Source organism: Vanessa atalanta, chromosome 30 (genome assembly GCF_905147765.1).
Source record: "Vanessa atalanta chromosome 30, ilVanAtal1.2, whole genome shotgun sequence".
Taxonomy (NCBI): Eukaryota; Metazoa; Arthropoda; class Insecta; order Lepidoptera; family Nymphalidae; genus Vanessa; species Vanessa atalanta.
In genome coordinates this window covers 423785-495873 of record NC_061900.1, presented here as the reverse complement: position 1 = coordinate 495873, position 72089 = coordinate 423785, and the positions used below count along the sequence as shown (strand labels likewise).

At 33.3% G+C, this 72089-nt stretch overlaps 2 protein-coding genes across 3 annotated transcripts; one reads left to right on the top strand and one right to left on the bottom strand.

Annotated features, from left to right (window-relative positions):
- The first annotated feature begins 12512 nt into the window (after positions 1 to 12512).
- Positions 12513 to 45819, top strand: LOC125075320 (M-phase inducer phosphatase-like). 2 transcript variants are annotated; one of them, XM_047687048.1, is made up of 6 exons: positions 12513 to 12665; positions 39470 to 39983; positions 40502 to 41426; positions 41622 to 41773; positions 41949 to 42127; positions 42639 to 45819. In XM_047687048.1, the coding sequence occupies exons 1-6, from the start codon at positions 12616 to 12618 to the stop codon at positions 42883 to 42885; spliced, it is 2067 nt and encodes a 688-aa protein (XP_047543004.1). In that variant the 5' UTR covers positions 12513 to 12615; the 3' UTR covers positions 42886 to 45819. The 2 variants fall into 2 exon arrangements, with proteins under 2 accessions (XP_047543004.1, XP_047543005.1); XM_047687049.1 differs by lacking the exon at positions 12513 to 12665 and adding an exon at positions 38750 to 38882.
- Positions 45820 to 48936: 3117 nt separating this feature from the next.
- Positions 48937 to 54480, bottom strand: LOC125075374. Its single transcript, XM_047687116.1, has 7 exons — positions 54278 to 54480; positions 53631 to 53796; positions 52581 to 52761; positions 52307 to 52376; positions 51444 to 51578; positions 49916 to 50070; positions 48937 to 49514 (listed from the first exon to the last, which is right to left on the bottom strand). Exons 1-7 carry the CDS (start codon positions 54478 to 54480, stop codon positions 49051 to 49053), a joined length of 1374 nt encoding a protein of 457 aa, XP_047543072.1. The 3' UTR covers positions 48937 to 49050.
- Between the last annotated feature and the right edge of the window lie 17609 nt (positions 54481 to 72089).

The following is a 72089-nucleotide window of genomic DNA, read 5'->3' as shown; positions in this document are numbered from 1 at the left end:
AAGAATATCGGCTAACCTTTTTTAATTCCTAAACTTGAAGATGACGGTTTTTGCTATATATAAAGTTTTATAAATTAATAGTAAAGCCGCAGGTTCAGCTAGTGTTATTATATGATAACTATCTGCGCAGCGCTCACCCGCTTTAAATTTACACTGATGACGAAAGGTGTGACATTTTCTTAGCTCATTTCTAATCTTACGAGGCTGATTCCAATATTCTGGACTCAAATATGACCAATGATACGTCATCAGGTTATCTGAGAACCGAAAAAAAAAACAAAAATATTCTCTGAAGTAACGAAGGAGACGCTAAGATGCAAAGACGTAACAGTCCGTACCTAAAATCTGTAGAAATTTAAGTATTTAAGGAGTGTTCGCTCGTTGGTCGAAATTTGACCAAAATTACTTGGTGTCTTTGTGTAGTTTGGTATCTAATCCACTCATCGTGTATTCAACAACTTAGAATTGTTGTGTACCAGTTTGAGATGAGTGAGTGTACTGCACAAGAGACACAATATATTAATGGCCAAGGTTGGCGGAGCATTGGTGATATGAGGAATGATTAATGTTCCTTACAGTACAAATGTCTAAGGGCCGACGTGACCCGCCTACCTGTTCTTAAAAAATGTGTTTCGAACATTTTTTTGGAACGAAGTTCTTTTACGGGGCTTACAGTAGACTGGTAGAAATCGTCACGTAACGTTATAGCTTTGTGTTCCCAGGTGACCTTTCGCTCTCTGTATCTTTGTCTCTTTCTGTTTAACTCTATTTTTATAACATTTTAAAGTGTCAGCCTATTAACGCCCTACTGCTGGGCAAAAGCCACACTTTTGAGCAGATTGAAGCTCCAATGCGCTGCTCCATTGCAAATGGATCCACGGTGCGAAACGTCATCCAACACGTGCAGTCTGCACGATATTTCCTCCTCGGCAAAGTACGAGATTATAACTACCAGTTAAGCAAATGAATTCAGTATTGCTTGCAATGAGCTTGAACTCAGAATCGTCGCTTAAAATTCACGTATCATAGTGGATATCAGACTTTATTAACAACTTGGTGGTAGAGCTTTGTGCAAGCCCGTCAGGGTAGGTTCCACCCTCTTATGAGTTATGCCGCCAAACAGCAATACTTGGTATCGTTGTGTTTCAGTTTGAAGGGTGAGCTACTGTAGCTACAGGCACAAGGGAGATAACATCTTAGTTCCCCAGGTTTGTGGCCCATTGGCGAAGTAAGGGATGGTTAATATTTCTACCAGCGCCAATGTCTATGGGCGGTGGTGACCACTTAACAACAGGTGGTCCATTTGCCGGTCCGCCTGCATATTACATAAAAAAAGAATTATTAATATTAAGTTCTTAATTAAATACAAATAAGAATCATCAACGTGGAATGATGGCAAGAATGCTAGTCATGATATGAATATAGTTTAAATTTATTCATTGGGAAATGTTAAAGTGTCTACGAGCATTACTGTCAGTACCGTAGGGCACATGGGGTACGTGCCCAGGGCAGAACCAACAATTTCCTTCACACGTTTGTGCTCACGTTGACTTCTATGTATATTTTCGAAATTATCAAAAAGGCTATTGACGAAGAAATCTTCATGAAAGAAATGGAAATACACTATAAAATAGCCACAGGGTTGTACAACCAATTAGATTCCTACGAATTTACAAAAAATATCGTTTATTTAAAACTATACTTGAATCCTAGCCATAAGCAAATTATTTGTACATGGTAGTAAATATCTACCAAAAGGGCCCCCGATTCATGGATGCCCAAGGGCCCAGCATAGCTGACGACGGCTCTGTCTACGAGAAATGCCAATCTTGAATTAAATTATTAGGTATTATGTGTATGACTAGACCAGCTCATTCAATCATTTAATTAGAATACTAGAATAATAGCAAGCAAGAAGGTCCTATAGGTATACAACTATTAAATTGAAGAACAAATATTATAATTCGGTTTTTTTTCCGGCTAGGAAACGTTGAAAGTCTCGGCTTTTCTCTGCAATGATATGCATGTGTTACACAAATAAACTTAATCTTGAATCACGGATTAAAGTCCTTTGCGTATAGTTTAAACGATCTAAGCGTAGATGGTGGGAGGCGACTTTGATTTATACTACGGAGAGGAGGCGATCTCCCATACATTACAATAACGCTTCACGCAAAGTCCTTCTTAATTAGAACGATGACAACGAAAATAGATCATAAACAGCGGCTAACAAATAGATTCTGAACTGCGAACTATTGAAAAAAACTATTGAATTATTTATATATATAAACGCTGTGCCCGCGACTTCGTGCGCGTTTAAATTTAACAAAAAAGTTATAGTTCAGTTCGTAATTTTTACTTTAACCTATTAATTCTGTATAAGGCAGCTTTTGTGATATTAAGTTACGTCAGGTGACGACGGTGCGAGGGCTGCGCACGGTACTGCACAGTATTTGGACACTGAGGCGTGACTTTATTATTATTCAATATATATTTTTAAAATAAAAGTAGCTTCAATTACCCCTTACTACATCAGCTATCTGCCAGTGAAAGTCCCGGCAAAATAGGTCCAGCCGTTCCAGAGATTAGCCAGAACAAACAGACAGACTGACAGACAGTCAAAAATTGTAAAAAAATGTTATTCTGGTACCATATTTACATACATATGCTTTTAGTAAAATGCGGTTATTTTGATATTACAAACAAAATACTCCAATTTTAATATATGTGTAGAATATACATAGACGAAAGAGTGACGTATTACAAAAGAACTAAAACAAACGAGGTTTATCATCTCGGTGTGCTTGACAGCTACGCTTGAAACTCGCCGAACGTCATAATACTTTACTAGTGTACGTGGACACAGTGGCCAAACGTTGGACAATATTTCGAGGCGTTCTCAGCTTTGACAGTCTTTTTTTTAGGGGTAGAATATCCAGAAACGCTTAAATATGTATGTACTAATTTGTAATTAGTATCCCAAAAATTAAGTTTCTTGTTTATTATTTAGATACATACACACCTCGAACTAAATGTGCCTCGAACTTATACTGACGGCCCACGTGACGCTCTCTTAGACCGTCACGTGTTTCTCGCCGGTCTTTACTGTCTCTTATGTTAAATATATACTTCGTTGCTATATGTAAAAATATTTTTTAATTATTTAAACCTCTAGATAGACTGTCAAAGCTGTCAAAAAATAATGTTGCCAACTTAAGCCACACGCACACTAGTAAAGTTGTCCTGTTTGTTTTAGTTTCTTGTCTACCTAGACTCATTAATAATCTATGCATTTTTTTTAATAATAGTAATTATATATTTTTTTTAACTATATTCAATCAGTCGAAAATTTTGTACAATCACTTTGGGAGCAATTACTTAACTACTTATACATATATACATGTTTTTTCTTCTTTTTAATAGAAACGAATTCTAATTAAAAATTAATATAAAAAAAAAGTTTTTTTTTTTTAAATTAAATATGTAGGTAAGCAAACACGCAAATTTTCATATTAGTAATCGGTCACATTATTTAGTAATTGTTAACAGTTTCTATTGTCATTTATCTGAGATTCGGAATTTAAATATATTGTACCACAAATTATTTTTTTATTATTTTTTATAAGCCGTAGTAATTATGATCTAATGGCGTCAAGTCATTACTTACTGCGAATTCAACCGCAAAACAGTAATTCTTATTAAAAATCAAGATGGCTTTTACGAGCACATTTGAATCGTTTTTATGTAGAACTATAATATTAAGTAAAGATACCACCGGTTCAGAATGTAGAGAACGAGAAGAACCGGCAAGAAACTCAGTAGTTACTCTTGACCAACATTTGAGATACATTATGTCAGTTAAATACAATTATTTGTCATCTATATAATCTTGCGTTGTATAAAATGCTTTATTTATTGATGTTTGTTTTTTAACAAATTATTTGTATTTATGAATTCATATATTAAATAACTTAAACATAAAGGCTAAAATTTAACTTACATCATTAAATTTATCGAGGAAAAACATTTCGCGTGAAATATAAAATAAATAAATTCTTATTAGGTTCAAACGCCTTCGATTTTATCTTTTACGTAACACAATGACTTTTTATAGATAATAAATAATAAAACAATAAATATAAAGACTAAAAAAATATATTATTTCGTTCTTGAAACTATGTATTAACATTCACAAAATCGAAACTTGAATTTAAATAAAGTAAACTTCTTTATGTCGTGCCTTTTTAAATTAACGACTTTATAATATTTTTTATAAAAATTATTTACAAATTTATTTAAATTAATAGTATTTATACACCAATAAATATCAATTTCTGAACGACAATTACATTATGTACTATTGGATATTAAAAAATATATATTGTCCTCTTTATGACTGTGGTATTGCACTTTCCGCCCAAAATAATTCCGTTAAAATAAAAATTAAAAGAAAAAAATTTAGTCATAAAAAAAGAATGTTACTTACTCGTACTACTAAATTCATAAAGATTAATCAAAAATTTGGTCGTTTTATATTCTGCGCACGTGTCAAGTAACCACGGATGGGCTTAAATAAAACGGCATAGTGATAGCTTATATGCTAAATTAATTTATAAGATAGGAAATGAAAAAAACTAAACATCCACGTCTAAAGTCAGGTTGATCAATCGTAAAACTAGTTTTGAAATAATGTTTATTATTTTTTATCGAAAACTTAGTAAAAAAAAAAATTATCAATATAATACGCAAGCAATGATTGTTATAACGATTTTTTCTTATCTGTAATTCCCAAAATATATAAATAGAACAACCTGTATCAGCTCCAAATTCAAATTATCACCAGAAATAAACGTTCTCAATGCTCGATTTTCAAAATGATAATATCCTGTTTATGATGTAATATATCATACGTTTCAGCAATGACCCTTATGAGGTTCTTTATAAGGTTGTCAATTAGAAAATAATTGTTTTGACGTACAATCGTACGAAGCAAGTTGTCAGAGAAACATACTTGATTTATAATTAAAAATTCGATTCGATATACGAAAATCGATCTTAGTACGTTAGTAATAGAAATGTTTAAAAGTTTGCGAGCATCTTTTGTAAATCTGTGGTCGGTGCGTGGCGGGAGTCGGGAATAACATTCCAGATTTAAAAAGTTAACGCCCGCAACGGTACCGTAACTGACGCGCGGTTTCGCGCGCTTTTTTGCATGCGGCGCGGTCACACACAATTAGTATGATAATCAAATAGATGCGTCTGTAGAGCTTAGATGATGTTTAACAGTAAAATTGAAAATTTTATCATTTAAGAAATATTTTCGTAGATCACAGATAAAATTTATTGTTTAGGTATATGAGTGATTTATTTTTTAATTATTATCATTTTCTACTATTGCAATAATTTAAACAATATCAAATATCTAAATATAGATAAGGATAAAACGAAACATTTGTTTGGATTATTTCGTTACGGTCAAGGTCAAACAGCGAAGAAAAAAGAGAACAAAACAATTTTATGATAATGATAAACATTTTAATTTATTTTAAAACTTATTGTTGATGTTTTTTTTAAGAATAATGAGACTCATACGTTATATTTTACGTAAGGTAACATTTTAAACTAACGGCAATTTTGAAAGATTTTTTACGAATATTCTTATGTTTTTTTTTTAATGAAGTAATTTTTGAAAGTCTGTTATACTTTTTTTTTTAAATAAGTTTATAATAAAGGCTAACTATCTTGGTATTATGTAACGTAAGATTTAATTAAATCTCTACATAGTACGAAACAAAATCACTTCCCGCCATCTGTACGCTTAGATCATTTAAACTACGTAACGGATTTGAATGCGGTTTCATAAATAAACAGTGTGATTCAAGAAGGTTTATATGTATAATGTCACATGCATATTATAGCAGAGAAAAATCGAGTATTTCTACTTTATTAGCCAAAAAATAGTAATCGTTTTGTATTGTTTGTTCCTCAACCTTAAAGTTATATCTGCGTAGACCCTTATAGTGTCCGCGTGAAGCCGGCACGGGTTGCTAGTAAGTAAAAATCGCCAGTACCTTTATACTATTTTTTAATTAATGTAATAGCACGTTTTCTATGTAAATCAAATTAAATACATACATATTAAGTATATATATTGTGTTTTTTTGTTAGGCATTATTAAAAAATCGCCTTATCATTCCAATCTGTAAAGGTAGATTGAGTTCCAAACTTCATCCTGAAAAGGAGGGGGGCTTAGTTGTTATTTTAAATTTATCAAATGATAACAGCCATATAAGCCAGTTTTTCTTAAATGTAGGGTTTTTTTTATGGCATTGGTTGGCAGACGAGCATATGGGCCACCTGATGGTAAGTGGTCACCGCCCATAGACAAAGGCGCTGTAAACTGTGTGAAATATTAACCATTCCTTACATCACCTATGCGGCACCAACCTTGGAAACTAAGATGTTATGTCCCTCGTGCCTGTGATTACACTGACTCACTCACCTTTCTAACCGGAACACAACAATACAGAGCACCGTTATTTGGCGATAGAATATATGATGAGTGAGTGGTACCTACCCAGACAGACTTGCACAAAGCACTACCACCAAGTAAAAACCTTTGTGGAGTCCCGTCTTTGTAGGTACGACCCAATGAAATATTCTTCCGCCAAACAGCAATACTTAGAGTTGTTGTTCGAGTTGGAAGCGTAAATAAATCCGTGCAACTACAAGCACAAAAGACATAAGATCTTAGCTTCCAAGGTTGGGGCCAATTAGCACCATATCAATTTACTCCCAATCCCTTCTCCATATAAGAAGATTTCTCCATTTAAGAACTTTGCCTAGCTGTGGGACCCTCGTGTCGTTCTCGAAGGAACGTCATTGTCTCCACGTGTATTGTACGATCGTTATCAGCTATCGCTGGTATGATAAGAGATAACAAAACGGCCGTTGACATACGCGGCCGGAACATACACGAACCCGTTTTATCCAGTTAAGTTTAAACTTGGAATTATACATTTATGAGATTTAAATATCGAATCTTCGTAACGTTTTTGTTGTATGAGTGAGATGCAAAGCTAATAGGAATACCCAGATGGAACTGCATAAAGATAATCTGTACTAACATTATAAATGCAAAAGTATCTCTGTCTGTTTGTTAACCAAACCATTGAATTAAATTTGATGATAATTGCTAAGACTGAAGCTTGTGGTCACACAAGGAAAGACCTTAGCAACCCTTTTATACCTAACATTTACATCCCTCTTAAACCGGGAACGAAACTACTAACTAGATATCTCTATATACGGCTAAAATAGTACAACCAATTACGTAATAGGTTTGAAGTATATTCTTCTGCTACAGTACAGGATGCCGTCTGTTTTCGCTCGATTTGCTGCAAGACTTCACTTCGTGTTTCACTTGTGAAAATCTGCGGTGAGTTTCGTTTCTTCTTACAGAACATCTACTGTTGGCAATGGTTGTAGCAAACTCCGTTTAGAATTCACATAGGTTTAAGTTTCTACAGCCACACTATACCACCAAATAGGTCGTAACTGGTCCATAAGAACTATGTGTAAGCATAACTACGTGCATTAAACGTCAGTATCAAGAACGATCGTTGAAGTATTGCTTGGTATCCGGACCACCAAAGCAGGGGGAAAAATCACAAGACAAATCAAAAAAGTTTTATGGTCCCATAAAATAAGCTCCGTTTTATCAACAATCATATACATAACGTCAAATGAATATCAATTGACAGTTATTTGATTGTTTTATTATATTTCTCGTTAAAAACACATAAACTTGAGCCTGCCTGCTTTGACCTTATGGTTAGTTTATAAAACCGTCATTTGACGTTCTATGTTTAAATCCTGGCCCATAGTTATTATAGAATCTATAGTTCGGGGTATGGAACTGTCAAATTTCACTGACATTTGTTTAATTTCCGTGCACAAAAAGTCATATAAAGCCGTTGGTATTGATCTTGATGTTTTTCCGCTCATATTGGAATTGCCTTCTCGTTTCTTTATGTATAATTTAATATGTACAAATGAAGATGATTTAAATAATTCATCGATAATTAAACTGAAGTTAAAGATCGCGGCATTTGCTCAAAGGGTCTATGACCTTGGTTTTTATCTCATCAGTTACCACAGAAAATATTTCAAATAAAATCAAAGTATACTTTATTCAAGTAGGCTTTTACAAGTTTTATGTATTAATGACATTACGCTTCATTAAAGGAAATTCACTACAAAAGGTCTCATTAGGCCATTATCATCAAAATTGAGGGAGCTCTCGAAACATCCGAGCGTGTACTGGAAAAACCGATAGCGTTGCATCCATAGGTTTGTCCGGGCGGCAGTTATGGACGCAAACTCTTGGCAACTACGAACTATAACAAATAAAAGAACCTACTTTTGTTTAGGATAGACTCCGTCCCCATCTTAAGCACAAGGAGCACCCATGCGCAAGCAGTGTTTTGGTTATCTCCCAAAAAAGATTTCTAAGAGATTTCCTTGGGGGCCACACCGACTTTCCAATACTTGACCATCATCGACGTGGCGCCAAAATGCCGGATTTTTTGCACACCCTGGACTAATACAGGCCTGATAAGTGCTAAGGTATGAGAAACTGTTTGAATACTAGAGTAGAAAAAATATTTCGAAGAATGCAGTATCATATAATTTTGACCACTGTGCGAAACTCTTTCGTTATTATAAACAGCCAACGATTTAATATTTGGTTCAGTTCATTGATATCACAAAACGTTTAAAAGAATGCAACAGGAAAAAAGCATGTGACGTGTAAGACGTATTGATACTGGACACAGAGATCGCTTCTCCTGATATTGACTGTATCATCATTACATAGTATAAAACAAAGTCGCTTACCGCTGTCTGTCTATCCCTGTGTATGCTTAGATCTTTAAAATTACACAACGGATTTTATAGATAGAGGAAGGCTTATATGTATAGTCCATGCAGAATGTAGAAGAGAAACAATGATAATAATTTTAGAGATTTATAATGTCGTAAAGAAACACACTTTTTGCGCTTGCATTGCAAACGTTGGCTGAACCCTACGAGATAGATAAAAATAATGTTAGCACTAGTCATCAAGTCGCTCATATTATGCTCGTCCGCCAAGCTACGACATCAAAAAAATAAAAAAATCGATGAAAACTGTATTAAAATCCGTTGCGTAGTTTAAAAGATGTATGTTTGATACTATATAGACATACATCCTCATAGAAATTTGGGAAATTACAACTTTAAACGAAAACGGCCTGGGTAACTTTTGTATAGATTAAACAAAACGGCAAAATATATTTTAATACCAATTGCTTTATTCATTTAAAATTGGATAATTATGTCTCCCGGCCGGAGGCAAATTTCAAGAGCGACTAGAAAAAGTTCAGGACAAATTGTGCACGAATGTCCAAGCAAATACTGATGCATGCAAATGCGACACGACTGAGGAGCTCAGGAGCAGAGAACGGCTCTACATGCTATCTAAAGAGATCTTCCAGATGTTAGGTAATGATGATATCATAATAAAAAACCATAAAGGCACACGGGGCAGGAGCCAAGTTTCCTCATTCTCACGAGGCCAAAGGCTGATATTTTATCTTAAACTAGATTTTTTTTTATTGTAGATGACATAATCCAAGAAAAGTAATTAAAAAGTTTATGAGGAAACATTTTTCGACGATTTGGCAACACTAAAAATTATAATACTAATAATATTGGCATTGGTAATTATAAATTCCACTTAAGTAGGTACATTACATAGTTTATATTTTGCTATCATTTTAGCTTTTTTGTAATATATTTAAATATTCTAAAAAATAAACTTTGAATTAAAACAAAAACTTTTTAGTTAAGATATAAAATTACCTAATTAGTGCTTGCACAATTTTTCCTTCCAACTGGGCCCCATATGGTCCCCGCTATTGCCCTTGGACCCAGAATGAGTTAAAGCGGCTCTGACTATGCTATTATACATTCGATGTGCAATGACTTTTATCGGCCCAACCCGGCATATGAACCTAGGAAATTGGCAATAACAACTATGTGAGTTAGTCACTATGCCAATGAAGCATTCAAAGATAAATAAAATATATTATAATAGATTTTATATATACTATTTTTGAATGACAATTACAATATTCGAATACCAGGAGATCATATTCAGTGAGGCGATCTCGCCGAACGAGCAACTGTTTTGCTTATAAACTTATTGTCATTTCACATATTAACTTATAGTTTTAAAGCCTCAATAAATACATCTATCTGCAAATTGTGTCTCTAAAATAGCTACTATAAAAAACCCTTACTTTTTGGTTATCAGTTACCTATAAGCCTTTTTATTGTAGATATTAGTAATTATAAGTATATGCCATTTCTAGTTAAAAAAAAAACAAGGGTATACGTGTATTTTTTTGCAAATGACTAATTTCAACCACAGAAATATTATAGCAAGACTACAATTAGTACTGAGATTAACACGATTTGATAATAAATGTGAACAAAATTTTTTTCAACTTAAATCTATCAACTTGTTTGCCATAATACATTCACTTCTTTGGTCTCCTTAAATACCACTTATCTTAATATAAAACAATATGGCGTCTCCCGTTTACAAAAAATCAATTGTCAAAATAATTTGCAACAACATTCGAAAACAATCGAAGACCGTTCCATATTTGAAATTTTAAAAAACAGCTGATAGAAGTCGAGACAAATATTTTGAAAAGTGTCGTCTTTTTTAGAAGTCATCTGATCCATGGAGTAACGTTAGTTTCATATGGGCGAAGGGTTTTTTGGCAAACTAATTTAAACTATATTATAAGGTAATATAGTTGATTTTTCTTTGCAAATATTTTGAATAACCATATGATTTAAGCCTGAATCGGCTTTTTCTATGTGTGGGTAAATACCGGCTTTATTAAAGTCTGTATAGTAATATGTACTCTAGTACATTATAATAGAACTTATTTTTAAATACAACAACGCTCATTGTGTGTTGAAACAGGATTCGCTTCCCATATGATTTTTGTATGACATTCCTTTTGATTACCGCGTAGTACGATTATGACCTTAAGAAATATAGAAATAAAGTCTTATTTATGTTGTGTTTTGCTCATAATCGTTCTAGTTAGGTTGTAAGGTCAGACGGGTTGGACTGCGCATGTGCGCAGTGGTCAGCCTAAAAATTAAAAAAAACTACTAAAATATTAACTCAGATTTTTAAGTTTCATAATTTTCATTTTAAATTCTATATAAATGATAATCTAAATAAGGTTAAACATGCAACGTTGCAACGAATAAAACAGATAGACAGCTATCTAGCAATATAATGTTTTATGTATGTATATTCTCAAATAGCATGATATTTAAACATAAATTAAATTTGACAGTTATATTTTAAAAACAAAATGGCAGACGAATAGATATAACTTTATGCTATGTTCTTTATTAACAGCGCCCTAACAATAACAGCCTTTATCATTTAAAATAAACAAATTATTAAAAAAATGTTTCGGCTTACTGGAAAAATTCGACGTTATTTTATATACATAATATAATTCTAACAGCCTGTACTGATTATCTTTATTACCTTTCTAACTAAAGATTTTGTTGAAAACACATGTTACGAAGCTATAAATCATAATAAACGAAAGATCTTAAGTCCCTTTTGGTTAAAACGCCGAACAACATTTGCACGGACCATTATTTAAAACTCAACGCCTCGTTTTCTGTTTACTTCGGTTTCCTAAGTATTTAGCGGATGATTTCTGTGTTCTTGGACTAAGATTGTTTACATAGGATACATGTACATTTTTATATTTGAAATGAGTAACTACTAAGTTTAAGCCTGTTCTTCTCGACAGAACATTCCGAACCAATGACAGTTTTACATTTATTGTTATCAGTAAAGTTTGAGTAATAATATCAATTACATAACATTAAATTGAAGAAGTTATAGGTTCTTTAAGAATGTTTCTGGCTCATTTTCTAATTGATTACTAGGATTCGAATGGAATGAGATTTTTATAGACAATGCGCTCTACTAGAGACTGTATTTATGGTAAAATAATGTAAGGTTGACTATACTTTGTTCTTATTAAAAATAATTCATTTATATTGTATTTATTAACTAATTAGTTTTATTTTAAACGTAAGGTACAGATGAATAGTCATTTAAAAAAAAAGCACTTGTGGAAAAAACACATTTTAATTTTTTTTTTTTATAATTAAATTAATTTTTTTTTAAAGATAATTGATATATTTGAAATATATAAAAAAATAATGTAATCAATATATTTTTTAATTAACAAATAATAATTTCTACCAAAACTTACAACTTTTCTACCGAAATGGTAGAAAATTTCTCACACAGCGCTCTCGAATCAAGGGCGGCGGGAATACATTACGGAGAACCGGGACCGCTTGGGAACCGGGACGATTTGACACCGCAATTCAGTTGTGATTCGACCGCGGAGCGAGAAACATCGTGGTTGGAACACTCTCCTTATTATTAGACTGATTATCTATAATGAACCTGTGATTTGTGTTTTACGTGTAAGATACTGTGCATTAAATAAAATGTGGGGTGAAAGCAGCAAGAACTGTGAGATTAACTGCCAGTGTTCCGGGTATGTTATTTTTTAAACATTCATTAACAAACTATGCAAAGATATAAATGATATAGTATAAAATAAACAAATAACTTTAAAAAAGATAGACTAAAATAACTAGTTGTTTAAGACGATAATATAGTTTTTCATTATCGTAATTAAAGACAATAATGTATCCTTTATTAATATATCATAAATATAATATATACTTCTTAGTTAAACTAGTTTTATTTTTAATTAACACAACAATAACTATTTTTAAAAAGAGCAATGAAACGTTCTTTAACAGATAACTAATTTTTGTTAAGTGAGTGAGATGATTTTTTTTTTTTTATAAACTTATATTCCTTACCTTAGTTTTAATATAAATATATTTGATTTAAAACCCACGCCTCTAACTCATGATGAAGTCGTTATACACTTCTTAACTACGCTAAAACAAGATTGCTAAGTGAATATAAAAAGTAAAAAAATATACCTATTTATAACATGACATACGGCGAATTCCTTCATACAGATTAGAAATCGTTATTTCTATATGGGTAAGGAATTTAAAGCAGAAAATACTATAAAAAGACATTACGTCATTCAGACCTTGGGACTTAAAAAAGGTTTGATAACCTCCTTGGTCGTATTTGATATCTGCGACTGGTAAAAAAGTTGAAATGCGCGCGAAAGTTTCCATTTCATTACAACGAAAGTGAGAATCTATATTCTAAGTTTAAATATCGAATCGAACGATTAAAGAAACACGTGTAAAATTTTCATAATTTATTGTAAGTCAAATAAAAACAACAAAGTCAAGAAGCCGGACGAAAAGGATTTTTATAATCTTCTAAATTCTAAAAATGAATGAGAAATCATAAAAAAAGTGAACCAAAAAGTTTTATCTCGGACACGAATGTTATCGCATAATGGCTGATTTATGTTTATATTGCCGTCTCTTTCTAATCCGTGAAAGAATGCAGCGTGGGAGTGAGATGTAGAATCAATTGGCGGGAAATGAGTGTTGTCACGTAGGTACTTAAGTTTGGAATTGTGCACGTTTTGCGGGAATATTATATTATATTTTGTATTGTTTAAGAAGAATATAACTTGTCTTGTATTTTTGATAAAATGTTAATAGTTTATAAGAGGTAGTCATTTTATAGTATCAAGAAATTCACACTACTCAAGACTTCAAGACTAGTCTAAATTTAAATCTGGATGGAACTGCAAGTCGCAGACAATGGTACACAATAAAACATTTTCCGAAAAGCGTTGTATCTTCTGTTATAAGTTATAATTATGTTTTAGTAGTTTTTCAGTTACACATTAAAAAAAAAAATTTTCATTTATAAGTTAAGGTTAGAAATTGTTTTAACTTCTATTCCGTCATTTCATTGGTCAACAATTTATCACATGACCCATAGATCTGTCATTTCCGTACACTTAGACGAATTTGCCAACCGATATTTATAGAGCCTTTATTTTACCCGTGTATTTTATTCTATGATGTCATCCGACCTCGACTACTGAACTTTAAGGATATATAAACTACTATGGGAATAACAAAATCGAATTAAAACATAATATCATCATTATTTATGATTATTTAAAGAAAATGGTAGATATTTTGCAGATATATATTTTAAAGAACACATACGTCTTGATGAAAAAAATTAATTCAATCGAGTTAAGTTGAAATCATAGCGCTGTAAGTATATTATTCATGTGTAGTACGCCTAGATTTAAGACAATTAGTTAATTATTGGAGATGTTAATCATGAAATTAATGCTGCGAATGAACACATCACTCACAGGAAACTGGATAGACGCCTATCTATAAATAAATTAAGTTCATATGACAACATCGTTTGTCCGTTAGAAATTCAACTAATGACGGGTGTAACTATTCGGGTCTTAAACTATACGAAGATTGTTATTCTAGGTAGGTACCACCCGCACATTATATAGCTTAAAGCCAAACAGCAATACTTAGTATTTTTATGTACTGGGTTGGTTAATATTTCTTACAATGACAAAGTCACGTGACCTATTTCCTTGTTTTACCCATTTACAATAAAAAAGGTTAGTTCTTAAAAGTCCTTTTGAATTAATTTTGAATTACTTTGTTACCATCGAAACGAAATATGCTTGAAACTCGGTTGTTAATCTTATCCAACACTCAAATTACGATATTATAATTATATCCTGTTTAAAAATAAACAAATCTCTTATAAGCGTTTTAAAAAACACTTCTAATTTATAAGTAAATTTCCCATCCTGTACCTTACTTCAAAGTTTGTTTATCAAAAGTAACTTTCAATAATTCAAAAATGGAATGCATCTTAATACATTAGTGACGTCATAAAAATTGACATTTCACATTACATGAATGAATGTTTACGTCATAAAACGGCTGATGAATTTATAATGGGTAAATGCATTCATGGCTGGCAACACTCGTGACTAAATCATGAATGAACGGCCGTTTTGCATATCGACGTTATGCTTACGGAATTTCGATTTTAATACATTGGGATAGAGTCGAAAATCAAAATTAACAATTCGATGTGTACTTAGGACATTTCAAAACTATTTGCAATTTTTTTACGTTTTTCTCGATGTGAAGCGGTTACTTTGATTAATATTTTATGATAGCATCTTATCTTAGTACTGAAGTCAAGGCTTATAGGATAAGCTATAAAATGTCGTCGGTTCGATTCCATCATTTTAATTCATCTATCGATGTTGGTTTATCGTGAGATTACCTATATTTAGAATGCCTTGATCTTTCTTTTTTATTTAAAAAGGAAGCCCGGAATATAGGAATAAAGACAAAAACAACATTGACAGCAAATTGACGCGATATCATTGGTCGAGATTTTGATTAATCTATGATATTCACTATGGATTTTCGAAAAAATGGCGTTTCGAACGTCGACGAAACTGTTACCGGAACTTTGGAAGTAAAATTAAATTGGAAATAAGTGGTTAAGTGCAATAGTGTTGAATAATAAATATATATGTATTAATCATAAACTCTGCACAACATAGCAATGGAATAAACATAGGAAATACGTAAATCTAAGGTTTGTTTATCTTTTTTCCTACTTCCATTGGAATAGGATATAGGTGCGATATTCTTTACGATTACTATTTATTTAATGGATACTGAAAGGATAGAAAAAATAAATTACAATGCAATGCCGCATTGGGACCTCTACTACCACTGGTGGTCAGTGTTTATATACATTGCCAGTGAAAGAACTGTACAACAAAATCCAGAGACATGACATCTTTAGAGATTATAATTAATTAAATATCTATTTATTAGGTAGGTACGGCCCGACTGATCGATACCCATTGATTACTTGGTGGTAGGGCTTTCTCCGTCTTGATAGGTACCACCCACTCATCAGATATTCTACAACCAAACAGCAGTATTGTTGTGTTTTGATTTGAAGGGTGAGTGAGCCAGTATAACTACAGGCACAAGGGACTTTACTTCTTAGTTCCCGTGGTTGGTGGCGCATTGATGATGTATGAAATGGTTAATATTTCTTACAGCGCCATTGTCTATGGGCGGTGGTGACCACTTACCATCGGATGGCCTATGTGCTTGTCCGCCTATCGAAATCATAAAAAAAGTCACCACATATTCCACCAAAAACCAATCATTAGCATTGTTGTGTTCCGGTTGGAAGAGTTAGTCTCTGTAACTATAATAGACATTGGTAGACGTTTGACGGTGTAAAGAACAGAACTTTCAACCTTAACGTCTGTGTTTGTGACGTCAGGTGGTTTATTTTCTGGTCTATATAATTAAAAAAAAACATAGACAAAAAAATACAAACCATAGAGCTCTGTTTTGTTTTATGGTTGCGGTGTATCACAATGGGCCCCTATCATGTTTGAAGTAACATAAAATTAAAAAACCAATCTAGGACACATTAAATAATACCTCTTATTTCCTTATGTTTAAAGATCTAAATCGCTTGACGCAGTTACGTAATACATTTTCTTATTTGGACCAAGTTAAAGTGATTCTAAAATGTTCTGTGGTTGATATAAAATTTTGAATAAAATATGTTTATATACTAATATTATATATGCGAAAGTAACTCTGTCTGTTAGTCATATGCATGCTTGAACTCCAAGGATCGATTCGCCCTTAAAAGGTAAAATCTTGGGGACAGCCAAATTATGTATTTGTGTTGTATCTCATGCTCGATTTGGGAGTTCTGTCAAATTTCCACGTTGGTGCAAGTCTTAGCCCAGCGGTGGGTTATAAGCAGGCAGTGAGTACCCCATCCAGGACGCGTTGACTATGAATAAACATATGTATGGCTCCGTTAAAGTACGTTGCAAACGTTAACGGCGCGTCACGCTCCACTCGGACTGGTCACCGGACTCACCACGATTGAGTGCGGAGAGGTTTTTATAGATTCTTTTTCAGTTAAGAAACGGATTATATTTACGGTTAAAGATTTTTTTTTTTTTACGTTTTATATAATTAGGTTCTTTATCTGTAACGATAAAAATAATAACTTGATTTGAGGTTGTTTATAATGTAATGATTGTATTTTACTTTTCCATTTAGGTTCTTTTAATGTAACGAAATAGTATTAGATTTTTATAATGTTCTTTTCGCGTAATATTCAGTGAGGACATTTTGAATGATTTCTTAATTTGTTTGTTGCATAAGAATCACTCTTGTGCTGTTTTTTTTTTTAACATAACCACATGTTCATCTTAAATTCGTTCACAGGCTGAATATCGTAACACCAAGGTTACAAAAAAAAATACTTTAAACGTCATATTTCCCGCGCTTCTCGTATAACTTAAACCGCAGATTATAAAAAAATAAAAGGCGATGCCCGCGTCGTTTGACCTTTGAATATTTAATTTATATTAATAAACACTTATAATATATAGTTTTTAACTTAATTATAAAAAAAACATCATTAATATACTCTTTAATATCTGTCTGTTATCAAAGTTGGTAAAGGGCTAGCAAATGGGCCACCGATGGTAAGTCGCTTCCCATAAACAATGGTGCTGTAAAAATATTAACTCGTGTTATCTCTTGACTCTATAGTTACAAAACTGCACGTTTTCAAGTATGTTATTATTGCCAGTAATAAAAATTATAAGCAAGTTCAGAAGTAATATAGAAAAAACCGGTATTTCGAATCGAATAAATTTAACTTGAACTTTTTAAACTCATTAAAATATAAAATACCCATTTACTGAGACGTCATATAAATATAAGAAAATTATCTTACTATATAAATATTGTAATATTCGGCCAAAAGGTCAAACTTAGATTTATTTATTAACTATACCTAAAATCTTAAAGCTTAGTCCTCATAGATATCGTCGTGATACATAAATTTATACTAATATTATAAATGCAAAAATAATTCTGTCTGTTATCTCTTAATTCTGAAACCGCTGAGCTGATTTAGATGAAATTTCGTATGGAGATAGTTTGAGTTCCGGGCGAAGGACAGAGGCTTTTTTAATTCACCCCTCGAGGTAAAATGGGGCAATGACTGCCGCATAAAATTTTATGAATTTCGCTTGGTTATATATATGCTATAAAACCGCTGGTTCGGCTACTTAATATATTTTTTTTTTAAATGATGTATAAACAGTATTTAATAGTTATTTATAAACATATATATATATATATATATATATAAATAACGTATTATAATGTTAATTAAGTCTTTATTTAAGTCGACTTAAATCAAATTTAATAACAATAGATTCTAAGTTCATACGTATTTATGTAAAAAACTGACGGATACAAACATGTCACCATTCATAATCCAAGTCTGAATATTATTTACGAATTAAACTCCAAATAATTGCATCAGTTCCTGTTGTAACATAAATTGATATCAAAATTTCGTTCAGAACCGCGCTTGCGCACGATCGATACTACCCCCGCAGTTCGTTCAACCCACCAGATGCTCACCCTCTGTAATTAATGTACGTAACTAGTGAACCGTCCCGGCTTTACTTGTGTAACTTAGCAATATATATAAACGTACGAACAAACATAATAATTACGATCAAATAGTCTCGTAATCAAAAGATCATGCAGTTCTTAATATACACGTGAAACTGCGAAGTGCAGCTTCTTGTTGACATGAAATTCAAAAGGGCTTTTATAAGATCACTTAAATAAAGAATATTTTGTTTCTTTTTTTTTATTTCGCTGGTTTTTTGTGGTCTGCGATTTTTTTGTATAATTTAAATAACATTTTTTTGAAAGAAAAAACCGTATAAATAAAAAAAACGCGAGGTTTAATTTTCCTATAATTTTATAGACAATCGACATTATCATCGTAATGTGTTGAAAGAAACCCGTTTTAGAAATAGAAACGCATTCAATATACTTAAAATTCATCAAAAAAAAAAAACAACTATAAATTAAGCGATAATTTCGCAACAAACATAACGCTTTTACATAGCAATCCCATAAATAATCATATCTCTAGAACAATAAAACGAAAATTGTCTATGCCCAATACATCCCTATCGAAAAATAGCGCGTTTTATTAGGGTGAAGTGACACCTGCCCAGTTGATTCGGGATCGTTAATATTGCCACACAATTTTGTACCTTAAATACATATTGTTACAGTTCATTTTTGTTTGAATTAATTAACATATATTGTTCTGAATGTAGTATCGATTTTCTGCTTAGAATTTTATACGGTGGTGTGACCAGCTTTTATTAATGTTGTGACTTGCGTCTAATGTTGCCATGAAGTTCTATGATTCTATACAATTATCGTGCAAGGCTATTGGGTAAAAGTACATTCATATCAGTTAGTACATAACACCCAAGTACGTTAACCTCATGATGTTTTCCTTAACACTAATTAAGTACATGAAAATTCGGCGCTTGCCTGGGTTTGAACCCGCACTCGTCTGTTATATGCGCGCGTTATAACCACTGGGCCATCTCGGCTCATATATATCAAAATGATATTGAGTAAATTATAATTTCTAATTGATTGCTGTCACGTTTCAACGAAGGATAATCTTCAATTTCCTCTGGACTTAAGACTGCGAAATGTATCAATTAGATGTTTAATATCTTAGATTTTATCCGACATCTTTAATAATCGTAGAATTATGCACCTAAACCTTTTTCAGGCACTCCGTCCAATACTGAAAACCGTATTAACCTCACTTCGAAAACACATCATTCGGAATGTAGATTCTACCAAGAAGAACCGACAAGAAACTGAGTAGTAACACTTTTTCACATAGATTATTAAATACATTTCAAGTATTGCTTACCCCGGATAGACATAACGAATACTATGAATTCATTTTTATCGTCTACGCAATCCTTTATTGAGTACGCCGTATTAAAAAAAAGTTTACTTAACGTGAAATCGAAATCCATTTTCAAAGCTAAAATTATTTAAATATAAATAAATAAATATTGGACAACATCACATACATTACTCTGATCCCAATGTAAGTAGCCAAAGCACTTGTGTTAAGGAAAAGCAGAAGTAACGACGGTTCCACATACACCCAGACCCAAGACAACATAGAAAACTAATAAACTTTTTCTACATCGACTCGGCCGGAAATCGAACCCGGGACTCGGAGTGACTTACCCGTGAAAACCGGTGTACACACAACTCGACCACGGAGGTCGTCGAAATAAATAATTTACTATTATTATGTAATAATATATATAAAAATTGATATAATTGAGTTAGTATATCTAGTATAGTTAAGGATGTACAAAAAACGCTGATTATCCGAAGTAATTGGAACAGGGGTCGATTCGGATAAACGCACATAGAATGGTAGTAAAGAAAAACGAACTGTCACACTTAGAATGAACTTTATTCAGTTTAACAAACACATTTCTACAGTCATAACAGTTGAAATATATCTGGACTCCAGTTAGTTCCAACTTGTTACAACAAACCAAACAAAAATTACTTAGTTCTTAATTTTTTATATTACGTTTAGGACCGATTCGGATAATTGACGATTCGGATAATCGGCGTTCTACTGTTATATAAAAATGTTATGTACATTATCGTGAGACGCCGGGACGTGTTGTTAATAAAATCTCCACGGAGCACAAAGAAACTGACAACGCGTCAGCATCATTCTGATCTCGTGTAATCATCCCGTCGATGTATTTTTTTTACCTAAATTGCCGGACGACGTGGCATTCTTTCAAACCGCTTCGTCTATTCTTATGTGTTCACGTTACTCGAGTACGTTTAAGGAAAATGTACAATGAGTTTAACACGATTTTAATATCTTTGTTTAGTAAATGGATACTAAGTAATCTGTTCTATGAACTTTAAGCTACGGTCAGAACCAATAAACTTACAGTAACTTTGAGATTGAAGAACCAACATAAAAAAGTGTTTTTCTGGCTGGAAAGAAATCGAAATTCTCCGCTATTCTCTCAAATAATATGCATGTATTATACATACAAACCTTCCTCTCGAATCACTCTGTTAATAATATAAACTGCATCAAAATATGTTTCGTACTTTTAAACTATTATATTAATTTAAAAAAAAAGCAATTGCATAAAAAAAAAATCTTATTTAAAGACCTTTTATATAATTTTTATAAAAGAAAAAATAAATGTAATCCCATTTAATATTGTGTTTCATTTAAAACTGCGTATTTCTGTTCGAGATGGAAAATTAGGTCCGTTATATTAGTACGGAAGTCGCACTCCACGTCTTCCGATAAATGACTTCATTTTTTACCGGAGTACTTACTCTTGCGTGACTTAGCGGTCATTTTTCCATTGAAGCACTTTCCTTTTCATTTACTATAAAATAGTTTTATTGCGTCGAGTCATTCAAACTTAAAATCTGTACAATACTATCTGGAAATCTCATCGAAAATCATACACAAATTTCCTCAGACAAGAGGAACGGCGAAAAAACTCAACGTGTTTTTTAAAGTTTTTTATTTAACTAACACACCTAAATTATTTAATATCTAAAATAACTATCCGTTATTAGTAAGCATAAAGAGAAGCAAAACGAAACGAGCAGTTAAAAAATCGCATGGAATACCTAAATGACAGATTTGTCTAATACACCTGCTATATTAAAAAATGTGAATGTAACTCGTGTCTGTTGATCTTTTACGGTCAAATTACTGAACCGAATTTGGTGAAATTATTATAAAGCAAGGTTGAATTCCAAATAGGTTTGATGCCTAAAACACGAGCGAAGCTGTGGCTAAAACTAGTATGTTATACGTATTACTGGAAACAGAACACCATACTTTAAAGTCGGTTCAAAAGGAATGTAACAGATCTATTAAACCGGTTTGAGGCGGTTCTAACCAAATCACTATTAAGAAAAAAAAGTCTTGTAACGTCACGTCCTTTCATACGAATACGACTTCGTATACATGTAATATATCAAAGCTCTTCGCTTATATAGGTGTATGTGAATTAATATATAATTACATATACATTTATATAATAATCGGTACTGATAAATATAACGAAAGTAACTCTGTCTGTTACTACTTAAAGGTCAACCGATTTTAGTGGTAGGAAAATAGTTTTGAGTCCCGGGAAAGGCTATTTTTTTGTTCATCCCTCGTGGCGTAAGGTGGGGGAGGGATGAGAGCTTGAAGAAACTTAATAGACTGTTTTTTTTAGTAGATGGTTGACCATAAATATTGGCACTTTAGAAGTTTCTTAAATCGTCTTTGGGACTAAGTTTCGTCCCTTGTTTCTGTAGTTATACTGGCTCGATTTCTATTAAATTTGTTTCTAAAAATATACCCAATCAAGTAATTCTCTCGACCCATTTCTGCCAATTAGACTAGAAATCCCTCGGTCTTGCAGCATGAGTCCAACCAGCCGTTACTGAGGATACGAGCAATTGACCTCATCACATTAGCGGGTGAAACTATTACAGGAAGTGACGTCACTAACTGTCACTTCTATGAAGAAGTATTTCACTGTTTACCAAGATTCTATTTAATTTTCATGTGCTTATGTATTTGTGATTCAACTTGCGCTTGAAGAAAACCTTCGTGATGCTCCAAACCTTCTCTAAAGGGAGAGGACGGAGCCCAGCAGTGGGACATTTACTTACTACTTTTATTCAGATTAAAAGCAATTAACTAAGATTAAAAAAACATTCGTTTCATTTATAAATAGAGGTTACTTCAAAGTTATGCTCTGTCAGCGAGTACTCTATGGTCTCGACGGTTGGAAATTTGAATTTCGAACGGGATAGGTTTTCGTAATTCAAACGTGTAAATAGAAAGTTCCGAATGATTTTCAAACATTGCGCAAGTGTCATTTTTTTCAAAATGGCCGTTAGTGATGTTAAGAAACGGTTTTTAACCATGCGATGGGATTAAATATTTACGGCTGAATGTAAGTTATTGTGAAATACGTCTATGTATCTTAACTATCGACGTATATGACTTTTCGTGGCTGAAATGATTTAAACATTAAAAAATGATTGATTAAATGATTTATACAATTATTATATCAAAGAATTATTTAAATAAAAATATCAAGATTAATACTCATGTTTGTTTTTTATGATAACTTTTTTAAACCTTTAATTTAAGACATTCGTTACATCTTAACTGAGATGAAGACATCCTCAAGATCATTAGACAGACAGCTGTACACAATTAGAATCTTAAATTAGTGTTAATTCGGGTTCCGTGAACGGGTTATGTTCTATTACGTAAAAAGTAGCCATTTTGTTTTTTACGAAGACATTCTATGTTATTTCAATTGTACTTTACTGACATACTCTGTAATTAAATCGTGGAAAAGAGTACTTCTAAGTTTCTTACCGATTCTCGGTAGAATCTATTTTCCGAACCGGTGGTAGTTTTACATGAATTCCACACTAACATTACGATTCAACAGTGCTTTTAAGAGCCTAATCGAATAAAGATTATTTTGATTTGATGTCTATATAGACTCAAAGTTGAGAATGGATCGAAAAAAATAGCGACCAACAGTTAGCCACTAAGTACACGCACACTAGTAAAGCAGTATGACGTTCGGCGAGTGTAAAGCGCAGCTGTCACGCACACCGAGATAATAAAGTTGGCTCGTCTATTTTAGTTCTTTTGTAGAGCGACACTATCTGGACATATAATCTAAAGTTTCTACATTAAAAACGTGTCTAACTTTTAAATATAATCCTTTAAATCACGCTTTAAAATAACAAAGAAATAATTATGAGTTTTGTGCTCTAGAAGTCAAGACATATAAATATAACCTAATGCTAGCGCCATATCTGGCAAAACGGACATTTAAAATCGTATCAAGTCTTACTTCCTCATTAAGTAACCATATTTAGTACGGAGAGGAATCTAGAGTCTGCCCTATAAGACGTAGTTGCTTTTTTATAAACACAATCCTTTATAATATATGTGAGATAATTTTTACGTTTGTATTTAAAAAGTATATAGAGATTTATGCCAGCCAGACTGGGTACCACATTCTACCACCTACCAGCAATACTTAGTATTATTGTGTTCCGGTTTGAAGTGAGCGAGTGTTATTACAGGCTCAAGAGACATAACATCTAATTTCCAAAGGTCATAACTCAATAATATATATTACTAGCTGCGCACGCGACCTTGTGCGCTTTTGAATTTAATAAAAGAGCGTGAGTTTGTTATTATTTTACATATAATTCTAAAATAAAAGTAGCCTAAGTTAGTCTTTATTAAATCAGCTATCTGCCGGTGAAAGTCCCGTCAAAATTGGTCCAGCCATTCCAGAGATTAGCCGGAACAAACAGACAGACAGACAAAAATTCTAAAAAATGTTATTTAGGTATATGTACCGTTTATACATACATATGCATTTAGTAAAACGCGGTTATTTTAATATTACAAACAGACACTCCAATTTTATTCTATGTATAGATTATTTTTATTATACTTTACATTCCTTATTCTTACATACATACAATTATACTATATCCAAAGTAAACGATACATGCTTATTGAACCACTAATAACGATAGGTAATGAAGCAAAACAGGAAAATTAAAGTTCCTACAGACATGACTTTAAATGTTTTTGTTGATTGATTGATGAAAGTTGATTTCTAAACATTTGTTTTAAGAGTAATAAAAGGTAACGCTATTTAAACAAATATTTCATTGGGATTGGAGTATTACAAGTAACGTCACGGTCCAGACTAGGTGAATCGATTGCGTGGGAGAGCCGAGTTAGAAAAAGATGGCTGAGCGACCGTTGAAGCCAGTTTATCGTTTCCTTTTTTTAAAACCATAGAGCGAGTTTTTTTTTTCAAAGATCCTATTCTCGCTCGCGTCTCGAATTTTTATCTAAGGTTACGTAATGTATTCAGAGGAAAGTTCATTTGAGGTTGTTCTGACAGTTTTTTTTTTATTTTTATTAATTGAATTTTTTGGTATGATATCTTAATTTTTCAGCCAAGATTTTTTTATTCGTAATGATTAAGTGATATTATATATGTCTTAATAATATATAACATATTAAAGTGTACAGATTAGTTAATTTTATAATAATCAATGTGTAAATTTGATCACCAAATTTAAATTAAATGAATTTAACTATTTTAGACATATTTTTTTTAAATTTTTGTGTCTGTTCATGTGTACCAAATCTAGTACAGCGTTTATAAACAAAACAAATCATCCTGATACTAGGCCGTTTATCAAAGGAAGTTTTAATCTCTCAACATACATGTGCATACGGTACATACATTATGCTTTGAAACTTATTTTTTATCTGTGTCAAACTGTTACTTCCTTATTATGAAGTTTCAAAACGACTACCTTTTTAATGTACTACCTAAGCTCTGTGGATAGTGCATACCGTAAGTGTAGATAACAGGTTCAAAAACAAACGCCATTTTATGACTGTGTACGGCTTTGCTTGCGTTTTACAAGTTGGGCATTAGCCATTTAACTTGCTTCTTTACCAAATTTTATCAAATTCGGCTTAATAGTTTGGCCGTGAAAGAACAACAGATAGACAGACAGACAGAGACAGAGAGTTATTTAAGCATTTATAATATACAGATATCTCTCATCTAGTTTGCTTGTATCTATATCCGGTTGTGAAACGCACCAGCGTTTTAGCTGGAAACCTCTTTGCCCAGTTAAGGGATGATGGGATTAAGTTTTCTCATTAGAATACTACATTCGAAACGGCTTGTTTACATTTAATAAAATACTATAAAATGAAGATACTAAAGACGTTGTAACAGTATACTTTAAAAAATTAACAACATTAAATAAATTTATTGTTGTTAACTAGCTAACTATGCCATCGTCGGCCGCCAGCCAGCTTCCAACAAGCATCGCTTATCACATGAACTATTCAACCCGAGTTATGCTGTAAATATAACGCTTAGTATAGATATGCATACACATTTTTAAGCTGTGCTTAAACAGAACAAACGTTAATGTTTATTTAACGTTATCACGACTTAACTTAAAGGGCTCTATTTGTTTTACTTAATTGTCAAGTTAAAAGTACGATAAGAAATTTTAATTTGGGGGGTAAACTAAACCTAGATTATAATTAATAGTTTGCAAGAAATAAAGACTTTAAAAAAGTACATGTTATTCTTGAAAACATTATCTACCTCTGTGGTAAATTTCATTTTTATTCATTCAGAGATTTGGGCGTTGTAGAGATTATAATTGTACTTGGTGATATCTTCGTTCAAGATTAAGCAGACGATTCCACCGCCAAACTTTAGTATTACAGGGGACATAACTAAGTTCCCAGGGTTGTATCGATGAGATAACAGATGATTTAAGCGCTCACATCTCATTTACCAGTTTACCTATTTTATACGAGAATAATTTCGTTGGGCAGCTGTGGAATATCTAGTCCATCTGAAGTCCAAACAAATTCTCACGATGTAATAAGTAAAATTAGTTTCTTCTTCATACCTTTCGGTAATTCTACACCTGGACTCGAATCAAACGAATACAAAATATTATTTAAATTATCCCCCAATAATCGATATAGAAAAAAAATATCGAACGCAATGGTCCATTTCCAAACTGCCCATCTGCTTGAGAAACCCACAGATAATAATTCGTGACACAATAAATACGGTGAGACGTTTTAAACCCTATATTACTTCCGTAAAAAAAAAAAAATTACAACAATAGGCAAGATGATCTAAATTCGCACGGGAAATGGCGCGCTTTTGTCTGACAGGTCGTGACCCTGAGGGCTCCGTCTTGTATATCGTTCATTGAATAAAGATACTGTTCTCAAGGATTTTTTTCGGTGTTACGAATTTATTTACCGTTGTAATTTTATATTTAATTTCAACATACAAATCTTATTAATTATATCTATGTATCTAAGCAACGATTCAAAATATTATTTGACAAAAAATAAATCTTTCATTTTGGCGTATTAAAAAATTTAAAACTCTTGTAAAAAAAAAAATTATAAATAAGGCATATTACTTAATACTAAGTTAAAAAAGCGTGTACTTGTATATCCATTTAATTGTTCTTTACTGACATAATTAAAATGACGGAAAATAGTAACTACATAGTTTCTTGCCGGTTCTCGGTAGAATCTACTTTTTGAACGTTGGTTTACATTTATTTCACCACTAACATGACCATTCAAAAGAACCTTTTTTAAGCCTACTTGAATAAAAAATATACACAGTAATTAAACGTCATTTTACAAGTTAAATTTGAATGTACTTACTAGAATTCGAATGCAGATTCTATAGAAGAATCGGAGAGAAAGTCTTTATCTGCTGTATGTTGGGTTCAAGTGAACCATTTTATGTTGGGCACAAAACGTAACTTCATTGACATCGACGATCTTTTTAAATGCTTTTTAAACTTAGGCAATATTTTTGGGCTGAGCATTCTTCGCCTTTGCCGGATTTCAGACTTTATAAAAGTAATTATCTAAATCGTTCCATTGCCCCAATTAAATTAATCATTTAATACAAAATAATAATATTACAAAACAGTATTCCATTCGCCAAAACTAACCCGAACCGTGGGAAACGTCCATAGACCAATCGTATAATTTTTTTTTATTAGAATATATTTGAATAAATTTCGCTAATTCCTTCGATGTTTGAATGGAATTGAAAAACCGGATCTTCGAATTTTTTTGTTTAAAAAAAAAGATGACGTCACACAATGAAATGAAGTAATTTTTTTTTTAATTTATAATTTTTTTTTATTTTTTTATTGTAAGATTAATATATTAAAGTATGATTTTAAATAGATGCTCGAATATTAATAATAAGACAGATATAGAATGGTAGAGCATAGGACTTTATACAAACCTGTCTGGGTAGGTACCACCCACTCATCACACAATTTGAATAAAACGAACTTATTGTTAGTGACAATCTAGTCGACTATTATTAAAACATAGTTAAGGAAAAACAAACACTCGCTTTGTAGTTTAATTATAATAATACATATCCTAATAACGGTTTTGTTTTCCGTTAATTATATTGTGTTGCTGATAAGAGTTGCACTTATTGATAAGGCAGAATGTCGTTCGTACATTGCATAAAAAATATAGTTCTCTTTTTAAACTGGGAAAGCTCCGTTGATCGAACGCTAAATAAGTCTTATTTTGTATTTAATATGTTTAACTCTCAGTCTTGTAACTTGAAACCAATTAAAAAAAAAAATTAACACATTACTAAAGCTACGTTTTTTTTTATTTATAATATTTTTCTGTCATTTTCTTTTCCAATATAAAAGTAGCCACATATTGTTAATTATATAAATTAAAATAAAGCTAATCATCAAAGAACCTGTGCCTATAAATAAATTAAAAAAGTAATATGTCATTTTGACATAACGTCACTTTTCGCTCCAATATTGTACCCGTGACGTCACTAACGGTTTCGTCTAAGTGCTCTTAAGTTAAACGACGTTCGATTCGCAACCTAATTCCTTGCAAAATAAAGTTAATATTTTAAAAAACATTGCGCAATTCGACTGTGACCATTTTTGCTTGCTCTAATAAAAATATTTCAAAACAAACGCTTGATTAAAGCAATTGGTAATAAAATGGGTCGATGTTAGATCGGTTTATCAGTATGTATGTGGGTCACTTTAGTGACGATACGTTCAGCGTCTAATAATATAAACACATTGCCATATGAACTATGAACAAAGAACTTACAATGATTAATTAAAGTTTTTTTTTTTTTTTGACATTGACAGTTCTAATATATATCTAGAAATACAAATAAAACTGTAACTTATAATTAGTACAAAATAAGGTACAGTGGTAAGAATTAATTAGTATTTCTTAAATTGCCATTGTCTATGGGCGGTGGTGACCACTAAAACCTGACCTCAACTGTACTTCATATTCTGAGACTATTCTAGTTGATGCCGTTTGAAATTTACAAAAATATTATACTTAAATAGTTTTTATGTTAGTAATTCATCCAACTATTTTATACGTTATTCGTAGCCTTTTGAGTCACAGTAGACTACCAGTCGTAAGCAAAACGAATAGTTTAATTTGTATAAGTATCAACAGTTTGACAGTTTCGCTCGTAAATTGAGACTATTGGAGGGACAAGCACGTTTTTTGTTCTTGTATAAGTTGTTTTATAAAACAACCGGTCAATTGTGTCAAGGACGTTAAATAATTATTAAAGATTAATTTTTATCTTGTAACGGTCGTTTGGACTCTACTATGACGCAAAGTGCATTTATAGATTACAATATTTTTATTATTATTTTTTTAATGGCTTTCGGTTATGCGGCCTTTGCCATTGTCAACGTTGAAAAAATCATTGAAGTATTTTGTTATACAATTCCTATTATGATGGTATTTATTGGTCAATTTAGTAAATGTAGAGTTATGTTAACTACGTAAAATAAGTTCTAAAGGAGAAACGGTTTTTGTCTACCTCAGTAACATTTATCGGCTGTTTACTTTTTTCTTAGGCCAATTATTACTTTTAAAAAAAATCACTTCTCAAAAGTTATATAGGGAAAGAAGATTAAGATAAAAATTACACAAATCCATTCTTAACAAAATATGCAGTAAAATAAAAAACAAATACACTTCAGTATTCTCTAAAACAACAGCTACCATATAATTATTTCAAAACTATTATTAGTTAAGTTTGCCGAAACACAAGGACTTATCGCGAAGATCTTAAACAGCAATTTAAAAAAAAAAATACCGCTCCGTTAACGAAATGGCGGCTCTTTTGACAGATCTAAAAATATAACAGAGAAATGAATGAGTTGATTTATGGCGGTCTAGTGAAAGTGAGAAAAAATAATAACTATAAAAAACGAAACTATTTAAAATTTGTATTTAAATGTACAATTTGTTTTAAAAACTAATTATGTCTTTACTCTTAGAACGAATAGATTAATTGTATTATTTTGCGATTGTACTTGAAATGTCATGAACAACATTTTTGTTAAATTTTTTTTAAATCAAATCAAAATAAACTTTAAAGCTAACACCGGTTTCGAATGAAGTTACTACCGAAACGAACCAGCAAGAAATTCAGTAGTTATTTTTTTCCAAATATTTAAATATATAAGTTAAAATTATGTCACCCAAATACATAGTTAAATTTATATAACTTCAGTTATATTTTAATTTACTTCATTCGTAAATTTAAACTTTATTATAAGAGTAACTGTTTAAAACCTATTTGGTCTGTGACATGGCTGACAATACTTATGCCTTTTCTAAGATTCAGAAACAAAAAAATAACTGAAAAAAATGTAGTCAATTAAAACGTATTAGTCCTTCAAGTGTGGTCCGCTTTTTTCACACATCTGACAGCGTTCGAAATTTAAATCCGTTCCGTTCGAAAAACCGTTCAAACACGTGCACTCAACGATAATCGGAAAAGGTTTTTTATCGTGTACATTTTCTTGCATCACTTTAAATATTAAAATCTTTGAAAATTTTTTTTAATTAGTCACGTGTAAAAATATCTACTCGATTGCAAAGATTTAAAAGTGGGTATTGTATTTAAACTTAATAACAAATTTATACTTAAACAATCTTTTCTCCTGACTGAGTACCAATGTACAAACAAAACTGCGGAGTCTGGAACGCTGACATTTTGGAACTTATGTTTGTTTTATAAGGAGAAATGGGATGGACATTTTAGTCGGAGTGTTATAAATAATATCTTTAAACCCCCTTAAACAGGAGACAAGTTGTATCGTGCTGTAAATATTTAATTAGAACAGTATTTAAATTTGTTATTTCTGCCACCGACCTCCCTTAGTCCCTCCCGCGTAGAACATATGGGCGCCGTGCGCAGCGAGACATGAAATTCGTCCAATGAATATGCTTAAAACAATGTCGGTTAGTAACGTTCAACATATGCTTAGATAATATTACAACGTACTTTGGTTCCTGAGATACCATAGACAAGACTTTTTTTTCTAAGCGCTAACTTGATATCACGCTACAGTTCACTTAATAGCTCAGCTTTACTAAACAATACAAACAGTTCTTGAATAATATATATTTATTTATAATACAACACTTTTCCATTTAACTCCTTATATGAACACAGTTTCGTCGACGTTCAACCATTTTTTCGCGAATCCATAATGAATTTCATAGATTATTCAAGCTTTCGACCAAATATCACGTCAGTTCAATGTCAAAGATTTTTACACGTTATTAGGTGTTTACTGGCTCTGCAAAATCTCCGTAGGTTTAACACTTAGTAATTTTACTAGTTACGTCTTGTTCCGGTGTGTGAGTGAGCTAGTGTAATTATAGGCGCAAAGGAAATAACAACTTCAATAATCTGAGTTGATCGGTAGCGTATTGACGTATGAAATTAAGATGTTTGTCAATAATCCTCGGCCACGGTATTCGTTTCTATAAAAAGATTCCACAGTTTCAAATTCCACATCCATGTTGTAATATTACACACTAAAACCTTCTCCGAGACGCATTGCATCGTCTGCTAGTATAGGCTATTCCTATAGAAGTAGGAAATAAGATAAACCTTAGATTTAGGTACGTATTTCATGCGTTTTGCTAATAACTCGGCTATATTGTGCACAACAAAGAGCTTATGATTAATATATCTTTATTTACAATACAACACTATTAACCTTAACTACTTATTTCCATTTTAATTTTACCTTCAGAATTCCATTGACAGTTTCGTCGATTCAAAACGCAATTTTTTCGCAAATCCATAGAGAATATCATAGATAAATCGAGCTACCAATGATATCGCGTCGATTTGCTGTCAAATGTTTTTTATTTGTTTTTTTTTTTCTTTTTATGGTTGGAATAGATTATATATTAAATAAAATGTTTATCACCAATGTTTATCTACAAGATAAACAAATACGCCACTTAAATATCATTCATTCAACCTTCAATGTTCTCAAACGGAAGCGGCGACAGGATTCAAGCTCGGCTTGTTTAAACCCTCAGTATCGTCTTACGGTCGCCGCAGATTTGTAACTCGCTATACTACAAGTATACGTTCTGTAAACAACAACGAATTTAAAACCACAAAGTTTCTGTTATGTTTATAGGTAAACTGCCAAATGGGTCATCTGATGGTAGGTCTCTGTCCATAACAATGGTGGTTTAAGATATAATAATCTCTAGGTGTGGGTCGCTCGGTCGCTTCGGTCCTTCCGTCACGTTCAATAGTATAGATTCTTTACGCCGTAGCGCCTACAATTAGGAACTAAGATGTTATGTCCCTTGTGCCTATAGTTACACTGGCTCAACTAACCAGACCACCAGTAGTAACGTATAGAATATTCCTATAAATATTCTTGAGATTAAATATGAATTTATTGGACGAAGAAGGAAGACGCGATGATCCATAAAAAAAAAAACGAAAATTCGTTTTCTTTTAATAGAACACATCGCCAAAATACGAAATGGATTTGTTTGTTTTTTTATTGACAAAAAAAAAGCACCGGATACGGAAGCACGTGCGCACCAAATAATAAACGAAGACATCCCATTCATTTTCATTCATTCTATTATCTTTCGAATATAAATCAATACATGATATTTTGCTAAAACCCTTAAAAAAGAATGAAAATAAGAATTCGTTGAATATCCCCAAGGATTTCAAAATTAGAAATTCTAAGAAGCAAACGCTTACTATTACCATAAACATGCTATATTTTTAAACGGACGTTACAACGACGGAACACCATATAGCCGAGACCGTTACCGATCGATACGAGTAATGCTGGCGTATTGTGTTTATTTCGAGGGTGGTTACAGATTTAGATTGCTATGATTAATCCGATTTTTTTTTAATTATATACTTTATATAAACAAAACAATTACTATTTAAAAGGTGAAAGGAATTATTTATTTGTACCTTTGCCTTTTTTTATGTAATGAAAAAGTTGGTGCTAGAACGCTGTTTTTTTTTGTTTTAATAGGCAAAAGTACATTAAGCGAAACGCGACAAAGTTTATTTATAGCTTAATCTTATCAACGGAAAAGCATCTGCCGTTCCCCCTAGTTCCGATAGAGGTCAATGTTCGCGAAAAAAATGGCTGACGCCTTCCAAGACGCAAAGGTGCGATATGTACCAATTACGCGCCAGCTGCTACAGCTGCGTTCGAGATTCAAATTCACTTGTCGTCAATTGTTGTGTACCAAGAACATAATTGTATATTCTATTATATACATTATTGCTATAAGATTAGGGGTGGGATTGCTATGGGTGGTTGAGCAGCTGTGTGGCACGCGCCAAGACGTTAACTTTGACCTGGCTTTGTTAGATAACGGTGATGCTACCGTTGCATTAAATATATTGTTCGTTTGGAAATTTACGTTAGATTGTGTTTTTTTTTTTGAGATTTTAATCTTGGAACAAATTTTGAATTACGGTCTTTCAATATCAACTTATTATTTAAGATATCGTTCCTTTTATGAAAAATCCGAATTTTAAAAATAGGTGTTTGGATTATTTTGCTAAGTTATACAGTAATTGTTTCTTTTTTTTTTAAACACTCTCTCACTCTCATAACACGTCAAGACAATAACATAAAAATATTTTAATAATAAATATTTTATCATTAACAAGGCAAATTTCGATCGATTAATAAATTTTCATTTTAAAACATTTTTCCTCAAATCCAATTTTTAAAAACAGAATTATAGATTATTTTCCGATTTTTTTTTTATATATTTTTTTCTTTATAATGTTTTAAAATAAACATTTTATCAAATAACAAGGCACGTGCCGTATAAAGATTATATTTCTTTCAAATAAATCCGCCCACCTGAAAGGACCCAATTGTTACTTACTCCCCCAACCATAGACACGTGCGTTTTGACACAAGGCAACATTATATTCTTTATGTCAATGTCATTAGAGGTTACTTTTCGAAACAATAAAAGCAGCCGGCTGTTTCGTCGCGTGCGCAACGTAAAGTGTAATTTTGTTTCTATTCATACACGACTTTGATTGTTAAGATATACAATTGACTCTGAACTTAAGAATTTTGACCGAATATTATATAACTGTTAAAATTCTTCCCGATTTTTTATTTTTTAATTTTAATTTTTGAACCGGCAATAATGTCTTGCGATTATGATTTCAAAGACATCAAAATTTTCATATATTTTTTGGAAACAGCCGAACAATCACAGCTTTGCTTGAAATATCTACGATGAAAACATCTCAACGATTCGTGTGTATAACAAATTAGAACTCTTACCACCGGACGTGTTAATAATAGGACTCTACCAACTTAACGGTATACGACGGTGAGGCCTAGTCATTAGACGGAAGTCGTCATTTAGTGGTAAGTACAGTGCAATCGTTAGAAAGAATTATTCTAATTATTTAAAACTAATTGTCGCTTGCGACTTCGTGGTCGTCAGATACTTCCTTCATTGGAGTTGAAATTTCATACTCAATTTCATCAAATTCGATTTAGTTGCTTAGCCGTGAAAGAGCAACAGACAGACAGACAGACGGAGTTACTTTCGCAATTATAATATTAGTATAGATAATTAGGAATAACACATTTCAATCGGAGAAGTAATTAAGTAAACAAACCTTAGATTTACATATTACAACCAAATTTCTACTAGCTATGTTATATTTTGCACAAACAGTTCTCGGTACATAGACGTATGTATACCATCGCGGACTTTTTTGAAGACCTTTTTAAGGTATACAATACTGTACCTAGTACATTACTTTGACCTATCTCGTAGGGTTCAGCCAGAGTTTGCAATGTAAGCGCAATAAATTTGTTAATTTACGACATTACTTTATAAACCTCTAAAATTAACAGTGTATTTCTACTATATAGTGCATGTAAACCTTCCTCTTGAATCAATCGTATCTATTTATATTCAATCTAAAAAATTGGGAAATTGGCCGCCCAGACGTTGGGATTGTACTTTAACCGTACATCGCTAATGCACCAAGGGGAACTGAGCTATGACCCTCGTGCCTGTCACAGTAACTAACTTCAAACTGGTACAGACCGAAGGTATTGATGTTTGGTAGAATATGCGATGAGGCTATCAAATAATAAACGATCCGCATTATAAAAACCTAAATAAAATCAGTTGTCCCAACGAAAATATCGTTCGTAACTGTTAGGGATGCGACCCCTTGTTGAACGTTTAACGGTTTCCATCGATTTTTTCCAACACTAGGGGTGAACTTCGTGCGATACCGTTAATTAATCGAAATCGAAATTTTATGTTATGTACTTAATTTTGTAACGGTTCATTGAAACAAACTATCTTTAAATATTAATAAAGTTCTGAGACTGGCTATTAAATCTTATACTTATAATAAAATTGGAGTGTCTGTTTGTACTATTAGAATAACCGCTTTTTACTAAATGCATATGTATGTATACACGGTACATGTACAAAAAATATATATAATTTTTGTGTCTGTTGTTCCGGCTAATCTCTGAAACGGCTGGACCGATTTTGACGTGACTTTCTACAGATAGCTGATGTAATAAGAAGTAACTTAGGCTACAACTATAACCTTTTTTGTTAAATTCTAACGCGCATTTAATCGCGAGCTCAGCTAGTCTATAATATAATTAATTTAAATTAAACTCAGCTTAATAATCAGCTTTCACGTAACGCGCTGCGTCTTCTGCTAAAAGTTTTATGTATATTTGTTTAGTACAGATAAAAATTACAAACGAACATCTCATATTAAAATCGATTTTGAATCGTCATGTCAACAAGCGAGAAGAATTGATAATAAATTCAATAATCAATCTATCAATCTTGCAAAGATCTTGTGGATATGAGGTGTGGAGTCTAACACGTGTGCTATCCTACAAGCATTTCTCACGACGTTTTTCTTCAACGGAATTATAAACACAAATTAAACATATGCAACAATATAACATATAACGTTAAGACTCGGTCAGACTTGCTTGTTCAAATTTATTTTATTAATAACACAAATTATTTCCTAATTACTAATTCTAAGTCAAATTAATTATGTTATTGGCTAACTACTTTGTTTTCACATAGGTAGACTAAACATACTACGTTCGGATCGTAATACATCAGTGAAGCTCCTAGTCGCCATTTTACAGATCCACGATCGTTGTCATATTTCCGCCAATATACGCATGTTTTTTTTTTAATTTTCGGTTAAAAATAGCCGTTTGTATAAGAGTTTATATAGACGGACGGACAGATCAGAGTCCAAAGTTTTATAATACATAGTGTAGTTTATGAAACTTGTTACTTATTGTTTACATAAGTGCGCCCATGAAACCCTACGAGCCGTGCTCCCTCGATCGGATGTGACGTAACCGTATCCCGCCAACCTTGACTTAACCTCACCACATGGTGTAAGACCATAAATTAACGGATTCCTGTAAACTGAACTTCCGCAGATTTCACGCAATATTGGTTTCGTTTTGGGTTTTTTTTTTGTTTCTCACTCAAACCTGTTAACGGAAGATTAGTCGCTCACCAAAACTTTTAAATAGAGACAAAATTTTATGTTATGATAATCTATACTAATATTATAAATGATAAAGTCTCTCTGTCTGTTGAGATTTCAGAACCAAACCACTAAATCGAATTTGATATGTAGCAAGTTTGAATTCCAAGAAAGAACATTGGGTACTTTTTTATTCTTAAAACCTATGATCACTAAAACAGGCAGGCGAAGTCAAGACATAGCCGTTTATATAGAAAAATAATCGTGTTTAAAACGAAATCAACATCAGCTGATTTTAAAAAAAGAACTAAAAGTCATGTTCCTGAAAACCGTTGCAAAAAACGAACGTCTCAAAGACGTTCCAAATTCAAACGTCATAACCGTTCAGAAACACGCTTTCTTTTTAATGCACTTCCACACAAAGGGTACAAAGCCGATGCACCACTTGATTCAGCCGAAAATCACAAAAGCCCTGATTTGAATAAATATTTTGTCTGCAGAACCCTTTTTTTATTATAAACGACTTTTTGTTCTATTGCCAAGCACTATAGAATTGATATTCGCTTGTAATTTTGAGTTGAGCAGGTTTTTTTGACGGTTATACGAACAATGGGCCGTGATAGCTTTTAGCCAGGTCTATTGATGGTAGTTTAAGTAATTAACGCAATTGTTTAATATTACTTCAAGCATGGGATTCCCCTGATTAATACTGGTTCATATGTTTAACGAAATCGATAGTTTTAGTAACGGACCGCTGAAGTCGCTTTTATAAAGGTGCTACCTCACATGTTTATTACGTACAGCCAACAAAATAATCAATAGTTCTAAGATCTTCCAATTGAAGGGTATTAGTTACCCGGACGGTGTCACACGATTTCAATAAGTATATCTATATATAACTATGAGTATGAAGAACAAATATAAAAAAAATAAATTAATATACAATATGCATGTATTATACAGATCAACTTTCCTCCTAAAACAAAGATATTAAAGTTCACTCGTTTGTCTTAGTTCTTTAGTGCGACACTCACAAAGTTTTTTCGTATCAATCTTAGTTTTGGCAGCATTTAATTCAATAGCGCCTACACCGACATTTACATTAAGTCACATTAAGTCATCTACATAAAAACTAACCTCTTTATAATATTTGTTATATCGAATATTATTTTGTAACAACTATATACTGTGTGGCTGTAAGATATGTTTCCATGTACATTTCGCATGTATTCGAAAGAAAAAAAAATAAGAAGACCGTTGCTGTTTTGTAATCAATAGAATTCTGTTACAAACCCCTGCAATACCGTTAACGTAACAACAAAAAAACTTCTTTAAACATTGATAAGAACGGTGCAGGGTATGCAACTTCAAGTCAAGACGGTTACGCTGAAAGACAAGGGAAATTGCCTCTTACAGCTTTGCATGTAAGGGTCATTATACTGTATTTAATAAATCGTTTAGGGATGATATGTAAGATGTAAGCGAAAGTGCTTTGTTTTGTATTATAATAAACTGGAAAGTGAAATTATTGTAACAGGTTTTACAATGACATTTGTATGTCATAGTTTGTTCTCTAGACTACGTTCTCTTAACAATTTAAAAAGAAAAAAAAAAGAAATAGTAAGCAAAGTTTGTAATCATTTCGTCTTTAATCGTCAAAAACGATGAAGTTATTTCAAATATGAGGCAACAGAAATAATTTATTATTCCTGTTGGGCTGTAGTTAGTAAAAAACACATATATAAAATTATGTATATCAAATAATATTCCAAATTTAAATTTTTGATATTTATTCTGTCCGTTAGAAAAGGAATAACGGTTGAGATTACGATTTTATTCATGAAGATCGACGCCCCATCCTGGGATCTGTTTAATATTGATTTCCATTTTAATGTAACTTATTATACAAATACACGTCATTGTGTACGCATCTTTAGGAATATTTAAATTGTAACCTACATACAAATGACAATAAATTATAATAATAAATTACGAATAATTAACGCAAAAAAAGATTATATGATATCAAAAACAATTTGCTTATGTTTAAAAACATTGATTTAAATTTCCGAACTAAGTTTGACAAATTGACAGTTCCGAGTTTTACAAAGCGCGCGAATTCATTTGTGTTTGTGATTCACGTTTTTCGTCTACCTGTAAAAAAAAAAATATGTTAAGAAATTTCAAATAGTGGTTTTAGTTTAGTGCTGTGATATGAGAAATGATTTAAAACCTCCGTTCTCATAACCTTTGTAACAATGAGTCGTCTGGGGCAAGGTAATATTTGGAACTTAAACCCGTTCCGTCTTATTTACGAGTTCCGATAACCAAAAAAAAAAATGTTTTGTCACCCTATCTTAAGGGGTTGTAGGTTATTGTTATATTATCTATATATTAGTTTGGTAAAATCGTTTCTATCGTGGGATTTCGGTTGTAGATACATTAAATTAAAAAAAAAAAAATCATTGTTAGGTTATTTTATTTGGAGCGATGTCGAATTGATATTTAATTCTTTACGTAAAGTTCATCGATAAAGAAATGTATTATACATGAGTTAAAAATATCATTGTTTTAAATTTAAATTGAATAATATACAATAAGCCGATTCCAGAGTTCTTGTATGATCTTATATTATATAAATTAAAAATGCTGAATATTTTATTGAGCACAAGGTGAATTATAGGAACAATTATGATTTTGAATACACTGTCTGGAATGATATTTAGAATGGGCTGTTGGCTTTTGTTTTAGTGAATAAATAGTCAACATCTTTTTAATGTACCATTTGGCACATAGTTATATATAAAATTTGTAAATAAAAAACATATTCATATATATAATCATTTATTTTCTTATTGTTTCAGGTTAATAACTGAGAGTTTTAAAATAAATTCCGGCAACAACGCTACGAAGAGGAAACAGGAAGAAGCTCTCACAAACAACTTCAGAATTAAAATGATGCCACTGTCCCTGGACTTCAACAGAAAACAGTCACCATTAAGTTCGCCTATCGCCACACCATCAAAGAGAAGAGTCCTCGGTGAAATTCAAAATTCTCCCTTATTCAGACCCAAAGACTCGCCCACAATTGAAAGATTAAAAAACACACCGTTAATAGACAAGAAGTCACCTTTGATTGATCGTAACTCACTCTCCCCTTTAACAAGTCGAACAGACAGATCCAAGCGGTCTTCAAAGATATCAAGGATATTTGAAGAACGCTCTAAATTCAAGATGTCAAACAAAGAGAATGATACCTCATTGATGAGTGAGACTTTCTTGAAAATAGATGTTGACGAGGAGACAAGGGATTGCTCGTTCGGGGATAACTTCCCGTCGTGCTCGGCAACGAAGCTTGCCAACTGGTCGATGGCTAAGGTTTGTACCTGAATTGATTTTTACTCTTCGGTAAATTTGATTCAGGGAACTGAAGACCAGGTTTATGAATAGGTAAATAGCAAGTAAACAGTCTTGGTTTTTTATTAATAATACAAGAGGCGAGACATCGGAAATAAAACACCATTAAAACCAACATATTTACATAGCATATTTAAGAGTCTAAACTAATAGTCTGTAATTTCTAAGTACACCTATCACAGGAAAGGGGAATTATGTTTGTGTATAAAAAAATTCACATGTATGTAATTTAGATGGTGCTGCTGAAGTTAGAGAATGAGAATAATCAGTCCAGTAAAACGGAATTAATTTATAAATATAAATTTTAGGCCATACTCTAGCGACAGTAGCACCATTATTGCAACTTTATGGTGAAGATTAACATGAGATACTTTTCCTTACCTCTACACTCTGTATACACAGCCTATTTATTAAAAATATTGGTTAGTTTTTATTTTATATTTTATTTATTAACTAATATATATTAACTATGCTTACAGCTCGACTTCACGGATGCACTTCAAACATATGGAATGGACAGAACTGACAATGTCAAAGAGAATATTGACATGTACGTGCCGGAGAAAGAAGTGGACGTTGACCCTGACTTTGAAACATTACACGATTTGGAAGAGGAGTTTGAATCTCACAACTTCGATGAATGCACCAAGTACGAAATTATATCAACGGACAGTCCCAACATCATATCGTCTGGGCGAACAACGTCAAGGAAGATAAATTCCAGGAATTTCGAGTTCGGTGCACCATTATCTGAAAACGAACAGTCAACATCCTTCAATAAACCAAATGCTAACGCTACAAGAATGTTAAACTTCGAAGATGAGAGCTTCGAGTTCACTTCACCAGCTGCTAAACGACCTTCTCATAATGTATCCGTGAAAAAATCTTTGAAGTTCACTGAAACACCGACCAAGAATGTATTACGGCATGAGAAAAGTGATTCCAGTATTGGTTCCATGACATCATCACCATCTTCAACTAAGTTAAGAATATATCCTTCAGGCTCAACAACATCCATGGAAAGCGGTTTTATATCTGAACTAGAAGAACCATTTTTAGATATTGATGATGTCTCAAACTCTCCTAAAATGGCCAATTTTAATGAACTCCTCTCAGGACAGATTAGAGATAGCTTCGAAAGCGAATTCAGCTTACGAAGGCCATTACAAAGAAGTTTGAGCTTCAACCCTGAAGCGACAAAGGCAAGAGTATCACTGTTTGCTATAAATGAGAGTCCCGCTAAGAAATGTAACAAACGAGGTGATAGAAATGAAACAGATAACATTTCAAACAAACGGAGGAAGTCAAACTGTGAGAGTCCCAAAGTGGAGAGATTGCAACGACCAGTTTTGCAACGGGCATTCTCCGAGAACAATGCTTCTATCATGACGGCCTTAGCAAGATGTAAGTATAAATTATATATTAGTACATATTATAAAGTGAGTTTGTTTGTTTGTTTGTTACGACTTACTAATAATATAAAAGTTTGTATGGTTTTTGTCATACATATAGTTTTTTAACATAAAGGCTACCTAACAACGCCCCTTCAAAGACAGGAGCTAGTTGACTAAGTAACTTAACAATTCCTTCCCTTTCCAGCGGTTGTAGACCCAGATTTAATCGGCGACTTCTCGCTACCGTTCGCGCTTCCCCTCACACATGGTGACCACACAGATCTGAAGTCAATATCGTGTGACACGCTTGCTTCACTCCTACGTGGGGACTACAACGACAGCATCAATGATTTTCAGGTAAGATTACACCTGATAAGACACCGCCCATAAACATGACACTGTATATGCCTATGGGCAGTGGTCACCACTTACCATCAAGAGGCCCATTCGCCTACCTGTATAAAATATATATATATATGCATGTCAATCTCCCAGTATTTCCCAGATTCAATATCTTAATTTTCGCTTCCAGGTCATAGACTGCAGGTACCCCTACGAATTTGAAGGTGGACACATCTTGGGAGCGAGGAACCTGTTCACGCCGGCACAAGTACTGACTCTAGTGAGCCAGCCGTTACAACCCAAGGACTCGGACAAGCGGAGCATACTCGTCTTCCATTGTGAATTTTCTCTGGAACGGGGGCCTAAATTGTAAGTTTATTATATTAGTTATATATATCTTTAAGAATTTAATAGCAAAGTCACTTCGAGTACTGTAATCTCTCGTGTAGAATAAGTACCTTATATTAAAAAACTTAAAAGGGTTAAATTCAATTTGATTTTAAAGGAATCTATTACCTAAGGTCCAAGGTAAAATTATATTTTTTATCGAAATCATATGATTTTCTTTAAAACTTTTAAGACTAGAGTTGAACTATAGCCATTACGTATATAGTGATACCTATTAAGATTTAACTACAGGCACAAGGGACGTAACATCTTAGTTCCCTGGGTTGGTGGTCCATTGGTAATGGAAGGAATGATTAATATCTCTTACAGTACGCATGTCAGTCGTGACCACTCACCATCAGATGGTCCTTTTGCCAGTCCGTCTACTTATATAAAATAAAACTATAGTTATACTTCGTTTAATCTCTGCAGTAAGTGCAGTTAATCTTTAATCATACATTTATCTTATTAATTAATATGTAATTCCTTCCAGATCCCGCTTCCTACGTTCTTCAGATCGCGCGAAAAACAAGGAGAACTACCCATCACTTCATTATCCGGAAGTGTACTTGCTGCACGAGGGCTATCGGGCCTTCTACCAGCGGTATCCTGATTTATGCTCGCCAACGGGATACACCGCCATGCTGGATCCCCAGCACAGGCATTTATTAAGAAAACACAGATCAGTACAGCAACCGTCCTCTTCAACACATCAGAGACGGAACAGGCTGTTGCTATAAATGTGCAATCATGTTTTTTATTAAAAATATACAGCATTTACTAAACATATTGACGTTAAAATGTTGACGGTCTACTAAAAAGACCACGGTCTACTCAAAAGACCGGACTAAATTTCACTGTAAAATGTATTTTAATGATGGAAGCTATCATATTTGGACTAATTCGATTCGGTCTACTGAGTAGACCGTCGGTCTTTCGAGTAGAATGACATCGATGTATTTAATGACATCATCCTTTTGAAAGGAAACGTTTAAAAGGCGAGAAATTATATTAAAATTATTCTAGTTTTTATTGTAAATAGAAGAAAATTATGCCATATTATTTTTAAAATTAAGTTATAAGTACAAAGTAGATTAAGACGATCCCACCTTTGTAGATTAATCAGTTTAGCGTAAGTTAAAATAATGCAATATTTAAATAAAAAATAATAATAATAAACAATTATTATTAATAATAAAAAAATAAACTGCGAAATAATATAAAAGAAAACTTGACTTAAAAAAAAACGTATTTCATTTAATTAAGCTTTAAAAACTCAACTTGTGCCGTGTTAGACCCAAGATAGAATTAAAATTAATATAATATTAGCTACGAGCCATATTAAGTAGGTTTTGATAGTGAAAATATAGATTTATACAAGATAAATTGCAACGATCTGACACTAATTGGTAGACTAATAGTCCACCAGATCAGTGAGCCAGTGTAACTCGTTGCAAACTGTCTAACTCGAGACTATAAATGTGTCATACGGTAAAAGTTCCCAAGTGACGTCATAATAAAGGGAATTATCTTGGAGGAATTTAGGGAATATTCCGCGACAAAGGGCCAAAATAATATGAAGTTTTGTAGAAAGTGTTAATATTCCTTTATAAAGTAAAAAGCGTAACTTCAACAAGGGAATTTAAACGTGATGCTTTTATGGCGGTACTTCAGTTAGCGTTCTTCTATGCAACAAATATGTGATTCAAATATGGCAAATCAATTGCCAAAACAAGCAAATATTTGCCAACAAATATTTGGGGGAGTCGTTGCTGTTTTAATTTCTGTAGCTCTGATAGTGGTCCAAATTCGGCCATATTGAAAAGCTATACCACAGATTTAGTACGGCTAGACACCGCAAGACTGTGAAATATGTAAACCGACCGTATCTTTTTTTTATACCTTTCACTAGCGATGGTAGGTAATACCTTCATGGACTCTTATTACCCAAGAAGAGTTTATAACTACACAACTAAACAAACACAAACTATAGTAGCGTGTAAAGTTTGGTCATAGCTATAACTTCGGCTACGCTCGGTCGGAGGACATGCAGTGTCTAGCCTGCTTTAAATCTGTAGATAATAAAAATGCTAAAACTACCAAAAAAAAAACACTTGACAGACAGAGAAGAAAATGTACTAAACTGTTTTGTCTTTGTTCCCGGCGTTTTTCGGGATAACAAGAGGAGCCTAGGTCACATCGTTGCTGCGTGTAATGTCAAACGAACAGACTTTACGCATATATAAAATTATTAGCAATTGTATGAGTCGTTCACAAGTAATTGAGTTTTTTTTTTATAATAATGTTTAATATCAAAGAAAACAATTTACTAAAAAAAAACAAAAAAATATATATGATCAAAGACCATCCATACTACATCCACCAAAAAAAAATACATTAAAGAAATGATATTTTTAATACAACCATTAAAAAAACGACAACATCATTTATCGTTAAAATAAAACAAACTTTTTTCGGAATCCTATAAAATTCAAATAACTAAATGATCTATATTAACGTTTTTAATTAAATTAAACGTCAAAGTTTTCCCGCCAAAATTGAGGTAATGGCGTGTCATTTGAACAAAACATTGAAAATATGTTACATTCGAGGCAGTCAGCCTGCCGAAGGGTGAAAATTATGGCAATATATGTTACGCTTCGATTATGTTTAACTGATAAAGATTTATTTTTATTTAAAGAAAAAATATAACAATTTTAAGCATAGTGTATAGTAATGATTTTTTTATCTGTATGGTACGAGCACGTTTTTTTTTTTTTAATTTAAGTTCAATTCAAACTCGTTTGTCGGAAAATTAAGAAAGTTATGTTTTAATTATAATGAATGGACTAAGCATAAAACTCATTTTAAAATTTTAGTCTACTCAAAAGACTGGGACTAGTTCTACTTTAAAATATAGAGTATTAATGATAATTTAGATAAAGGATACTTGTCTTTGTTACAATAACGCCTCTATTTATACACACAACATTATTATTTGCTGGATATTTACGAATGTACTCAAATTTAGTCATTTATTTGTCTAAAAATATCGCAATCCTTTTAAACCCAATGTCATTTCGTAATATCACTTTTCGTCAATAAACGAGTTTATTATTTAACGACAAAATTATTTATATATGTAAATATTAATTTAAAGGAAGCGACGCAATCGTTCGTGTCTATCGATACTGAATAATTAAAAAATAAACTAAAAGTTTTATATAATTCTCAGACAATACGTAAACTGAACGATCACTTACGACTGTGTCTCCAGATATGAATCAGTGCTGTAACTTTAACAGAGCTTCTATAACGCCCATTGGTTGCTTGTGGTCTTCATTAGCGAAGTCATTTCATTGGATTTGCAGTGATTCGTTACGCTTGTCTAACCGCGCGCATCGACCAATCAGATGCGAGTATTTTGTACAATAGGAGTTACAGCACTGATTATCTTGTAAAGTATCCGTTTTTTTATTGTTTTTTTGAGATTTTTCGGGCTCGCCCGCATAGCCTACGCTTACTAAATATAATATTGTAAATATATCCTAACTTTAGTGAATACTTCTCGAATGTTCTTAACAAGTTACTATGTATTCGTTTTTCGTGATTCATTATTACATGTAATTTTTATTGAAAATTTCTATTTTTAGGGCAACATTATGTATTAATTCGGTCACATTTGAAATAAACTAATATATTATGTATAATTTTATTTTTTAAATAGATTATAAAATGTGAATTTGATAGTATTTAAGTTGAAATAAATAAATTATAAAAATACATGCTCTTTTATTACGAACTTTTATGTTTCGAAAATAAATATAAGTTGAAGTAACTCTGTTGCTCATTCGCGGTCAAACCACTGAAACGAATTTGATAAAATTAGGTATGAAGCATTAAACTCCAAGAAAATTCATACCCTTTTTATGCCTAACACCTAACAACCAACCCAAAACGCGAACGAACGAAACAACTAACCGACTATAAAATACTATCCCCTCAAAAACATAAATGTAAAAATGAGAGCCAAGTCAAATATTGTGATATATACCTTGGTTGTTGTTCTGTTACTAGAACTTGGCTGACACGCTACTGCGTGTCTAGATAGTCACAGTCGACTCCAAAGTAAGTATAAATAATGATAAATGACGTTTTGAATGTTAACTAAGATTTTATGAGAACTTAATAAGTAATATTTGCCTTTGTTAAACTTTATTACGAAATAAATTGATTATTATTATATTTTTAAATGATCATAATAATTAAAAAAAGAGTTCGAATTATGTTTAATAAGTTGCCACAAATGTCTATGGGCATGGGCAACAATTGAATATCATAGACTATCGTCCCGAATTTACTCAGCTGTTTTAACCGTTAACAGTGCACGCAACAGAAGCTCTACAAAGGAATAATTTTCCCCTGTTTTTGCAAAGTTTTTCATCGATACTCCGCTCCTATTGTCTTCCTCGATAAATGGACTATCTATCACTGAAAAGATATTTAATTCCTGATATTATCGCGTTCAACAAAACAAACAAACAAACTACAATATTAAAATATAGACTATAGACGATTCAAGATGTCAACCAACGATGTCGCGTGAATTCTTTTTTTTTATATTGTTATGGTCTCATGTAACGCTATTATTAAAAAAAAAAACTACATAAACATCAGAATTATTTATTATTATTAACAATAATAACATTTAAGTACATATAGGTACAATACGTTGAAATTTTATTGAATAAATTAAGTACTTATATTTATGTTAATTACCTAAAATTTAAATAAATAAATTATAATTTCTTATAAGACATTAAATGTTTGTACATTAATTGGGTCTTTTAATTTAAAATATATTTTATTTATCATGTCTTTTCATATCTATTAATTTGCCACACAAAATTCATTTTCAATTAATTCATTGATTGAAATTCAGTTAATTCTTGAACATATCTCACAGTCCCTTCATTTTCATTTGGCACTAGCTGTTGCCCGCGGCTTTGGCAGTTGAATATATTTAAATATAACAAACTTAAAATATTACCTTAATTTAAGACCAGAAACGCTTAAATAAGTATCTATTTATTTTTAATCAGTATCCCAAAAAAAAAAGTTACATGTTTCTAACTTAAAAAATGACGGACTTCCATACAATATTTCAACCCCTATTTCACCCTCTTAGAGGTAGAATTTCCAAAATCCCTTCCTAAGTAGGTGTGTACTCAATAAAACGATCCTATTCACCAAATTTCATGGCCCTAACTTTAATAGTTTACGCTCAGTCATGATGTATCAGTCAATCAGGACATGTTTTTTTTATAAGTACATATACCTATATTATATAAGAATTTATTAAATCATTGCCATTCTAAACATTGAGATGAAAATTAATTAAATTGATTACCTACGTACATTATAATTACTTAATAATAAGTACGTACTTTTACAATATACCTAAATGTGAAAAGAAAATTAATTACATTTTTCAATTACGAACGATTTTAATACATTAATTGATTATAATTTCTAATAATGATGATTATTGTATTATTTAATGATTTTACTGCTATAAATGAGAAACTATCAAAACTTCGATTCGACTTATAGCGTATATACTAGCGACCCGCCCCGGCTTCGCACTGGGTGCAATGCTGCCACTAAATATAGTACAGAATATCTTACAATGTTCACAGTTTTTCGATCGTTAGACAATACAAACCGCTATGTCCCTGCGCTTTAAATCTGTAATATCTTTGAAAATATTCATTTAAATTACATGCTGTAAAGGGCCATATTGATATATATTAAATGCACATTGTATTTAAGGTACTTAATTGGATAAGGATTATTGCTGTATTGTTTAAAATCGCTTCGAAAATGAGCCATTATTTTTCGTAAAAAGTAAAGGATAAAAAATGGTTATTGTGGGTTATCCCTTAGAGGTAAACATATTATACTATCGCGGACTTTTTGAAGGCCTTTTTCAGGTGAACATTAATTTGCTCTATCTCGTAGAGTTCAGCCAGCATTTGCAATGTAAGCGCCAAAAATGTTTTTATTTACGACATCACTTTAGAAACCTCTAAAATTATTAGTGTTTCTCTACTATATTGTGCATGTATTTTACATATAAACCTTCCTCTTAAGCAATTTATCTATTAAGAAATAACCGCATCAAAATCCGTTGTGTAATTTTAAAGATCTTAGCGTACATATGGACAGACAGCGGTAAGCGACTTTGTTTTATACTATGTAAGGATGATTTATATAGGGATGTCATCATTTCCGTATAATGGAACGTTAGATAGGCTATGCCTGCATGAATATATTATTTCAATATTTATATACTAAAACTGTAAAACATAATATTATTCCAAATACTATATCTTCCTACACATATTTAAAGTGAGATATATATTTTAAACATATGTAATATGTTTACATTTAAATATAAGTAAGTACAATCGGATTATTTTAGCAATAACAATTCAAATAATAAATTATAAAATGTCGCGGGTAGTTAATATTATAGTTAGGTTAACTGTGACATTATTTCAAAGAAAAATCTTAAATACAGAGGAACAGCGCCATCTATTGAGTTAAAGTGGAAACAACACTATCAAGGACTCGTGTCAATAAAACTCTTTCCGAAAGCTAACAGTTTTTTTTTCTTACTTAACTATCAACACTATAGCAGTCAGTTAATTTATATTTTGCTTCATTAAATTATTTTATTTAATAATTAACGTACAAATAGAAATATCTGTTTGATATTAAAAGCGCCATCTACTGAATTAAAGTGTAATCAACGCCATCATGATACATAATTGTATTACAATGTTCCGCAAGATGGCGTGACCTATCCTTTTTTCTAGACAATATATAATTGCTTGTAAATTTCATTCAACATCGTCTGCTCCAATTTTAGTTTGATCATTTTCGACCATTTTGTCAACTTCCTCAATCGAACTCATCGATAGCTGCCTTAAAATATTTTCGAATATAATTGGCGCGCTTTTAGTGTTCGGTAGCGAAATGTCGGTTTGTGTCGGGACGCTCTCCCATCTCTTTTCCTCTTTCACTTCCACGGGTAGCACCGTCTCTTTCAAGTTCAGAGTCATCGTTTTCTTTTTTAATTCCTTCTCTGGGTTCGTTCCATTACTTAATTCCTGTATTTTTTCCGGACAATAGTCTTTTGATTGTCTCTCTATGGCTTTTGTTAATACATTGCCGAGCATGTGCGCACATTTTATAATATTTTGTGTTTCACGAGGCGTCAGACGGAGTCCCTCGTTTCGAATAATGTTATTTATCGTTTTAATATTGTCAGGAGAACGTATTTTCGAACCGTCCGTTGGAAAATCTGTAATAAATATTGTTTTTCATTGTACTAAGGTATATAATTTTTGTTATAGTATTCCTGACCAATTTCCGGAACGTACTCTTTTGTCACTCAATGTCAAAAAGCTGGGTCACAAATCCGAAAAGACTGAATTGATCTGACTACTCTTATTAAACGCCCTTCGAATACAATAGATACTAAAATGACCTTTGATGAATCTTGAGGACATTTCCTCTAGCACTACCGATAAGAAAAAAAATTGATGGAAAAAATTCGGCCACAGTCATCTTAAAAAAAAAAGAAAACACATGATTTTGAATACCAGAAAATCGATTGACAAACTGATAAGAAAAAGGCACTGAAGTATTTTATATTTTCTTATTTATATAGATAAATAATATGTTAGTTTATTTGTATGTTACCTAGATCTGGCAAATCAACGTCTTCAGAACGGTACGGCGTCGGACATTGGTCGTAGTAGCGGTTGATGGGGACTCTCGCTAAAGAGTTATTATAGTTGGCCCAGAAGTGGCCCCACTCGCCCATCTCTCTCGAATCGCACGTGCTCACGCAGTAACTGTAACACAAATAGAAGATCATGGAAATTGACAATTGAGAGGTTGACTTGAGAGGTTGACCAATTGACCATACAGGCCATTCTGGTCGGAGAATTGCGAAGACTGGTACTATAGTGCATAATATTGAGTACTCTCTTCTCTGGGGAGCTCCCCAGTACCACCTTCTACCATTTGATCGCATTCGTCACGTATGACGGTTCGAATTGTTGACGATCAAGCTGTCTCCGACTCGGTTCGATCCTTTGCTTTCTTCCTTTCCTTTTGATAATAATGTTGGAACATTCTACATCTTTTACGGCATTCTTCATGGCGAAATTGTGTAAAAAAAATTCTGTAAATTTCACCTTTGGACTTTGTCAGAATTCCAAATTCCATCCACATCACCTCGATGTCCGATAATTTAGAACTGCTGAATTCTGTTTTCCACATCACTTTGTGGAACCACATTTCATCAGCGATTTTTCCGAACAAGTAATAACCATCTTCAAGAATAGAGCTTACGTGGTCCTTAAAGTTCGGCAACGCACCTATAGACCCTCGGTCTTGCTCATATCCGGGGCGGTCGTAGAGACTTTTCATCAGATGAGCATTATATCCGTTTGACCCCTAGCTTTTGCCATTAAATCCAACACGTCAAAAAAGCGTTTGCTACTGAGAACTTATTCTCAGAAAAACACAGTAACTCTATGAAAAGTCAGACCTTTTGAGATCTTATGAGTAAAACTATAAATAAAAATATCTATATTGCTAGCGTTGAATTCGCCGAGACATTCAATGGCATATATGTAAGTGTAAAGCTTCTATATTTAATAAAGAGTTTGGAAAATAACCAGTTTTGGAACGCAAAATCAACAAACAGCCTAAGATGCATGAAATTCAGTTGGCAAGGGATTGTCTTGGTGACTATCCCTTACCAATTATCTGTTAGTCAGCCATTTTTTAATATACTTTTACATTTTTTTTTATGGCATTGTTTGGCGGACGAGCATATGGGCCACCTGATGGTAAGTGGTCACCACCGCCCATAGACAAAGGCGCTGTAAGAAATATTAACCATTCCTTACATCACCTATGCGCCACCAACCTTGGGAACTAAGATGTTATGTCTCTCGTGCCTGTGATTACACTGACTCACTCACCTTTCTAACCAGAATACAACAATACAGAGCACCGTTATTTGGCGGTAGAATATATGATGAGTGGGTGGTACCTACCCAGACGGACTTGCACAAAGCCCTACCACCAAGACTAATTACATTACATGATTTTATATCCTTTGTGTTTGTGTATACTGGGTCATCGTTATTTTGATTAAGTATCATTTGAAATTATTTCTGATCTGATTTATTTTTAACACAAAACTAAAATATACCTCGAGTCCTGAAGATCCTGACTCCGTGGTGAGACCAATGTATCCTGTGCTATCCCTGCGACGCTATCCCCTGACGATGGACCGGAACATTCCGGTGACATTGAAGAGTAGTCGAACTCGGTGCTGACTCCTTGCCTGATAGTTGTATTACAATTATTATACAAAGCCAAGTTCAGCATAATATGTTGTCTATTTAAGTTACTTGAAGACTATTCAAAATGGAGACTTAATTAAACTACATTAATAAATAAATATTAGACAACATCACATACATTACTCCGATCCCAATGTAAGTAGCTAACGCACTTGTGTTATGGAAAATCAGAAGTAACAACGGTACCACATACACCCAAACCCAAGACAGCATAGAAAACTAACAACCATTTTCTGCACCGACTCGGCCGGGAATTGAACCTCGGAGTGGCGTACCCATGAAAACCGGTGTACACACAACTCGACCACGGAGTCGACCGTCGTCAAAATTAAACATGTCGGGGTTTTTACAATTATTTTTGGCCCAGATCAATACGTTTGTGTTATTAACATACTTGGGGTAATTATAAGGGAGCCATGATGGACCAGCGGTTGGTACACGTGAATATTGACCAACGTATGTTCTAATTTAGACAAACTACTTTATATTTGAATTTAATTCAACTCATACTCGGCAGAAAGAAACATCGTCATCATGAGAAACTCATGCGTCCCTTTGTAAATTTGAGTGTGATAGAAATACCAAATCTCCTCAAGAGAGAAGACGTTTAGTAAGTAGGAAACTCATTGTTACTTTGTAGTTTGTGAGCTGGATATAATTTAGCGAATAGCTTTTTTTATCTCACTGGAGTTACTTCATTTTCATTTACGAGTTCTTCGGCGAATCTTCTCCACTTGGAACGAGGAGGGAAGATTCACCGAAGCTGAGTCCGAACGTTCCTCACGGGATCGTTTGGGCATGCTATGGTGTCACAGCGATTATTGAAGATGCACTTGACGAACATTATTTATTAAGATAAAACAAATTATGAACTTTAGGTTTGATAACTCTACTGTGCTTTAGAAAAAAGTAACTGCAAAATAAAAGAGATTCTTCCAAAAAAGTTTTTATTTACCGATAAGTTGCAGGTGACGAAATCTTACTGATGCTCTCTCGGCTGCACGAAACAGCACTATCCTTGGACTCCAAGCTGGTTTCCTTCCGTTCATTGGCCTGATATTGTGGTCTTATCTTTTGACAGGATTTCTTCGGTGTGGATGTGGCGAGAGCTGTGAATTTTTCTTTTGATACGTGTTTCGTATTCTTCTCTTCAAAGTCAGAAACCTGTTGGACAATAAAGAATGACTACTAATAATTGGACTGGTGCAAAAAGACACCAAGAGCTAAGTAATAACTTAGCAATTTTTTATGGTATAGGTAGGTATATATTGTTTTATTAACGAAATACAAAACCAAACAAAATAAATACACAGATGGATTTACTATGTGAATTTAAAACTGACCAGCAATTTTTGTGTGTCGATATAAAAAAATCCTCAATTTAAATTGAAGTAATAAGTAATATTTTTAAGCTTCTTCGCACAAAATCTGCTACCACTTGGAGCATTCAGCCATTGCACGTCACTTGCTTGCGTCACGACGCTGTACGAACTGAAGCTTTTCAAGCACAGCAGATACACACTAGGATCCATAGATCATAAGGTAAGTTAATAACTCGTTGGTCTAGTGCCTCATGAGGCTGCAGATCTTGAGAAACGCGTAAGAAATTAACAAACCAAAATATCAAACATACCATAAATATTACGACCTAACTAATGAGCTACCAAAATGGTTATAGGGTAAATCATACCAGCAAAACCTCTATAAAAAGACCCAATCTTCCTAAAAGACCTTGGCCTGTCGAGAATTGCAGTGATATATAAAGCTACGTTAACAAGTTCCTACTTAAGGTTAGACAGGGTAAATGTGAGCGTTAATGCGTTTTGCAAAAGAGGCCTTAAACCTACGCCCGGTTGGCAGGTCCCAAGAACGGCTAGAAGTTCTCGTCTTACGTTAGACCCGAATTCAGGCACGGTGAATTTATGGAATTCTAAGAAATTCCTCTCTCCAACAAAGTTCGTTATTCTTCGCTTGGAATAGTCGCCCAGTGACTCCAACGATGAGGAGCCAGGTTGACGTAATAAGAAACGTACCTGTGATAAATCTAATGACATATCATACTCCAGGGACGTGTCACGACTCCTCGAGTAAGCCGTTTTGTTCTTACGCGGAGAATCGAGACTTCTCTTCGATTTGGTCAGGGATTCCGTGGACTGGCGCCGATGATATGACCCGGGGAGCGAGTTCGCTCTGTCACTCCTAAAATATTAATAAAGCAAATTGAGTTTTCAATTGAGGCGAGCTGCGAACTGTGCGTTTGCACATAGACATTAACTACCGGTGATATCGTCAATTCGTCACCAATTCTGGGAACTAAGATGTTATTTCCCTTGTGCCTGTATCACTCACTTGCCTTTCAATTTTAAATAAAACTATACACAATACAGATGTTAGGTGAAATAAATAATGACTACACTAGATAGATGTTGAAAAGGAACTACTGAGTTTCATGCCGGTTCTTCTCGGTAGAATCTACATTCCGAACCGGTGGTAGCCTTACTTTAAATAGTTTGTTAAATGACGACTCAAAAGTGCTTGTAAAAGTCAACTTGAATAAAGTATATTTTGATTTGATTTGATTTATTCAAAGTGCCAACCTGTGTTACTAACAACCCAGACGGACTTGCGAGTAAAGTTTATTGATATTAATTTCAAATAGGAATATATAAATGTCCCAAACCTCAATAACTGTTTCCCGGTCACGATAAAGTTTAAACTTGGCTTTGAAATTTTCTTCGGCGTCGATGAGCTGGACCCTGGGGCAGATACCTTCTGCTCTGGCTCCTTCTTTACGCTACCTCTTCTAGAGAAGGGGCCTGAGTTCCGTCTAGATGGTATGCGGCTTCTGGGTTCTTCGTCATCCTCTGTCTTGTCTTTTTGCATTTTAAACTAAAATCAAAGTAAATTTTGTAACATTATATATTTAAAAAAGCCGCTTCGCCCACAGATTCGTTCGCGTTTAATCGGTTGGTTTAGGTGTTAGGTTAGGTTAGCCTATGAACTCAAGGAGTTCAAGCTTGTTTCAACAAAATCGTTTTTTTTTTTTAATTCTCCGACCTCCGTGTTCGAGTAGTGTGTACACCGGTTTTCATGGGTACGCCACTCCGAGGTCCCGGGTTCGATTCCCAAACGAGTCGATGTAAAAAAAGTTCAATAATTTTCTATATTGTCTTGGGTCTGGTTTGTGGTAATGTCGTTATTTATGATTTTCCATATCACAAGTGCTTTAGCTACTTACATTGGGATCAGAGTAATGTATGTGATGTTGTCCAATATTTATTTATTTATTATTTAAATATCATCAATGTCTAAATAACATATTTTACAATTTTTGTCTATCTGTTTGTTCCGGCTAATCTCTGGAACGGCTGGACCGATTTTGACGGGACTTTCACTGGCAGATAGCTGATGTAATAAGGAGTAACTTAGACTTTTACTTTTTTACTTTTATTTAAGAATTATATGTAAAATAATAATAAAGTCACGCTTTGTTATTAAATTCAAACGCGCACGAAGTCGCGGGTACAGCTAGTAAGAATTAAAAATAGTTACTGTACGAATCTTGGTAGCGTGGAATCGTGGCAAGAACGCTAGAAGCGTTTCCCCGTTGAATCGAAATTGTTTGGTTGTGAAAGAACAAAAGACAGAGTTCCTTTTGCATTTGTAGTGTTAGAGACGCGTATCATAAATGAAGTTCATAGCCTCATAAAGTCAGGTACTCTGAATAATAGGAAAAAATCGTCAGGAAACCTGCATAGATACCACGAAGGAATGGAAGTAAACTATGTTACAAGTCAGTGTATCTACAGTACATAACATCTAAGTGACCAATCATTGCGGTACATGCAAAGGCTCTGACAATGGTTATGGGGTCGTGGTGACCACTTACCATCAGAAGGTACATTTGGTCGCTCGACTATCTACGCTACAAACAATTAAAGCATTATATTACAAAAATAACTTTTTTAAATTACTAACAGTATTTAAAACGGGATATTTACTATGTTTTTTATTTTTATTTGTTGGAGCTCGATATTTCGACATTATCTACGAATGTCTTGTTCTCGAACTCCAACAAATAAATATAAAAAACATGGTAAATATCCCGTTTTAAATACTGTTAGTAACAAAAATAACCATGTTAATTTAAAAAACTTTTTTAAATAATTTTATCATAATCGTATATGATGTCCGTATGTGATACGCATGTGACGTCACTAGGTAGATGACGGATTGGATCAGCGTGGTTGAATAAGCTTAATAGATCAGCCCAATGTTGGGACATAAATATGTATTAATTAAATCGAAAGAGATTTATAAATACAGATAGAATTATTGTCCATCGAGGTTAGAAGATTAATTAATGTAATTACACATAAAATTATCAAATAGAAATAATGATAAGTCTGTCAAGAATGTTCTGAAACACTTATAATTTTTGGAGTTATTTCAAAGACCGCCTCACATATTTATAACTGTGTTTAATTACTATTAACAAGTGAGCAACAAGTCTAGTATAAATAGTAATTACAAGTGCTAGTTTAATATGAAACTTTGAACTAATAAAGAAAGCTGTTTTCATAATAACATATCAAGATAATGATTATATTATTTTTTTATTTTAACGTTTTAATATTTGTACGAGAATGCACGACAATATAGCCTATCAACAATTTAAATACACATAGTAAATAGCAAGTTTTAAAGATAGTCTTTAGTCGATAAATGATACACTTATTATATTTTTGTTTTGTAAAGGCTTTTAACGGTGTCAGTAGGGCAAATTAGTTCACCTATAAACAATTTACTCCTACGCAAAAAAAAAGCAAAACTTACAACAAAAATATTTGCCGTTTAAAACAATCAGGCGCTAAATGAGATCTTAAGTAACTTATAACTATTTACAAAGAGCAATGATACTCACAGACTCCATATCCTTAACTAATCAAATTATTCCATTATTCAGCTTGAGAGGTTGTGTGTATGTGTTTGTCTGTCTCGGCTCCCTCTGACACACTGCCTGCACAAGAGTCATAATCGTGTGTCACGCATGAATAGACTTAGGGGTTGAAAGTGAAGGGCGGAGCGGAAGCGGTTAGAAGTATTTACAAAGTTTTAGATAAACATTTGAATATAGTATTTATTTTGATTTTGATTGCCTCGTTGGTCTAGTGGCTCAGTATAAGGCTGCATATCTAAAGGTCCCGAGTTCGGCCGCAAAGCCGCGAAACGAGAGTGCACATGTGTTCACGAACACATGTTGGAGTTGGCTGGTGTCATTAATACGGACATTGTAAGGCGACCTTTATATTTCCATGGAAACGAAACACAATTACGCGCACACCAGCCGAATTGCCGAATATATTTCTCTCACCTTTCTTTGAGTGTGTAAGTGAGATGAAAATATAAGTTGTGGAGTAGTCTATTTCGAGAGGTTCGACAGTTGTCATGATTTTAACGCAAGAGGGTATGGTATGTAAGTACACAGTCTCTGTGGAGAGTGGTCGACGTGCTAATCTTCAGGACAGTTGCTTAGTGAATGAACCCACAGTCTACAGGCAGCTACGCGACCCCGCTTGCCGGGTTGCTATAAAAAAAATATAAAAACTGCACGCTAAGCCGACAGTAAAATGTCAAGTCAAGGTAACTTTACCTACCTTAATAATATAACGTACCTTATCTTAATTTACAATGTTTATTTTATTACAAATTTAAATTGTGAGAGCCGAGTTGGCCCAGTGGTTAGAACGCGTGTATCTTAACTGATGATGTCGGGTTCAAACCTAGGCAAGCACCACTGAAACTTCACGTGCTTAATTTGTGTTTATAATTCGTCTCGTGCTCGGCGTTGAAGGAAAACATCGTCAGGAAACCTGCATGTGTCTAATTTCAACGAAATTCTGACACATGTGTATTCCACCAACCCGCATTGGAGCAGCGTGGTGGAATATGCTCCAAACCCTCTCCTCAAAAGGAAAGGAGGCCTTAGCCCAGCAGTGGGAAATTTACAGGCTGCTAATGTATGTATGTGTACGTGTTTATTTACGACATCACTTTGGAAACCTCTAAAATTATCAGCGTTTCTCTACTATATTGTGTATGTATTATACATATAAACCTTTCTCTTGAATCAATCTATCTATTGATGAAACCGCATCAAAATCCGTTGTGTAATTTCAAAGATCTATGCCTACACAGGGACAGACAGCGGTAAGCGGCTTTGTTTTATACTATATAATGATACCCTATAGCCCTCAGGAATATTGTAGCTTCCTCTCAATATTTTTTGAATTGGCTCATTGCTTCTGGTTACGTTACAAACAAACAAATACCTTTTTATAATATTCGTATCATAAAATCGCTAATATGCTGGATGTGTCCTGAGCCTTAATTAAGGGTCCGTGTCCACTGGTGCATGCAATGAGAAACAAAATGGCGGATGAGCTATATTTATAATAAGACCAGTATACTTAACACCGTCAATATGTCTGGTAGAAAAATGTATTGAGTAGATGTCGCTTTTTTGTTTTGATCAATCAAAATATACTTTACCGTAATATATTTAATTCTATCGGTTTACGCGGCGCCATTAAAGCTCCCAGTCTGCATGTTTCCGCAGTATATATAAAAAAATCTCTTGTTGTCTGACATACTCTGAATTCTGAAATTGAAATGTTGGAAAATGAGTTTTTCAACGGTTCTTCTCGATAGAATCTACTTTCCGAATCGGTGGTAGCTTTAAACACACAACAATGTAACATGACGATTCAAAAGTGCTTTTACGAGTCTACTTGAATAAGGAATATTTTGATTTTGACCATCGTCATATTTATATTACATAGATACATTGGCAGCCTGTAAATTTCCCACTGTTGGGCTAAGGCCCTCTGAGAAGAAGGCTTGGAGCATATTGTACAATGCGGGTTGGTAGAATACACATGTGGCAAAAATTCGTTGAAATTAGACACATCCAGGTTTCCTCACGATGTTTTCCTTCGCCGCCGAGCACGAGATGAATTATAAACACAAATTAAGCACGGGCTTGAATCCGAAATCATCGGTTAAGATGGATGCGTTCTAACTGAGCCATCTCGGCTCATTGATTATTTGAGAGGTTCCTAAAGACATTTTTTGTCCTGGCTGGCTGAACCCTATGAGGAAGATCAGTATACTACATTTTCAACGTATTGTACACCTTAAAAGGGTCATCAAAATAGTCCTTGATAGTATATCTATCTCTTAGCGATAACTCACAATAACCATTTATTATCCTTTACATATTACGAGAAATGTAAGCAATACAGCATTAATCCTTATCCGATTAAGTACCTTAAATACATTGTGCATTAAATATAGATCGATATGGGCATTTACAGCATGGAATTTAAATGGAGATTTTCGAATATATTACAGATTTAAGGGTCATAGCGGGACATAGCGGCTTGTACTGTCTTATGGCTGAAAAACTGAACGTTCTAACACATTCTGTAGTATATTTAGTATCAGCATTGCACTCGTGCGAAACCGGGGCGGGTCGCTAGTATGTTAATAAAGTACAATTAAATAGGTCCAATAATAATAGGTAACAATTAATTAGGTAGGTAATAGGTTTAAATAGGTAGGCTTTTATATCATTAATATTTATGAATTTAAATTTCATTAAATAAACATTCAGCCCATTTTATTGAGTCTGAGTATTTCCTATTGGCTAAATTTCATTGAAGCTACGGATTGAACACAGTAGCGTAGCTAGGTGGACAAGGGCCCCGGTGCATAGAAAAAGAAACGGGCCCTCGACGTAGAGACGTACATTAGTAGGCTAAATCCATATGTCATCTCTATTCAAAGCTTAGGTTAGAGGGCCCCCTGAGCTCCGGGGCCCTGGTGCACTGCACCACCTGGCCCTACGATAGCTACGCCACTGATTGAACAGCGCTGTTAAGTAACAAGGCTAGGCTATTAAATTGATGGGTATTTAAAATAGTTGCGCGAGATATCCACGGAACAGTTTTAGAGATAATTTCGAAACCTTCTCACAAGATTATTGAAAATTTATATAATTGAATCGAAAGTATATTAAAACAATTGGAATTATTGTAATAATAAATGACCAGAGAGAGACACTGAAGAATGAACTCTATATCCGATGTATAAGGTACAAAATTATATATTACATATCGTGTTATGCTATTTTCGACTTTAAAACGATATCAATAAAGGTTAAGTGAAATTATATAAAGGTTCTTGACCGGTGACGACACGGATGTAAGTCTATGACGCAATATGTCCATAAACTACGGTGACAATGAATATGAATTACAGACGAGACTCCAATTAAGTCAAGATACGCTTTCTTCCTAAATGGTAGGTCATCTTTGTGCAAGTCTACCTGGGTAGGTATCACCCATTCATCAGATTTTATACATTACATTAACAGCCTGTAAATTTCCCACTGCTGGGCTAAGGCCTCCTCTCCCTTTGAGGAGAAGGTTTGGGGCATATTCCACTACGCTGCTCCAATGCGGGTTGGTGGAATACAGATGTGGCAGAATTTCGTTGAAATTAGACACATGCAGGTTTCCTCACGATGTTTTCTTTCACCGCCGAGCACGAGATGAATTATAAACACAAATTAAGCACATGAAAAAATTCAGTGGTGCGTGCCTGGGTTTGAACCCGCAATCATCGGTTAAGATGCACGCGCTCTAACCACTCGGCCATCTCAGCTCTCAACTCATCAGATATTCTACTGCAACAACAATAACAGCATTGTTGTGTTCCGGTTTGAAGGCTGAGTGAGTGAGATATAAGACAAATAATGAGACAAAGGAAATAATATCTTAGTCCCCAAGGTTCAACGTATCAACGTCTATGGGCGGTGGTGACCACTTACCATCAGGTGGCCCATTTGCCAGTTCACCTTCCTATAACATTAAAAAGGTTGAAAGTTAAATTCTGGGCAAGCACACTGAGCTTACACGCTCCTAACTTTTTCCTCAAGAATGGAAGCCTTAGCCCAGGACTGGAATATTAACTAGTTACTTTGGTTTTTAAAGTCTATACCAACCAGAGATTTGATCGACCAACGTGGCAATATATACAAAAAAATACTCTATAAAAATTAAAATATTTTAGGAAATAAATGGATATATTTTATTATGATATTAAAATACACTTTGAAAAAAAACTCGTGTGAAAGTTTCGCTAAACCACCGATTAAGGAAATTATATTTAGCACAATAATAATTAATATTATATTGTAGCGCGCCGAAGAAGTAGAACTTCTCACGTTTTGGAACTGCAGAGTGAACTGACAGAAACCTACTTACGTAAAGAGCGTTATGCTCCAGGGGACCTTTAATCTTTCTCTCTCTCTCTCTGTCTCTTACTTTCTCTTTCACTCTTTTTACTTTATACGATTTGATAAAATAAATAGATAGATAGATGAATGTAAATTGGACAACATCACATACATTACTCTGATCCCAATGTAAGTAGCTAAAGCACTTGTGTTATGGATAATCAGAAGTAAGGACGGTACCACAAACATCCAGACCCAAGACAACATAGAAAACTAATGAACTTTTTCTACGTCGACTCGGCCGGAAATCGAACCCGGGACCTCGGAGTAGCGTACCCATGAAAACCGGTGTACACACTACGCGACCACGGAGGTCGTCAAAGATGTCTTAAATTAATGTAATATTTTAAATTCTTCTGTAATATAATCAATTTTCCCGTGACCAAAGCCGCGGGCAACAGCTAGTTTTACACATAATATATCGCGAAAACAACTTCGTTCCAACCGAGTGACCTACGGCACAGACTTTTTTTGTAATGTATGGTCACCGTACTCATCTCCGGCGAGTGAAAGTAGCCGCGCCCTACGGCCTTGTATCGGTGAAAGTGCGCGTCGTCGGCAATTAATAACCTGCCGCGGGTCATGAGTCTTGGTCTTACACTAGCTTTTTATATTCAGCTAGTTTTCGGCCACTGAGGATTGGCATAATAATATAATTATTATTGTACATGCAAAATATAAAAAAAAAATATCCCGTTGAGTTTCTTTCGCCAGTTCTTCTCAGGTCCGAGGTGATAAATTCCGAACCGGTGGTAGATTTTTGACAATCAATAAGCAAGTGTAAACACTTCTATATTGAATAAAGATTTTTGACTTTGACTTTGACTTTTGGCAAAGTAGGTAGGTAGGTTGGGTAAAAGAGCCACGTGATGGTAAGGTCATAGTAATAAATTTTAAACATTCCTTACTCCAATTCGACACCAACCTTGGGAACTAAGATGTTATATCCCTTGTGCGTGTAGTTACACTGGCTCACACACCCTTCAAACTGGAACACAAAAATAGCACAATCAACTACCGCCAAACAGGAATACTTATACCCTGTTCAAGATAGCTTGATCTTTTTGACAGACGGGCTAGTGATGGGAAACAGAAAATATAACATATATAACAGTCGATGGAACGATGGAATGCGTAATTCAAATTTGAATTCAATTTTTTTTTTACTGATTGTTCTAAAAAGATTTATACCAGCTAAAGAGACCCCAACCAACCACGTTCGTAACCATAACTTAACAATGATCTTTAATAAGGATTTTTGTTATCGATATTTGTAGCAGTTACTGCCTGTTATTCGCGTCCCTACCGTCCGACCGATGTAACATTGTACAAACGTCTATTATTTTCAGTGTTTCTAGGTATTTAAATTTTACTTTGAAGTTTCTAGGTATTTAAGTAATATATAATAGAAAAAGTCTTAATATTTTCGAATAACGCTTGAATCTTTGGGGACTTTTGTATTATTGGTATTTTTTTGAATATTTTTACAATTTTTAAAAACATTAAATTAAGAAAATAATATGTTCGTCATTGCAAAGTTATGTAGATCAGATAAATTTACATCTGTCAAAAAGATCAAGCTATCTTGTACAGGGTATAGTTACAATATTGCTGTTTGGCGGTAGAATATCTGATGGGTGAGTGGTACCTACCCAGACTTTCACAAAGCCCTTACCACCAAGTATTCAGAGACAAATTCTAAAATCTTTATTAAATATAGAAGCGTTACGCTTACTTATTTATTGTCCAGAATATCTATCATCGGTTCGTAAAAGAACACCACAGATACTCAGTGAACTTCTTTTTAAATGCAATGCAATTTTTATATTCCTATTTGAAACGGCATGGAGGATTTTTGCAATTTAATAATTTTGATACTTATCTGTTGGATCCTGTTGTAAATGCACATTTATTGCGCAACAAAATAGCTAGTAGCCCTGTGTAACAAACTCCTCTCCAAAACATGCTTGTTACAGTCATGAGCATGTTTCCCCTGTGTGGCTGTAACTTTACGTCGGCTTCAATCGCTTTTTTAATCTGTTGCAATTGGGATCTGTCAAAGTGACAGTTCTGGATAATAGAAGATATATAAAAGCATAACTATATAGAAATTTCTTTCTATCGATAAAATTGTTTTGTATGAAATAGTGTTTACGGTTTTTAAGTATGTATGGTTCAGTTTTAAGCTCGCAGTCTTCGTATCGATGCTATACAGCTCGCGATATTGTAAACGGAGCCCGACCCTTTGAAAATGAAGGTTTCCTAAATTACTCCTTAATACAATCGTTTCAGCCATTCCGCAGATTACCTGGAACAAACAGACAGAGAGACGATAATTTTACATCATTTTGATATTACAAACAGGCACTTCTAATTTTATTTCTTTGTATACATTTCTAGTTTGGTAATATGAAGAGGGGGGGGGGGGGTGTCAGTTGTTATGGAATTCAATTCGTGACTATAAGATTACATACATACACAGATAAAGAAGCCAAGTAACGATTTTCCGTCAGCCTTACTTTACAAATACCATTACAGCCTCAAATCTCATCATGATTTAAATATAGTATAGCATATAGAGCCGAGATGGCCCAGTGGTTAAAACACGTGCATCTTAACCGATGATTTCGGGTTCAAACCCAGGCAAGTACCACTGAATTTTCACGTGCTTAATTTATGTTTATTTCGTTCTCAGCGGTGAAGAAAAAACATCGCGAGGAAACCTGCATGTGTCTAATTTCAACGAAATTCTGCCACATGTGTATTCCAACAACCCACATTCGAGCAGCGTGGTGGAATATGCTCCAAAACTTCTCCTCGAAGGGAGAGGAGGCCTTAGCCCAGCTTTCTAATCGTAGAATTATTTAAATCGGTTCAGTAGTTTCAGAGTTTATCGATAACAAAGAAACGTTTCTTTCCTCTCGATAATATTAGTTTGTATTTATAAAACGAGTGGGTAGTTGTTTATGTGTTTTACTAAAACGGAATGGAATTTGCAAATGGAAAGTTGAAATTATTTAAAATTCAGAATTTCTATATTCCTAATTATTGTGTTTTTCCAGTACCGTACATGTTATTCGATACAAGATTATATAGATGATAAAAAAGCATTACTTTTTTTTTACATTATCAGCCTGTAAATTTTTCATTGCTGGGCTAAGGCCTCTCCCTTTGAGGAGAAGGTTTGGAGCATATTCCACCACAGTGCTCCAATACGGGTTGGTGGAATACACATGTGGCAGAATTTCGTTGAAATTAGACACATGAAGGTTTCTTCACGATGTTTTCCTTTACCGCCGAGCACGAGATGAATTATATACACAAATTAAACACATGAAAATTCAGTGGTGCTTGCCTGAGTTTGAACCCGAAATTATCGGTTAAGATGCACGTGTTCTACCCACTGGGCCATCTCGGCTCTATCATAATCATCGAAAGCTCTTTTACATTTCAAGAGTGAGATACAAAAGGTATGCTGTTATAAAAGCTTTCTTAAAACATTCCAAGTTCCAAGTTTTGTGTTACATCATGAGTGTTTTAAATATATATTTTGTTCAGTGGTTTTTGGTTGTTCGCCGAAACTAATAATTCTAAGTCTCGATCACTATAACACAATTTTTGATGTTAAGCCTTTTTTGATGCGACCTCTTCGCGTGTATGAAAAAAGGTTTAACATTTAACAAAGGTTTAATAAAGGTTTAACGTTACTTGAAAACTACAGTATGAAGTTGCTCACTAAATCAAGTGTCAAATCGCTCGAAATAGACAACTTCACACCTTATCTTGTTTTATAATGTTTATTTTATTGCAATTTAAATTTTTAATGTTTTAGTATCAAAACATAACAAGTTACATTTATCACAATAATAATAATGATTTTAATGTTAATAATTAGATTATAATTATTTTATTGTTATTAATTATTTTCATACAATGAAAAACTATTTTATTTACTTTTTAATATTTAATTAGTACAAGATTAATAACATAAAAATAATAACTATACAACTATTTACTAATATTTACTTACCTTTATCTCTAAAACTACTGAAACGATTTTGATGAAACTTACACAGTTCCCTAACTTCAAGTGTAACTAAAATTAAAAATGATCATCTCGATACGACTTTTAGTTTTCGAGAAATTCGTGGACAAACGTACAAACATACACTTACGAAATTAAGCAAACATACTTGGAAGCCTAAATGGATCGTCATACTCAAATATAATAGGCTATTTGACAATGCGAAAAATAAAGTGTCAATTATTGTAATCAGCTTATACTATGAGTTTAAAAATGGTTATTTATTAACGAAAGTTGAAAATAATAATTAATTTATTCAAAAAAAACCATAAATAAAAATGCATTTTTTAAACGTTTGTCGGGCTAAGGTTTGGTCGGGCTTATGATGACGTCACCTGCTTGTTAACCTCATTTGCCTACTGTATGTGGATTATGTGTGCCACAGATTGCAATACAGGCAAGTGACGTCACCAACCCCATTGCAACGCCATATTGTCAAAGTGGCGTTTTCGCGCGCTATTTAAATATTGAATTTTTAATTTGATATTCTTCAGCAAATATGTAGTAGAATTAAAAAAACACAACCTTTACTGGGTTTCTTAACCTCTATTAAATAATATAAAATGGATTTTGAAAACAAGTCAAATAGCCTATTCAATTCTAACTATGTCACAAACATGTCGAACTGATAACCTCCTTTTTTGAAGTCGGTTAAAAATGACAATAATAATATTATAACAGAGTATTAAAACTACAATCTTCAAGCGACGAACATACATACATAACGATTCCCTTAATATATTTATATTATCGTTTAAAAGGTATTAAATACTTCGAGGTGACATTTCCCCGGAGTAATGCGGATGTCCTGTCCTCGTAACACGGTGAATCAGCCAACAGTTGGCTTATTGTGAAACGCATTCGCAAACCGAACACTCGCAGCTGGAAACGATCGTCGTAGAATTTATTTTACTTGAAAACTATATACTTTATATTTAGTTTTTAACTTTGATTTTGATGGCTTCGAATCAATTAAATTTTTAATACCCTCGTCGTATTTTCGGATGCTACTGGTTCAGAATTTTTAATATCCTCGTCTTTGGTTGCTACTGGTTCGGGATGTAAATAGTTACGAAAATACTCCCTTTCAACATCTAAAAATACAGTCATGTTAGTTAAATACAATTATATATGTATGTAATATGTCCTGTTTGGAAGTCAACAAGCATCAACTCGACGCTTTTTTATCATCAATATAATCTTGTATCGAACAATATGCCTTCTTTACCGATGTATTTTTTACAAATTATTTGAATTTATGAAATGGCAAATTTAAAAATGTCTGCAGAATTTTATTTTAGAAAAGGATACCTTGCCCCAAGAATGATTTATTGACTTTACGGACTCTATTAATATAATCTACTTTAAAAAATAATTCTATCATTGTTTTATTTTGAATAGGTTGACCCTAGGGCCTTACTTTAGGGGGCTTTGTGTACTACACCGCTTTGCAGAGCCGTCTCAAGCTGTGCTGGGCTTTGGTAGATATTTTGGTAGATTACAAATAATTTGCTTATGGCCAGGCCTTAAGTTTAGTTTCAAATAAATGGTGCGGTAATTTTCGTAAATTCGTAGGAATCTGATTGGTTGTACAATCTTATGGCTATATATATATTTCTCTCATGACGAGCACGTCTATAGCTTTCTATTTATAATGTCGACTATCGTCACTAGCCTTTTGATAAATATTTTAGTTATTTCTCACAAATATGGCATTTTCCATAATATACATAGCAGTCAACGTGAACACAAACGTGTAAAAGAAATCGTTGGTTCTTCAGAATGGGGGCCCTGGGCACGTGATGTAAAGATGGTAATGCCGCTATGCCCTGTGGCAGTTACGTCACTGAAAAAAAAATATCCCGCTGAGTTTCTTTCGCCGGTTCTTCTCAGGTCCGAGGTGTTAAATTCCGAACCGGTGGTAGATTTTTGACTATCAATAAGCAAGCGTAAACACTTCTATATTGAATAAAGATTTTCCACTTTGAATTCATTAACATTTGTAACTATACCAATGATCTCAAACACGATATGTCGATGCGTATTTGTTAATTAAATAACATTTACTACGAGTAAGAATTCGATTTAATTACAATAAACAATTCAGATTAACACAGTTCCGGAACGATACATTAGGCACTAGAAAGTCATTTAGTTACGTCCTTCTGTAATTTTTGTAAATAGTTTTATGTTGAAATGAGACGTTTACTTGTAACACTTAACTAAAACTACTAATCTATACATATAATAAAATTGGAGTGTCTGTTTGTAATATTAAAATAACCCATTTTTACTAGATGCATATGTATGTATATACGGTACATATACCAAAATAACATTTTTAACAATTTTTGTCTGTCTGTCTGTTCCGGCTAATCTCTGGAACGGCTGAACCGATTTCGACGGGATTTTCACTGGAAAATATCGGATGTAATAAGGAGTAGCTTAGGCTACTTTTATTTAAGAATTATACACAGAATAAAAATAAAATCAAGCTACAATATCCAAATAACTTAAATTCAAACAACGCGCACGACATCAGCTATCCGCCATTGAAAGTCCCGTCAAAATCGGTCCAGCCGTTCCAGAGATTAGCCGAAACAAACAGACAGACGACAGACAGACAGACAAAAATTGCAAAAAAGGTTATTTCGGTATATGTACGTGTATACATACATATGCATTTAGTAAAACGACTCCAACTTTATTATATGTAATAGATGTTGAGTTTATGTTTTAAATTTTAAAAAAATGCCGGTTCTAGTCCTCTTCATTTTCCAAATTGGCCTGACTTCCAAACTTGCCATACAAATGGGCTTTGAGTTCCAACTCACTGATTTCATTTCGCTTCCTCCTTTTATTTTCATCTAAGGATTTATTTCACGTTATTTCATTTAGCATTTTTTAGCATTAGCAGCCCGTAAATGTCCCACTGCTGGGATAAAGGCCTCCTCTCCCTTTGAGGAGAAGGTTTGGAGCATATTCCACCACGCTGCTCCAATGTGGGTTGGCGGAATACACATGTGGCAGAATTTCGTTGAAATTAGACACATGCAGGTTTCCTCACGATGTTTTCCTTCACCGCTGAGCACGAGATGAATTATAAACACAATTTAAGCACATGAAATTTCAGTGGTGCCTGCCTGGGTTTGAACCCGAAATCATCGGTTAAGATGCACGCGTTCTAATCACTGGGCCATTTCATTTAAAATAAATAACAATCATTACAAATACGTCATCTTGTCTGCGGTTACAAACGTAATATGACATAAATCACGCAAAACGATCAGTTATTCGTGTATAATCTATGTACAACCACAGATAATGAAAGTGAATATCTAAGGCCATGACTTCTCTTCATTGTTGGATAAGGAAATAACAATTTAAAGGGAGAATTACGCAGGACATAGAACAGTGCGTCCCCTTCTCACTCTTATGGATTATAAGAGACGGCAAATCATGACCGGAAAGAGTTCAGAAGCAAGAACAACGGCGATACGTGCTTTGCGAGACACCTGATTACACTTCCAACATTCGGAGACCAGGCTGTTACTGAGAAGTTTTCATTTAAAAATCCAATAACTTTCTATCAGCCCGACCGGGTGCTTGAATCCAGGATCTGCAGCCTTATATTTACCAGACCAACGAGGCGTTACGCGATATGCAATTTGATAATTAAAAATGGCAATGTCATCCTCACCCTATCTCGGTATCTGTAAAGAAACAAAGTATAAATTAATAAAAGATACAAAAACATGCGCCTGATAATGTTTGCAAAACATAAGAAGAATCGATGAAGCGTAATTTTACTTGGTAACGTCTAGTTGGGTACCACCCACCCAGATATTCTATCGCTAGGCAACGGTATAGTATAGTCTTATAGCTCCATTGTCTATGGCTTTTGCTACGTTTTCTATGGCTTAGGTAGGGCCACCTGATGGTAAGTGGTCCCCACCGCCCATAGACAATGGCGCTCTAAGAAATATTAACCTTGGGAACTAAGTCCCAAGTGCCTTTAGTTACACTGGCTCACTCACCTTTCAAACCGGAGCAACACAATACTGAGTACCGTTGCTTGGCGGTAGAATATGTGATGAATAGGTGGTGCCTACCCAGACGGGCTTGCATAAATCCCTACGACTACGGGTAGAGTCGCCTGTTCAGCTGGTTAATAATAATAATAATTAAAGTCTCCTTTCCGTTTCTTAGCGTGAGCTTGTCCTTATAACTGAATATATAAATAATACATTCTTTACTAGAAATTATGATAAACTCAAAAAAAAAATAGATTTTGTCGGTATGAAAAAATTATGCATTCCGAATTCGAGTAATTCGTTAAAATCTAGACGAATGAATTAATTAACCTAAATTTTGGCAAATGTCTAACAACGCTGAAACGTAATCGTGTAATTTCTTAATTAATGTAGAACACTTTTTTTTCTTTAATTTAAAACTTAATATTTTTGTTTAATATATCATTACAAGTACATTTTAAAATAATCTCGAATTTTTCTTAGTAGTTACAGTTAAATCGAATCAAAATTTAAAGTAATAAAAAATAAACAAATCAATTATATCCCAAAAATTATCACCTTTGGTTAGTTTAATATATAAAAAAAAATAACAAATTCCTAAACACTTACGATGCCATAAAAAGTTGTAGGTGTCAAAACGATTGTATTTTTAAATAAAGAACACACAAATATGACGCAAGTGAAACTTGGACCGGTTATGTCAAACGGCGTTCCAAATTCGAAATATTGAAATGGCCATAACTATCGCTTTCTGCTTTTCCATATTATGCAAATTCGCCAAATTCCAACCACACCAAAACTTATAAAAGAGAAAAGATATACATCCTGTTTTTGTATTTAATTTAAAAAATTAAAATCAATTTTAAACAACGACGCGTAAAGCTCAGAACGCAATGGCGGGAAAATGACTGGAAATTTCATTGAAAACAAAGTTCAAGATATAAACATTAAACAATCAACTCTAATGTATGTTAATAAAGTTTAATATTGCTTAAACATTAACGTAACTACAGGTTTCGTAGACACTGGTCACTATGAAAACAAAGTTATGTAATAATCATTCTTAAATTCGATCGTATCACTCAAATAATAAAGTTTATTTTCCAGTAATTTGTACAACGACTACAGGTTTAAGCGACACACTGGCTCGATGTATGGGGAGGTGTAGCCCACTTTCTTCCGTTCATCTCAGTCTTGAAACACATCTCCACGACTTTGGACTGAAATGGGAAATTAAAAAAAAAAAAATTAAAAAGCGCGCGAGTGCTGTGACATTTGTGATAGTTTTTTTTTAAATCAATTTTTTTTTTGATAGATTTTGTTTCTTTTTTTTTTTTAATTATTAAAGTGTTTTTGTGACTTTGGAGTGGATATATTTTTAAAGATGGTAAGTTGCACATTTTTTTTTAAATATAATATAGAAAATATCTATCAATAAATATTAGTACAATGTAAACGTATCAACTATGATAGTAAAAAAAGGAATAAAATAAAAACACGATAACAATAGACATCTACAGGATAGGATAAATATAATAATTAAGTTAATTACTTTTTTATTATAATTATTAAGATTTCAAGCATTATATTTCGCATAATATGAATTAAAATAAACAGACTATAAGATTTCATTAATATTTATTTATCTGTTACGTAGAAACTTTTTGTTTTCATAACTTTCTAGACGAAATCCCATACCATACAGCCAAGTAATTTTTACTTTCTAAGTAAATCAAGTTTTGAGTTATCTGCACATCAAACATCAAACAATATCAAAAGTCTTGCAACCTACACGATCCTAATAATATTCTATTGTTTTAACACGAATTTTTGTTAGGATGAATGGATTTATGCAAAAACTACTAAAAAGTTTTATTTATCGCTGTTGCAATAATTACATTAAGACGTTTATTAATGTAGACATTTTTTTTTCTCTTACAGAACTTTTAAAATATAATCAATAGATGAACTGAATTTATAATTTACAATTTCAACTCTAAGATATATCATTATTATTTAGTTATGAAATTGTTATCGTCCTTAGTATTATTTTTATTTTCAATTTTATTTTTGTCTGTGATGCTTTTGTTGAATTTTAGTATAAGCTTGTTAGTTAGTCCTCTCGAACGCGGGAATAGACACGGATGGAAGATATATTATAGATGACAAAAATATATAACGCATAGTATATCTACATATAATATAGATTTAAAGTCCAACGATCTCCGAGTCCTAACGAGGCAACGGGCAAGAAATCTGCCCTTCACGTGACTTAACGTGAAATGCAATCATATCACTACGCGCACCAGAAGTGACCGTCAATAACGTTACGTTACGTTACGTTACGTTACGTTATAAACGTTACAATGATAGTAGTAATAATAGTAATGTAGATTTGAAATTTCACATCACACTCAAGTTTGAGCAAAGACTGAGCTTCTTGAAAGTTCTTTAAGAATCTACACTACGAACCGACGGTAGCTTTAAATTAATACTAGTTGATACCGCGGCGTAACCCGCACAAAATGTATATAACTTCATGATTGATATCAAATAATATTTTACTTACTTAAGAAATGATTGATTCCCGATACTTACTTCCATCGCCCTTTTCTCACAACTAAGGGATGATTTCCGCGATAAAAACTAACCTATGTCCTTGACCGGGATTCAAACTATCTCCATACGAAATTGTATCTAAATCAGTTCAAACCCAGGCAGGTACCACTGAATTTTCATGTGCATAATTGGTGTTTATAATTCATCTCGTGCTCGGCGGTGAAGGAAAACATCGTGAGGAAACCTGCATGTGTCTAATTTTAACGAAATTCTGCCACATGTGTATTCCGCCAACCCGCATTGGAGCAGCGTGGTGGAATATGCTCGAAAACCTTCTCCTCAAAGGGAAAGGAGGCCTTTAGCCCAGCAGTGGGAAATTTACACTAGTAAGTAACTTTGCTCGCTTCAGGATTAGACGTTAGACGTTAAGCATAAAAGTATTCTATGTCCTTCC

Excerpts from the sequence above, each read along its gene's own strand:
- LOC125075320 (XM_047687048.1), top strand. The coding sequence starts at position 12,616 with ATGTGGGGTGAAAGCAGCAAGAACTGTGAGATTAACTGCCAGTGTTCC. Across the intron at positions 12,666-39,469 it reads ATTAACTGCCAGTGTTCCGG|GTTAATAACTGAGAGTTTTA; the intron begins GTATGTTATTTT and ends TTATTGTTTCAG. Across the intron at positions 41,774-41,948 it reads ACAGCATCAATGATTTTCAG|GTCATAGACTGCAGGTACCC; the intron begins GTAAGATTACAC and ends TTTCGCTTCCAG.
- LOC125075374 (XM_047687116.1), bottom strand. The coding sequence starts at position 54,480 with ATGCAAAAAGACAAGACAGAGGATGACGAAGAACCCAGAAGCCGCATA. Across the intron at positions 52,762-53,630 it reads TGTCATTAGATTTATCACAG|GTTTCTGACTTTGAAGAGAA; the intron begins GTACGTTTCTTA and ends ATTGTCCAACAG. Across the intron at positions 51,579-52,306 it reads GAAGATTCGCCGAAGAACTC|GCAAGGAGTCAGCACCGAGT; the intron begins GTAAATGAAAAT and ends TACAACTATCAG.